The sequence below is a fragment of the Castor canadensis genome, chromosome 9, assembly GCF_047511655.1.
Source record: "Castor canadensis chromosome 9, mCasCan1.hap1v2, whole genome shotgun sequence".
Taxonomy (NCBI): Eukaryota; Metazoa; Chordata; class Mammalia; order Rodentia; family Castoridae; genus Castor; species Castor canadensis.
In genome coordinates this window covers 154,235,366-154,304,311 of record NC_133394.1, presented here as the reverse complement: position 1 = coordinate 154,304,311, position 68,946 = coordinate 154,235,366, and the positions used below count along the sequence as shown (strand labels likewise).

General features: G+C 55.5%; 2 protein-coding genes across 10 annotated transcripts; one reads left to right on the top strand and one right to left on the bottom strand.

Moving 5' to 3' along the window:
* The first annotated feature begins 14,577 nt into the window (after positions 1–14,577).
* On the top strand, positions 14,578–30,658 carry Fgfr3 (fibroblast growth factor receptor 3). 9 transcript variants are annotated; one of them, XM_074042755.1, is made up of 18 exons: positions 14,578–14,765; positions 15,139–15,358; positions 20,840–21,109; positions 21,601–21,654; positions 23,232–23,401; positions 23,509–23,632; positions 23,726–23,916; positions 25,604–25,748; positions 26,213–26,400; positions 26,739–26,887; positions 27,159–27,280; positions 27,349–27,459; positions 27,539–27,729; positions 27,846–27,968; positions 28,051–28,121; positions 28,339–28,476; positions 28,680–28,785; positions 28,964–30,658. In XM_074042755.1, the coding sequence occupies exons 2-18, from the start codon at positions 15,238–15,240 to the stop codon at positions 29,111–29,113; spliced, it is 2,424 nt and encodes an 807-aa protein (XP_073898856.1). In that variant the 5' UTR covers positions 14,578–14,765; positions 15,139–15,237; the 3' UTR covers positions 29,114–30,658. The 9 variants fall into 9 exon arrangements, with proteins under 9 accessions (XP_073898856.1, XP_073898852.1, XP_073898851.1 ...); XM_074042751.1 differs by lacking the exon at positions 25,604–25,748 and adding an exon at positions 24,786–24,936; XM_074042750.1 differs by lacking the exon at positions 25,604–25,748 and adding an exon at positions 24,786–24,936 and having other exon boundaries at positions 26,210–26,400; positions 26,742–26,887.
* A 5,262-nt stretch (positions 30,659–35,920) lies between these two features.
* Letm1 (leucine zipper and EF-hand containing transmembrane protein 1) lies at positions 35,921–67,134 on the bottom strand. Its single transcript, XM_020177287.2, has 14 exons — positions 66,852–67,134; positions 63,948–64,008; positions 55,670–56,120; positions 51,632–51,775; positions 50,987–51,124; positions 50,235–50,438; positions 45,917–46,036; positions 44,581–44,712; positions 43,940–44,083; positions 43,215–43,349; positions 40,005–40,139; positions 37,950–38,137; positions 37,043–37,181; positions 35,921–36,226 (listed from the first exon to the last, which is right to left on the bottom strand). Exons 1-14 carry the CDS (start codon positions 66,928–66,930, stop codon positions 36,077–36,079), a joined length of 2,220 nt encoding a protein of 739 aa, XP_020032876.2. The 5' UTR covers positions 66,931–67,134; the 3' UTR covers positions 35,921–36,076.
* Positions 67,135–68,946: the final 1,812 nt, after the last annotated feature.

Below are 68,946 nucleotides of genomic sequence, written 5' to 3'. Positions count from 1 at the left end.
AGGGTATATGCCTGTGGCCTGGAGGCTCCCTCTGTGTTAGGAAGAGTTTGGGGTATAGAGCCAGGGATAGGGGCTTTCACCCATAGAGGAGTGGCTCCCTGGGTGGTGGCTGGCTCTGCCTGGCCTTGGTGAGTCTTGTGATGCCTGGGATCTGTTAGAGAGAAGAGCAGGGCCCCAGATCAGGCATGGAGGGGTGGCAGGCTTGCCTAGGGTTCCTGGTGTGCCCTCAAAAGCTAGGTGCCTGCATGCACACCCTCCAAGGATCCCTGCTTGGAGCTGGAGACAACTGTTGGCCCAGCAGACCCTTGACCCTCCTGGTGGATCTGAGCTCCAGGATGGGTCAAGAGGCCTTTAGGGGCCCTACAGGCTGCCTTCATGAAGGCCTCCTCCTGCAGACCCCCACTCTCGAGTCCAGAGGTCAGACCTACCCACAGGGACCTGGATTCATTCCAGTTCTGCCTGGGTCAAGCCTCCCAAGAGCCCCCATCTGCACCTGAGGACTAATCAGGCAAGGAGGGACAACCCCCTCCCCAGGCTTCCTGACCCAGAGCTCCTTCTGTCTTCTCATTCTGAACCCCCAAAGGTCCGTCCACGGAGGACCCAGAGAGGACGAGGGCCTGGCCAGCTGGTCTGCAGGACCAAGTCCTGGCAGGGATTCTGTGGGACACCCATGGTCAGAGAACTGGAGCCTCCAGGAGGACAGCCTGGAGGAGGGGGCCAGGGAAAGGCCTGCAGGACGGAAGAGGCTGGATCAGATGGGACTGACTGGCTGGCTGGAGGCTGGCTAGTCACTACAGTCCAGGCCTGGCCAAGCCCGCAGGGCAGCACTGACTCCTGGCCATCCTGGGGACAATGACCAGCATTTAAATTCCAATTGAGTCGGCCAGAGTGGCCCTGGGCGTGAGAACAGGAGCCCCCACCCCCAGCCCCAGCCCCGCCTGCTGCATTCCTGCCTCCCCGGAGATGGCCGTGGCCAGGCCGTCGCCAGGGGGCCGGGAATGCAGCACTCAATGGAAAGGGACAAGGGCCCATTGAACAGTGACGGGCAGGATTGAGCCGTCAGCACCCCCCAGTATGGGACCCCTCTTCTGCCCCCCCTTCCCTAGTGTTACTGATGTCACCTGCTCCTGTGGACCCCACTCATGCCCTCCTGTGGCTGGCTGCAAGCAGGCATGGCCTGTCCTGATTGACCTCCAGCCCCTCCCTGCTCTAGGAGGCAGCCTTAATGGTATCATGTCAGCTGCCTAACTGCCCTGGGGCTACACAACATCCACAGGACCTTGTTCAGTTGCTTCGCACCTGCCCTGCCTGTTCTCCCACTTTACCTCTGACCCTGCCCTGTGACCACCAGCCTGTCAGCCCCCTTTCCCTGCTGTTCCCGGCAGCTATCCCAAACCTGGCACTGGGGCACCACATGAATTTGAGGAATCAAAGTTTCAATGTGGCAAGGTCAGGACCCATTATGAGTGTTCCCCAGGTCCCTGGGGCCCCAGACAGGATGCAATGCCTTCCAGGAGTTAATGCTGTGGAAACCCCAATCCTGGGCCCACTCAGCACCTCCCCCCTTAGGGCAGAGGCCCAACCTGTGAGGGCAACTGGAGGCCCAAGAGCCTGACCCCTCCTCTTGGACCTGCCTGCCATTGCCTGCCCTGTAGGGCTTGCCACAGATAGGTGCTGGTCTGGGCAGTACCCATCAGTGTCCACCTCTCACCCAGGCAGATCCTACCACCAGCTCCAGCTCAGCCAGCTTGGTGGGCTTCTCTGCAGTGCCGGCCCCATGCATCTGTGTGCAGCCCCTCCTTCCTACAGGCCAGCTTGGGGGTTGTCAGGAGGATGCCAAGGAACCTGACCAGGGATGGGCAGTCCCAGCAGGGAGGTGGATGACCAGAAGGCACAGAGGTTCTGCCTGGGTGCAAGGAGCTTCACCTGGGAGAGGCCAGAAGGAGGCTGGTACTACACTGTGGAGAACATGCTCAAGGGGCTTAGGATCACCTCCCTCTGCCTGCTCAGGACGGTGAGTTTGTTTCCTACAGTGTACTGAGCGCAGGGAGCTGGCTGGGATGGGCAGCCTGCCAGGTCTGACATCCTTCCTGTTTGGACAAGGCCCAGAGAACCCCAGACAGTAAGGTGCAATGGACTGAGGGTGGGTCTGGGCTTCCTGGGAGCCCCCATCAGAGGCTGCCAGCAGCATCATTCAGATCCTGGCCATGCTGACCACCCCCCAGTGGAGCAGAGCTGCCTGTCAATGTTGTCCTCACTCTTGGGACCTTGCCCACGGTGGCACAGCTAAAGATGAGGAGGGGGATACCACTGGAGACCACTAAGTCAGTCACCACACGGCCCTAACACACAGGCCTCCTTGTACAATGTGTCCAGAACTCAGCTGTGGCCACCCACAACTGTCCAAACTGGAGAGCAGTGGGGCACTGGCCTGTGTTGCTCAGATAAGCCCCAGTACCATGAGCAGCCCCAGGCTTGTGGGAAGTAAGAGAGTGGTTGTAGAATGAATATGTGAGCAAGTGAGTGAATGAATGCATAAGTGAACAATCAGACAGCTCCTACATTTTCAAGCGTGGAGCTGAAGTGAGTCAGGATGAGGAGAACTGTCAGCCAGGTGGCCAGGACGTAAGCAGTACAGACCCGTGAGGTCCCCAGGGCTGGCCCATTGTATAGGGAACCTGAGGCATCGAATCAGACACCTGTACCCTTTGCCCTGGGCCATCAAGGGACTTTGCCTAGTTGTGGTCAACAGGGACACTTCTAGATCAGGCCCAGGCCCCTGAAGCCAGCCTGGCCTCTGCTGGAAAGTCCTGGCCAGGGATGATCTCCCAGACCTCAGGGTGTGGGTGACCACATGTGGCCCACTTCGCAGGACACTTCGCCAGATACGTTGTGAGGAAAAGCCCTGGCAAGTTGGACCAGGAGGGTGGGATGCGGAGCCCCTGGGAAACTGGGCTCTAGGAGCTGCTGCCAGGCCTCTCTGCCGGCCTCCATCCTTCACACCTCTTCAGGCCGTGCTGGCTGGGGCAGGAGCAGGGCTTGGCCAGGCCTGCTGTGGAGGATGAGCTGCAGGCAGCTGCTCAAGGAATTGTCCCCTCGTCCAGAGGGTTCACAAGCCTGGAGAGCATCCAGTCATGTGGTGCCTTGTCCCCAATCTCACTGGGTCACTGAATAGTTCTGGGCTACTCTCAAGGTTAGGAGGCCACACCTGAGAATCAGACTGTCCAGGACCTCGTCCCCATGGCTAGGCATGGACAGGGGTGGCTTCACTGAGGGGGGAGGTGCTGGAGAGGGGAGGACGGACTTCCCTGGAGAAGAGCAGATGAGAAAAGCCACTCGGTGTGTTTGAGAAGCCTCAGAGGGAGGGTGGGATTGAGGTAGCCCAAGAGGATCTTCTGGAAATCCTGACTGTATGAGGAGCCTAGGAACCCCATGACACCGGGTAGAGGGTACAATTCCAACCAGCGTTTCACAGGACCCTGGGCTACCTGGAGCAGGACTGATGGGAGAGGCCCTGAGGAGGTCCCACTGTCCCAGCTCAGCTGGTGGGGGCCCAGATCCCAAGGTGGCTTTGGGAAGGTACAGTAACCAGAGCATTGGGAAATGGGTCCCCACCTGTCCCTCAGCTGTCCCTTAGTTGGGACACATAGGCTAAGCCACTCAGTGCCAAGATAGAGTTGGGCCCTCCATCCTGCTCACTGAACCCACTGCAATGCTCTTTTGTGAGCATAGAGCATCTTCTTTCTCTCTTTGCTGAGGCTGCCAGGGAGCTCAGGACCAAATCAAGGGCCCAAGGGTAGTAATTCTCGTCTTCAGGGTTCTGGAATATCCACTCCAGAATCATTATTTTCTTGACTTAAGTAAATCTGGTGTGCAAAGCTATATTTTCTAAGCAGCTTGAGGCTCATACCTGCAGAGCAGCTGTGTCTGCTTCCTTACTGGGCACTTTTTTCTGTTATAGCCTAAGAATGGGACAGTCCTGTCTTAGGAGAGCTACCTCCCACACCAGCAGCCTGCCCTGGACTTGGAGACGAATGGCACTGAGTTGGCCTGTGCCTTCATGGAGAAGCCCAGACATTACCATGTCCCCATACACACACACACACACACATCACATGTCACCTTCTTGCACAGGTGAGCTCCCTCCTTGACAAGGACCAGGGGCTCACCTTAGTTCCAACCTGCCTCCCAGTCTGGGGTAGCATCTGCCAGGGTGTCCAAGATGCTGGCTGAGCTGCAATGGCAGATGCAGGCATGGGGATGCCACCCCCACGGGACCCTGGCAAGGCCAGATGTGACTGCACACCTGCCCTTCATAGGCCTGCCTGAGTTCTACAGGACAGGTTTGGAGAGCTAGTTCATCCTGAGCAAGGACAACCATGCTCAAACCTCTGTCAACAGGTTCGTATGTTCTTTAAGGGCCACTAACCCTGCCCACTGGGCAGGACAGACATGGCCTTGCTGGCTGGCCCCAGCTTCACCTGGCAGCAGCTGGTGGCCACACATGGCCTTGACCAGGGCCTGGTGCTTGTCCTGGAGACTCTGAGGTCCCTGTGCAGAGCGTCACCTGTGCTCTGCTGCCTTCTGCACCTGGCCAGCTGTCCGTGGAGCTGTACTCTCTGAGGGAGTGAGTATGGATAAGGTCGCCGGCCATGGCCTCACACTGCTTTCCCCAGCAGTACTGGGCTTGCTCTCTACTGGGGGAGCTGAGTCTTTTTTTTTTTTGGTATTGGGGTTTGAACTCAGGGCCTACACCTTGAGCCACTCCACCAGCCTTTTTATTGTGTTGGGTATTTTCAAGATAGGGTCTTGTGAACTATTTACCCTGGCTGGCTTTGAACCGCAATCCTCCCGATCTCTGCCTCCTGAGTAGCTAGGATTACAGGCGTGAGCCACTGGTGCCCTGCTGAGACCGAGTCTTTCTACCTCAGCTTGAAACTCCCTCCCTGGACTTACAAAAATTCTGACTAGGTCAGGCTGGGGACTCAGCTGGCTGCCTTGGCCCCTGGCACCCTGATTCTTCTCTTTGGCTAAGGGGCCTAGTGTTCTGAAACTGAAGACAGAGCCCTTGGGTGCAGCACTAGAGACCTGGGGTGGAGTGGGAGCTGGGCTGAGATCCAACGGGTACTCCAGTCCTCCACCAGCCTTCCTAGTTGGCTTAGCAACCTGAAGTCAGAGACCCAGAGTTGGCCACCGGGACCCAGTCCACAGAGGGGCAATGATGCAGAGCTCAGGAGCACAGCCACAGCAGACAGACAATGCGGCAGTTGACTAGTGATGTCTGCTGGAGGTCCGGACCGCACATGGGGGCACACACATCATGTAGCTGCCACCCCAGGATGGTTTCTGACACCCCAGATTTACCACTCTAGGTAAAATAATGCACACCCCTGCGACCTCAAGGGCCCCACGCTAAAGGGCCCCCCAGGCTCTCTTCATTATGGGGTATTTTAGTAAGCCCGGCAGCACTGGGCTGGTGGAGGAAGGGCAGGGCTGACCTCCAGTGTGGGAGAGAAGGAGGCTGAAGTATGGCAGATGTTTGAGGGGTCTGAGCCACCCCTTTCCCACATGTCCTGGCACAGACACCATTAGAGCCCCTTTCAGCTGTTCTCTGCTTTGTGGCCAGCTGCATCCTGGCTCTTGCTGAGCCCCTGGCCAAGCCTGGGTCCCTATACCAGTCTAGTAGCCACTTGTCCATCCCCATCCTAGTCCCATCAGGGCTCAGCACTGCAGATCTTGAGTTCCTTGTTGCCTCCCCTAAGCATGCACCCCCACAGGGAGTGTTCCAGAGCTGAGGGATAGGCCATCCTTAGCCTTCCAGAAGCCTCCAGTTACCAAACCTTCTCTTCTCCACCCCCCAAGGCCACAACTTCATCATCCTTGTCTTACAAATGATGCTGACAGCAGACATACCAAGGCCACCCATGAACAGTGTCAGAGCTGAGACCCCAGGCCCAGTGCCTTCCGGACTGATCAGCCCAGTGATGGGAAGGGTGGCCTTGTTTGGGGGACCCTGTGGGGGAGTGAGGAGCTTAGGAGAAAAGTCCTAGCATGGTGCTCAGAGGCAGCATGGATGAGGCCTGAGCACTGGGGCAGATGGGTGATGATAGGGACCCCCAGGGGTAGCCTGTGACTCTGTGACATCCAGAGGTCCAGAGTGGGAGATGGAGGAGCCTACAGCAGTGGGGCAGGTGTACAGCAGTGGAGCAGGTGGCCAGTGCCCTCCACAGTGGCCTCCAGGGCACATGATTCATGCCCCTATTCTGAGCCCCACTGAGGCTGGTTGGCATCCTCACCTTCTAGAGTGCGGGAGGTGTGAGATGCAAGGCAGGCTGGGAGAACCTGAACAGAGAGGCCCTAGGGAGTGGCGTCCATCGAGTCTCCACCTGCCCGACCAGCCAATTTCTGGCACTACCTGTTCTGTGAGCTCAACAGTAGCAGGCGTCAGACTCCTTTAAGCTCTTGACAAGAAGAACATAGTGTCCATGTCTGTGTGTGTGCATGTGTGTGTGCGCACGTGTAAGAGCAGGTGTGTGCGTGCACGGGTGTGTGTATGTACATGTGTGTGCATGTGCCCTGCGGGGAGGGCTGGGATGCCACTCTGGGCCTCAGGTCCTGCAATGCAGGATAGGACATTCCTGGATTCAGGAATGGGGGCTCAAGGTCCCGGAGAGCAGGTGCAAGCACTGGGTGTAGTCTTTGGCAGGGCTGCCTTGACACGGGGGCTGAATGGAGCATCTCCTAGCAGAGAGGGTAGACAGGTGGGAACAGCCTGTGGTTTAGAAATTTACTTACCTCCCAGTGGGATGGGTCCAGCACAGTAGACTGCATGCTGGGGTGTGCTGGTGGGCATGGCAAGCAAGCCCAGGCTTGTATGGGGCCAGAAGGGGAGACAGCGTTTGGAATGAGGATAGAGGTAGGGGCTGCACTTCCAAAAAAGGATGCCAGGTGGGGCGGCTGCCCCCTTCCTCTCTGCACCCACCTTTCCTGAGCCAGGCCGAAATGCTGCTTCTTCAGGACGGCACAATCAGGAGGTGAACTCAGCTTGGAGGAGCCCACAGCGGTGAGGCCAGCCCTAGGGACACAGGAATGGTCCTGTGGAGCCCTGGCCATGTCTCAGGGCTGGCATGTGGTGAACTAGGCTGCACTGTGTGCTTGCAGGGGCCTGGGGTGGGGGTGGGGCATGCTTAACCCAGGGAGGGGCTGAAGTGACACTCCTGGAGTAGTCAGAGGGGGACTGGCTCTTCTTAATTGTCGTGTGCCCCTGGCAGGGTCAGGTTGCTGCCCTTTGTGAAAATTTGATTCTGTATCACCTAAGATCATTTACCTGGAGTCTCAAAGGAACAAGGGTCTCAGGAGAGAGTCCTTTCCTGAGCTGACCAGAGAGGTGAGGATTCTTGGGTTAGCTCATTTATTATGAGGGCTAGCCTGGGAACTAGGCTCGCCTGGACACTGTGCTGGCTTCAGGTTTTCCCGAGCCAGGCCAGGGGCACATGGGGTTGGAGGAAGCCCAGAGTCTTGGGCTGTTTTTCTCTCAAAATGATTGCATGTGACCACACATGCACATAGGTGTGCATGGGCAGGTACTGGCCCCAGGCTTGCCACGATGGAGGCTGCTGCCCCGCCATGGGTATGTGCTCAGCAGGGTGAGGCAAGGCAGTGGCGCTAGAGTGGGGGCCTGCCCAGCCTTGCTCTGACCCAGTTTTCCAGGCTCAGCCCAGCCCTCTGTGCCTGGGCAGGCAGGCAGCCGGCACTGGCAGTGGGAACTCAAGGAGCTTCTAATCAGCCATGCAGTACCTGGGCCACAGCAGTGCAATCACCAAGGACACCTAACTGTCTCGATGTGCCCAGGGCTGTCCCCTGAGCAAGTACCCCTGCTAGAACTTGGGTTGCACCTGGCCCCAACTTCATCCCATCCTGGAGCCATCTGCCAAAGGTCTCTGCCTTCTGCCTCCAGATGATTTGATATATTGTTCAGGGATCAGCCCTGTGGCCCTCCACTACAGAGCTGGGCAGGGTGTTTCTGTCAGGCCTCCTGGAGACCAGTCATGGCCTTGTTGGAGACCGGGGTCCCTGGGTGGCAGGTGGATTTGGGGAGAAGCCACAGAGTCATGGGGAGGAGGGCCTAGGAAAATATCCCAGATGAGGGGAGGGTGGGAGGGTCCTGGTGGGCAGGGAAGCTGAAGGAGCAAAGGCTGCTGGGAGGTGGGGAGGGTTGGGGAGGGGAGAACTAAGGGGGCTGTGGGAAGCCAGTCCTGGCCCAGCCAGCTCGATAAGCCTCTTTGATCCACACTGAGGCAACACAGACCCTTGTCCTAAGATAGCCTGGGCCTGGGAATCCGAGCTCCGGCCCCCTCTGCCTTCCCTGGCCCCACCCCTGCCCTGACCCTGGGTAGACCCTGGCCCAGGGATCGCTGATCTTCAGGGCAGGCTCTGCTGGAAGCTGGGGGCGTGCGGCTAAAACCAAGGCCTGTCCACCCCAGGGATAGCCTGGGCCTCACCTGCCCCAGCCTCTGAATGTAGCTCTCTCTGTCCCTCTGGCTGGGAAGGGGCAGCTCTCTGCCTCCCTACCCACCCCCTTCATCCTGAGCCTGGGAGCCCCTGGGCCCACCACTACTGGCTAGGGTTGAGAGTGGTGGCCTGGATGTGCCTGTCTCAACTGGGTTAAAACTCAGTGTGGGCCCAGGTATGGATGGTTATGTGTGGGGTGAGTGCACACTGCCTGGGACCCTGTCTCTGACACCCAACCTCTGCTGGGGTGGTGTTCAGCATCCCTCACACCCAGGGGCTGCCTCAGCCAGGCCTTCAGTCTCTTGCCTGCCCAGACCAGTGGACAATAAAGCTGTCAGCAGTGAGGGCTGAGAGCTGGTGGGCGTGACTGGTGGGGAGGACTCAGGAGGCACAGACATCTCTATTAGGGGCTGCAGTCCTGTCTGTCTGTCCTACCCAGTCCCTGGGTCTTGGAGGCTGGGAGCAGGGGGTCCCTTAGGCTCAAGGCAACTTCCCTGGAAGGCTAGGACCAGAGCCCTGGTTTGGGGATCCTCAGACTCAGGTCCCTGCTCCAGGAAGGACAGGACCCTTACCCCACCAAGCCTTTCCTCCCTGCACCCTCCAAACACCTTCTGAGGTCACCTTCCCCCATCCCTACGATGATTTCCCAGCAGGTGCTGACAGAGCCCTCAGAGAGGAGGCTGAGGCCCTGAGTGGGGACAGAGCAGGTGGACGGGCAGGGCTCCTCCTAGGACACCTGGCTTTGCCCTTTTGTCCCCAAACCTCCCTCCACCACGCTCCCAGACCACATGCTGATGACCACAGCCTGGCTGTGGTGTCATCAGAGCTAGGACCTGGACCCGGTGTTGGGGACCTGGGCTTGCTTGCTGTTGGACAGCCTGGGTGTTGCTGAGTCCTGCTGGTGGTCAACCATGTTGGGGGCAGTGTGTGGCCCTCAGGTCCTGGCTAGGGGACACCAGGGAGAACAAGGCTCCTGAAGCGTGAGTCTGGCCGCTGGCAAGCCAGCTTCGGAGACTTCACTGCAAGCAGCTGTCTCCTCTAGTTAGTCCCAAGTGGCCCTGTGTGCCAGGATCCGGCCGGCCGGTGGGCGGGCTGGCCCTTCCTCATGCTGCCAGGCGCTTGGCCTAGAGCTGGAGGCCCTACTCTTGGGGTTCCCCAAATTCTTCAGAGAACCCACCCCTGTTCCTAAGCTCAGCTGAAATTTCCCAAGAGCAGGGCAGCTGCTTCTGGTCACTGAGCACTTAGGCAGGCCATGCCACCTCAGGCTCAGAGCCTCAGTTTCCCCACACGTCAAGCGGGGCTGATGTGAGGGTTAGGATCTCCCTGTCTTTCCTGCCACACAGTCCATGGCCATCCCAACCCAAACCATCTGTGGGGATGGCTGGTGTGGGCTAGCTCTGGGCTGGGTGCTGTCTATAGCCTCCAAGTGGACAGAGAGTCCCCAGTGCCCACTGGACCTAGCTGGCCACAGAGCTCTCCGGCTGTGGCTGGACACTTGGCTAAGGGTTGCACGTGGTGACCATGTGCGCTGAGAAAGGGCTCTGAGAAGGATCTAGCTGAGGCTGGCACAGGTGACTCAGGGAAGGGTCTGGGACTAAGAGGAAGGGGTGCTCTGAGGGTGGAGGCCAACAGGCTGAAGGAGGAGGGCGGGGTGAGTGCTGCCTGCCCCCAGGGCCTGGAATCCTAATTCAGCTGAGCCTGTGGAGTTGGGGCTTGTTTATTCTCAGCAGGAAGACTGGGGGTAGGGTAGAAGGGGGAGTGAGGCCTTTCAAAAAATAATAATAATAAAAACGTTCATTTAGAAGGCTCCCAAGGCGTGCTGAACTCCAAAAGGGTCCTGGAAAAAATGCTGAGAGAGTTTAAGTGTAAATGGACCCAAAACCCCATAATTAAATTTCCCTTAAATTCACCAGAGTTTGGGGTCAAAGAAAAAATAAAACTTAGGGAAAATACACTTGAGGTTTAGGCAAATGCCAAGAGCTTAGGAAAATAGATTTCTGAGCTGCTCAGTGGCTACTGGCCTGGCCCTGCCAGCCCTGAGCTGTGGAGGCCTTAACCGCTCCCTGCTCAGTTCTGTGGCCTAACCCCCACCCCAGGCCTCCCCTACCCTGTCTGTCCTCCTGTCTGCCCTCCTGTCTGTCCTCCTGCCTCTAGGCCTTAGCTGAGCAGCTCTTCGGTGCCCCCAACCCAGACCAGTGGAGCCCAACAGGTTGTCTGAGCATCACCCCTCATTCTGCACCTTCCTCCTGTGTCTGCTGACAGCCCTGGTCTCCATTCTTTGTTCATTTGGGAGCAGCCACATTTTCCAAAGTGAAAGTCAGGACCCGAAGTAGTAGTCTGAGTGAACCAAGGGACAAAAAGTTCAGAAAGTTTGAACTAGGACTGTCACAGCTTACCCGGGCTCTCAATACTGCATGATTCATGGTGTTGCCCTTTTTACTCAGCCTGCCAGGAAGCTCAGAGCTAAAATTAAGGATCTTGCATAGTACCTAGTGTTGGCTGAGGGATTTTGGAATATTTTCTCTTCCTCTCCATGTTCTTTAAAATTCCATTTCTGTTATAATGAGCAAATCCAATGTGCTTTTTATTTTAATCTTCCTCAGATTTTTTGAGAATAAATTTAAAAGACAGAATGTATCTCTCTCAGCCACAGCCCTACTCAAATCTGCTCTGTCCTCTCTGAGGAAAGGGGGTCAGCCCAGCTAGAAGGGGCTACTGAGGGGCCCTCGTCTTCCCCCCATGGTGCTGCCTGACCCCTGGGCCCCTGTCAGTTCCAAGGGATCTGGGGTTCCCAGAGAAAGTGGAGGATGGGAACAGTCCCTCCAGGACTTCAGAGGAGGTGGGCCAGGCCTCAGTTATTCCTCCACTCAGCCACATGGCAGGCCCAAGAGAACTCCCTCCAGCAGCCCCATCCCTGGGCCAGGCACACTCCTGAAATACAAGCCAGATGGGACTCCCTGGCTGACTTCCAGGCCAACTGCAGCCTGCAGTAGCTATGGCCTGCCAGGAGTCCTGTGGGTAGGAGGCAGGTTGAGGATTCAGGTCCCGCGCAGGGCGCATCGCCTCTGCAGACACAGCACCTGTGTTTCCCCAGCTTCAGAGAGGCTTTGGTGGGGAGGCCCAGAGGTAAAGCTGGCCATTGTGAGCCTATGGGGTGTGTGTGGGGGGGTGTCCCATAGTCAGAATATATGCAGCTGATGCTCCTCCACAGTACCTATGCTTGTCACTCATCAACACAGGCCCCAGTAAGCCAGAGACACCCAGCTCTGAGTCACAGAGCTGGGTTGGGCTGGGCAGGCCCACGATCCCTGTCATGCTTGCCTCAGCCTCTGCTCCCCCATTTGCTTCACTGGGGACCCTGTGGTGTGGGCCTGGGAGTTGCATAGGGCTCAGAGAGGTGGGCGGGGAGGTATCTACGTGAAAGGGGACTCTGGCATTTGGAGGCCCCCCTCACCATCAGGGCTGGCTGCCTGGGGGGGACTCCTATATCACTGCCTGTACTCTCGCAGGTTCTCCACCCTCCTTACCTGCTCGCCTGCCCTGGGCCCCTGTGGGGGGTAATTTGGTACCATCAGTGGAGCCAGGAGAAGGCTGCTGCCCTTTGACCTAACCAGTGCTTGGATTGTCCATAATGAAGGGGCCACTTCAGGACATGGATGATGCCAAAGAAACCAGCCACCACCGGGTTGTGTCTCGTGGACAGAAGGGTGGCCTCCAAAAGGTGCATCTATATCCTGGCCCCTGGGACCTGTGAATGTGAGCTTATTTGGAAACAGGGTCCTTTGCAAGTGTAATTAAGATAAGGAGCTTGGGATGAGAACATTCTGCATTATCTGAGTGGCCCGAAATCCAACCACCCAGGTCCTTATCAGAGACAGCAGTGCAGCTAGAGAAGAAGAAGGCCGCGTGAAATGAGGCACACTGCAGTGATGTATGTAGTCACTGGCCGAGGATGCCCGGAGGCCCCAGGAGCTGGGAGAGGCAGGAAGGAGCCTCCCCTCCGGCCTCTGCAGAGACACATCCTGCCCACGCTTTGAATCGCAGACGACTTCTGTTGTCTCGAACTGGGAGCAAATTTAAGCCCACCAGGTTGTGGATATCTGTGTCAGCAGCAGAGCCAGGAAAGGAATATAGGGTACAAAGCACCCAGGTGTCGGCCCAACCTGCTACTGAGGAAAGGGGGCTGGCTTCCCACGCTGCTGGCTGCTGGAGCTGTCTAGGAAGTCTGGCCACCGCCTGGCTACAGGGCCGGTGGGAGGGAGCAGAGAGGTACAGCACCCTCTTGCCTTCTCTTTGTGCTGCCCATAGTCCAGAAGCTGGGAGATGTGAATGGCGCCAGGCTTGTGGGGATGGATGGTGGAGTAGGGGGTACATAGAGATAGTGAGCACTGGCCCAAGACCCCCTGCTGGGCATTTCTGCTGGGCAGAAACTTCTGGTTGACTAACTGGATGCTCAACCTCCAGTAGGTGCAGGGTGCAGAGGAGGCTGCCCTTCCTGGAGATCTGGAAAGGGTTGTGGGTGCCATCTTGCTCACAGGGGCCTCGGGAGCATCCCACGGGAGGCAAGTCCCCAGATGTGCCTTGCAGTTCCTGCCAGATCTTTTCCATAGGAATCAGGGCAGCAAACCCAATCCTGAAGCCCCAGAGGAAGAGGGCCAGGAGGGTCAGGACCCACACACATTCTGACTCATTAATTGATAGTTAATTAGTTAGTAGGTTAGGGCAGAATGGGCTGCTACGGCTCCCGGGGTGGTATCCTGGGTGGGACCTGAGTGGTATCTGACTAGACCTGTGCGTGGAGGCAGGGAGTGCTAATGGATATCCAGACTTGGCCAGAGCAGGAAAGGTGGCCTAGGGCAGAGATGCTGAGCTGTGTCAGATGGACACGGGGGTGGCCTGAGGGATCTCTAGGGGCAAGGCCCTTCTGGGACCCTGAGTCAGCATACACACACTTAGCCCCTGGCAGCACAGGCTGTGCCTAGAGCTGCAGCTGGGCAATGTACAGTGGACTGAGAAAGGTGGAGTGAGCAACTGGTTACCGAGAAGCTTCCACAGCTTGTTTTCTTTATTACCAAATCCAGTCCCCAAAGCCAGAAGCTGGGTTACACAGAAGTATTAGGCCAGGACCTCAACTTCTCCCCTCTCTGGTTCCACCAGGTCCCTGGCCTCCCTGGGCTTGCCTGAAGGTGGGACACAATGCCCCAGCTTTGAGGTGGTAGACACAGAAGCCACTAGTTACCAGGCTACTGTCCCAGAGTGTGATCAGGAAAGAACCTACCACTTACAGGCTTGATGAAGAAGCCAGCTGGGTCCTTCTGGGAACTGAGCTGCCAGCCTGACCCTCCCCAGCTGGAATCTGTCCCCAACCTGCTATGTCCCAGAACCTCAGAACCAGCTCAGGCTCTGCCACCAGCTTGCCACACCGTCGTTGCTCAGAGCAGTGGTCCCCAAATCCTGATCTCCATTCTGAGGCTGGGCAAGGAGCCTACCTCTAAACCTGTTTCCTCCCGGAGAAGCCAAGAAAGGGGGTCGGAAACGTGTGTTGTGGGTGCCTGCTTGGTGAATGCAGCACAGCTTCAGGGCTGTTGTCCCCCACGGCTGATGGGTCAGGTCAACAGGCCCTCAGCACCGGGACTTTGCACACACATTTGTCTCCGCCTGGAATGCAGTCAGGCTCTCCACGTGAGTTCCCACTCACACTGCACACACTCCTCAGTGACACCGCCTGGACATCCCGCCCCCTGCCGAGACCTCCTCTTCCCCCTCCCTCCACAACTCCCAGCACGGGGAACTGAGCGTTGTACGGATAGGGGCCGGAGATCAGCCTTGCTTCGTCGCGCCGGGTGCGCCACCGGGGCCTCTCCCACCCTGCCGAAGCTCCCACGCCCTTCTGGACCGCGGGGCGCCCCCACCCGGCCACGCCCCCTCTAATCCCCAGCCCTAGACCGCCCCGAGGAGGGGCGTGCCATCGAGCCCCAGCGCGGGCGTGTCTGGGGGGCGTGTCTGGGGGCGTGGCGGGCGCGGGCCGTCCCCCACTGGCTGCCGCGCGCCGGGCAGCCCCAGCTCAGTGCGCGGTGGCGGCGGCGGCGGCGGTGGCGCGGGCAGTTGGCGCCGCGCGGTCCCGCTCGGACACACAGACTCACGGACGTGTCGGCTGGCCGACGGCCGCAGGGACAGAGCCGGCACCGAGCGGCTGGGCTGCTCTCAAAGCGGGAGCCGCGCGTAGTGAGCCAAGGGGCTCCAGCTGCCGCCAGGTTGGTGCGGGGGACCCGGCAGAGGCTTGGAGGGGCCGAGCGGGCGCTTGGAGGGGCCAGGGCGCGCGGCGGGCTTGAATCGGAGCGGTCCCTGAGGCGGAGAACCGGGCGAGGGCTTCCCCCTCTGGAAAGTTTGCCGCCGCCGCCGCCGCCGCCCTGGGAGGGCTCTGCAGCAGCCAGGGAGGGAAGGAGGAGGAGGGAGGGACCGCGGCGGGGAGGAGGCGGCCGGCGCCAGGCGGCCCGGGAGCCCAGGGCGGCGGCGGCGGCGGCGGGCGGGGCGGCTGGGGGTCTGAGGGGTCGGGGCGCAGGAGCGGGGCCACGCGCTCCATCTCTGCGGCGCTGGTAACGAGCTGCCCTCCTCCTCCTCCCGTAGTCTCCGGAGCGGCGCCCTCCCGCCGGCGCCTGAGCCGGGCCGTGGGGGGCAGCATGCCCGCGCGCGCCGCCTGAGGACGCCGCGGCCCCCGCCCCAGCCATGGGCGCCCCGGCCTGCGCCCTCGCGCTCTGCGTGGCTGTGGCCGTGGCCGTGGCCGTCGTGGCTGGCGCCGCCTCCGAGCCCCCAGGCACAGAGCAGCGAGTCGTGCGGAGAGCGGCAGGTAAGGAAGGACCCAGCGCGCACTGGGAGGGGCCCCGATCCTGGCAGGTAGAGGTGTCGGGGACAGGGACCCGCACCTGGCTTGGGAGGGGGCGGCCGGTCGAGTGGCACCGCGGGGCCAGTGCCCGGGTTGTGCTGCACCCTTCGCCGAGATCGCGGCCAGAGCTGTCGCGGCGGTTTATGGGGTGTCTGTAGCCTCGGGGTCACCACTCAAGTGTGATGCGCCGCGGCCCCACGGAGGCGGTGTCTGGAGACCCTGGCCTCCGCGGCTCCCCGAGCGGTCGAGAGGGCTCTGGAAGCCGTTTCCACGATTTCCATTGTTGTTCCTCGGGATCTGTGCCGACGGAAAGTTCCTATTGTTGGTGCCCCCCGCCCCCAGGGCCCCTCAGTTCATGGCCAACTTCGGCCAAAGCCAAAGTCTGGCTGGTCTTTGAAGGGCGGATAGAAGTGCGTCAGACCTGTTCCCCAGTGGTCTGCGTGACAAGGTGACAGCCTTCAGCATTACCATTCCCCCAACCCTGCTCTCATGCCAAGTGTGCTCAGAGGTTCTGCAACTAGGGGTGCGCACCGAACACCAGGCAGGGGTCCGGAAGGTGAGCGGGGCGGATGTCCGAGGGTTGTGGAGCCCTAGATGCAGATTGGCGGTCGAGGGATGGTGGGACGTCGAGGGTCAGCGAAAGGGCCTTCGGGGCGAGGGGAGCGCAGGGTGAGCGAGGCCGGCTCTGAACACATGCTGTCGCGCCGAGATGTGGCGTGCGCGGCCCCCGTGAGCCGGCAAAACGTTCCAGTGCCTTCCCGAGGCCAAGGCAGAAGGGTGACCTGGCGGGCGGCCGCTGGAGCTCGTCCTAGGGACAGCCAGGGCCCCGGAGTGGGCGGAGGTCGCGCACCCTAGCCCCGGCCGGCGGCCGCGCGGAAGGAGGCCTTCTCCCGGTGAGTTGTTGCCCCACCCGGGCCGAGGCCCGAACAGCCGCTTCTTTGTACCCCAGCGGCCACAGACCGCGCATTGATGGCGGTGCGGCCTCGCGGGGAGGTGCGAGCTGCGCGGCGGGCGCGGCGGGACGAGGCAGATGGCGGCGCGCCCCTCCCCGCGCCCCTTTCTCCGGCGGCGGCTGCAGCCTCCCGGAACAATGTCATTTTTTTTTTTTTTTTTATGAATGAAAGTGGGCCCGGCGCTTGAATGTGCGTGTCATTCAGCGGCGTGACAGAGGCCGTCGGGAGGTCAGCGCGCGCTTTTAGCGCCTGCTCCGACGGCCCCGCTTCCAGGGCGCCGAATTGGCGGCGGCGGGGGGGCCGTATTAACATGCGCATCCAGATATTACTCCCTACGCCGGGAATGTCGGCGAGCCCGGGGAGGGACTGCGGGCGGGGCGCCAGACCCTCTCTTGGACCTGTGGCCCGGGACAGTGGTCTCCCTGCACACCCCTGCTGCGGGAACTGGAAGCCCAGCAAGGCGGGCCTGGCGCGGCATGGTGCGCGCCTGCACTGGGCGCAGGCGTCGGTGCCACCCACCCCCCACCCCGCCTCCGCACTGGAGCTGGTGAAACAGGTAGGGAGTTGATAGGTCAATAAACTTAATCCGGTTCCTTAACGAGATGGGCTGGGCAGTAAAAATACAAAGACCTCGTGAAATTTACTACAGAAGTCCCGGCTGGCACTTTCCCCGAGAACATAAATTACGGAACATAAATTATGGACCGGGAGCTGGTTGGGGTCAAAAGGCGGTGGGGAACGACTTGGCCCTGGGTCTGCTCTGGCCTCCCCAGGCCCGCTGGGGGCAGCTTCTGTCCTCCCCTCCACTTGGAGCCATGTTCTCATAGTGCAAGGGGGTACGTTTCTGGAAGCGGGAGGTTGGCCCCACCCCAGCCAGGAGGGGTCTGGGGGGGAGCAGAGCCTTTCCCCTCCCAGGGCCATGGCTGCAGCCTCCCCCCACCCACTCCGCGGCTGGGCTGGACTTTGAGCCCAGCAGGCCTCTGGGTGGTTCATTAACCTGGGCTCATCCTGGGCCTCTGGGCCCTGTACTGAGCCTAGGAGCCCCTCCCCACTCCCCCTTCCCCCAGGCCTCAGATCTCATTGGGGCTGCAACTGGGACCCTGTCACCCCCTAGTTGTCCTTGAGCCTAGAGGGGAAGAAGGGCTTGAGGTCCCTTCAGAGAGGTAGTCCCATGTCTTCCCCTGGGAGGGCTGGGGATCTTGGGGGGAAAGCCACTAGTGTTCAGAAGTGGCCTAGTGGGGTTGGGGATTTAACTCAGTGGAAGAATGCTTGCCTGAGTTCGGTCCCCAGCACCGGAAAAAAAAAAAAAAAAGCAGTAGTGGCCTAGTAATTTACAAGTGAAATTTACAAGTGGCCTAGTAATTTACCAAGTGCTTTTGGTTAGGGGACTGTCTGCCTGGACCTCTGGGGCTCCAAGCTGCTAGCTGCCAGCCCAGGCTCAGGGTGCCCTCCTGGAACCTCAGTTTTCTCACCTGTCCAGTCAGAGAAGACTGATAATGGCAGGGTTGTTTCAGGGATTAGTCCGGATAATCCCTCAGTAAACCCTCATTAGCCTGCCTGGCCTCTGGATCCTTTTTTTTTTTTTTTTCCCTCTGACTTTGTTACGAAACTTTTCGGAATGTCTCCGGGTGGGATGGGAGGTGGAGAAGCAGGAAGGCTAGACCCTACCCCTTGGCTTCAGAGTTACTTGGGTGCCCCTTTTTCTTAGGTTATTATAACCACACACCTGGCAACACCTCCCATACACAGCCTGCAGAAAGCTTCATGTACAAAACCAGACTGCTTTGTTCCTCGACCCCAGGCCCTCATCCTGCTCCAAAACCCAAATCCCTTGGGGTGGCCAGCTTCAGAAATAAGTCTGAGTTTGATCCTTGTTCTGTGGGCAGCACAAAACTGGGAGCAAAGTCCCCCAGACTTGGGACACAGCCCTTCCCAGTAGGCTAGACTGCCACGGCCTGATGGACATCAGTTCAGGGCAAGAGATCCAGGGCAGAAGGTATCCTTTACCTCCTACTTCCACAGGCTCCAGCCACTTTACCAGGTGAAGTGACCTTTCTGGGCCCCAGGCCTGCAAGGTAGAATTTGTACTTTGTACCATAGTGGGGGAAACTGAGGCACAGTCAGGGAGACCCCAGGCCCAGTGCAATTCCCCCAAGACACAGCAACCCTTGGCATGCTCCAGTGAGCTGTTCTTGGCATTTGACTCCCTGGTCCATGTCAGCACGATGTAGGAATGGGGACATTAGTGGGGATGAGTATTATGGGACCTTTGTGGGAGGAACACTGTCCCCCATGGGCACAGTAGGAGCACCAGTATCTGTAAAAAGAGGGGGGTGTAAGTACCCCCTCTTCTGTTGATGAAGAAGGAGGGCTTCCTGGTGCCTAGGAGGGCAGTGAGTCTGTATTCCTGGCAGCTGGGTGGGGTGACGGGAGTCTGCTGGCCTGAGCTTGTGTCACCTCCCTAAAGTGAGCCAGACCCTCTTAGTGCAGTCCCACACTGTCCTTTCCTCCTTGTCCCCCTGCCTGACTCTACCCAGCTCCCCTAAGGCTCCCTGGCCTTGGAATGGGATCATAGGAGGTGGAGTCTCTGCTGCCTGAGGCTATACAAAGTCCAAGCATCTCTGGCCTCTGCTGACACCTAGCAGGCAGGGTGGGTGGACAGGTCAAGGGTCAGCCCTCAGCCACTTCCTCTCTCTGCCCATACCACAGATGGCTGCTGGCCATGGCTGGCCAGGGGGCTCCTGTGTGTCTCCTCCCCCACCCCCCACCCCAGGCCCTCGCTGGACTTGGTTGAAGCAAATTCTTGTGTGAATGGCTTGACCTGTTGTCCTCGCCCAGACCAAACCGGAACCAACTGGCTGTTTCCCTTGGGCTGGGGCCTGGAGCTGAGGCTACCAAGACCAGCCTGTTCATGGCCTTCTGGGGGGCCTCAGGTAGCTCCCAGCACTGGGTGGTCCCCACAGGACATGGAGGCCAGGATTGGAAAGCTGGAGGTCAGGAGAGGAGCCCCTCTGACTGAGGCCCACCCACAGGTGGGCTCTGAGCTGTGGGTCCCTAGGGGACACAAGCTCCCGTGGATACTCTGGGGATAAGTGTGGGTCCTTCTGTCTGGCAAGATCCTGGTGAGCACTGGGCACGCAGAGCTGGGTTATTTGGGACAGGCAGAATTGGACTTGGCTGGCAAGTCAGGGACTGGTGCGGCCAGAGTGGGCAGCTGGGCCTCGAATCTAGGCCATGCATCGGCAGAATGACAAGTAATGGTGCAGCCTGTCCAGCTGGGTGTGGGGAAAGAGGTCGGCCCAGCAGGACCACCCACCCCCCGGGCCTCAAGCCCAGCTGCCCCCCACACCCATGCCCAGCATTGTCTGACCCTGGCAGAAGGGCCTGGGGCAATGGCCAGTCCTGTGGGTGGTGTGTCCCTCAGGCCTTTGGGCCCCTCAGGCTGAGCAGCATCTGGACAGAGGAATGGCCAAGGACCACCTGGGTCTGTCCGCCTGAGGGAATGTCCTCCTGCCCTAGTTTCTCAGCCCTCAGGGTGAGGCTCTGCTGCTCCAGCTCTGACCAGCTCATCTGGTGATTGGTTCCTAAGACTGGACCCTGTGAAATGGGGTTTCAGATCCCCAGCCACCTTGGGAACCCACTTGGGTCTCTCACCCTATTATCCAGACCTGGGATCCTTTCTCTATTTTGGCCCTGTTTCTCTAAGCCACTGCTGTGTGGAGCAGTCACAGACTGTTTGTACCCCAGAGTTTCCCACCTTGTCTTGCGGTGCTCAGCTCCTGTAAACATCCTGGGGTGTGTGCACTCGAGTGTGATCCATTCACATTGTTGCCTGACCCTGTTGTCTCCTTCCTTCATGTTGCTGGGGTGCCTCTGTTCCCTGGCTGTCTACCTGAACTGCTTGTGAAGCTAAGATGAGGAGGGTTTGTTGCTGAGTAACACCCTTTCCAGGTGCTCTCCCCTCATCCATTCCCTCCTCTGGACTTTATTTAGCCAGAGGTCAGCAAAGTGCAGCTTGTCCCTGCCTGCTTTTATGTGACCCTCCTGTAAGCTAAGAACTTTACATTTCCAAATGGAAAATTCAGAAGAGTAATACTTTGACATTTTTGGGGGATGGTGTTAGGGATGTATTCAGCCTCTCAAATGCCAGCCCAAGCTCCCTACTACGTCTAACCCCCTTCATAGCACTTTGAAATTAGAGCTTTCGGGTATCCATAGCTGTTTTGTTGGAGAACAGCTATGCCCTTGTGGGTGTCTTTGAAAGGTGGCTTTCACACTATAGGGCAGAGACTGAAAATGTCAATGACCTGGGGCCTTTACAGGAACAGCTTGCCTGCCCATCCCCTGTTTGAGTGATGTCTGGCAGGACCCAGACCCTGGGAGCAGATCCTTTCTCACTTGGCTTGCAGTAGTCTCCGCTGGTGTGTTTGCACCAGTGACTGGGGCAGCTGACTCAGGGTGTCTGTCTTACAGCTGCCCATTTCACTTGCAGAGGTCCCAGGGCCTGAGCCTGGCCAGCAGGAGCAGGTGGTATTTGGCAGTGGGGACACCGTGGAGCTGAGCTGCCACCCGCCTGGCGGTGACCCGATGGGCCCCACTGTCTGGGTCAAGGATGGCACAGGGCTGGTGTCTTCCCACCGTATCCTGGTGGGGCCCCAGAGGCTGCAGGTGTTGAATGCCTCCCAGGAGGACGCTGGGGCCTACAGCTGTCGGCAGCGGCTCACTCAGCGTGTGCTCTGCCGCTTCAGTGTACGTGTAACAGGTGAGCACCTGCCGGGTCAGACCACCAAGTCCCTGAGCAACCACATGACCCAGCAGAGGCCAGGGTGGCCTGGGCAGTGTGGCTGCAGCAGTCCCTTCCTGAGGGTCTCACTGGTCACTGGTAGAGAGGAAGTCACCATGAAGAGGTGCTGTCTGTCTGGGCACCGGTGGCTCACTCCTGTAATCCTAGCTACACAGGAGGCAGAGATCAGGAGGATTGTGGTTTATAGCCAGCCTGGGCAAATAGTTTGAGAGACCCTGTCTTGAAAAAACCCTTCAAAAAAAAAAGGCTGGTGGAGTGGCTTGAGGTGTAGGCTCTGAGTTCAAACCCCAGTATTGCAAAAAAAATAAAAAAGGGGTGCTGTCTGAATGAGTGGCCTATGAGGGACACTGCAGTCCTCCTGTTGAGAACAGAGCTCCAAGGCTGGGGTGCAGCAGGCCCTGGATGAGGGTCTGTCACAGGGCCTTTACCCACTCATACCTGCATTGCAGATGCTCCGTCCTCAGGAGATGATGAAGATGGGGAGGACATGGCTGAAGACAGCGGTAAGAGCAAGATCTCAGGCACAGAGCTGGTGGCGGTGGGGTGGGGGAGCTGAGAGGGCAGCAGGATGGAGCTGAGAGGGCAGCACAAGTGTTTAGTAAAGCAGGGGCTGGGGTGGACTTCAGGTGTGCAGGAGCAGTCCAAGACGATGCCCAGGTGCTGTGGCCTGGAGCAGGGGCAAGATAGGCTTTGCCTGGCCTGGAGGGGCCAGCTGGGGGAAATGGGGTTCTGGCTTTGGAGCAGTCAAATTTGACATGCAGAGAGGTGTGCATGTACAGGTGAAGGTCATCATGGGACAGATGTGGGGAGGTGGTTATGACGGGGACCTGTGGTGTGTGGACTCAGCCCTGGGGCCTCTGGGTGAAGCTAGCAAGGAGTTGAGGAGGAACAAGCCAGAGAGGAAAGCTGGGGAAAATCGGGGTAGCAGAGCCTAGGACAGGACTGGTGAAGGAATGGTGGGCGCCAGGGGCTTGTGTGAGCTCTGAGGGTGGGAAGGGCCTCTTTAGGAATGAGCTCCTGCCTTGAGGAGATGCTGGGTTTCTCATTTCCCTTTTTCCTGTTGGCTCCATGTTCAGAGCAAAATTTCCTTCTCAGTTGCTCTACAGCCCCTGTCCCCAACCACACATACAGTGTCCTGGCCCTGGGTCCTGCCTGTCTGCCTTCTTTCTTCTGGCCTTCCTAGTCAGTGCTTGGTGTTTGTGCCCCACTGGTTTAGGCTGTGAGGTCACTGAAGGGCCACCTTTCAGGCCCTGTCCAGCAGGGGTAGACAACACCGAGGCACACAGCATTGGGAGGGGCAGTTTCCTCCAAAGTGTGCTGGGCGCTGTCACTCCAGGGGGTCTCTGCACCCTATTCCAGGAAACCTGGGGGTGCATCTCAGGGCTATAGGAGGTGCTTTTGGTCAGCATCTGTGCATGCTGACCCCAACCTGTGCCTCCATGTCCTCCTCCAAGAGATGGCTGTACCCCTGGGTGGATGGAAGCAGCGAGGTCACTGTTGGGGGTGGAGGGGAATGTCACTGCCCAGCCTCCCCTTGACTGTACAGAAAGGCCAGCACAGAGGAAGGAGGAAACTCAGGTAGGGGGTATGGGTGTGGGTGGCAGCAGCCAGAGAAACCTGTGGCTCAGAGCCCGGGTGAGAAGTACTGGGACTCAGCTCCCCTAGAACTAGAGCCTCCACCAGGGTGCCTGCCAGGCCCCTGGGCACTGCACAGGGTGGCTTAGGGTCTCATAACTGGCTGTTCCACTTCTTGGGAATTGTGCCTAAGGCCTGTCCTGGCTGGTCCCCCAGCTGGGCTGCTCGCTGCGTCCTGGGCCTGTCCCACAGTGCCACCCTGGGAGATGACCCCAGGCCAGGGCGCAGCACCCTAAACCTTCTAGCTGGAGCAGCCTCTTGGGGGAGGGACCGCGGCCTAGCCTTGACGGGGGTGGGCATGGGGGAGTGGCCAGGCAAGGCAGGGGGACCCGGAAAAGCCACTTTGCACTCAAGAGATGAAAGAGCTGGAAGGTGGTCGGAATCAGGTCGGCCTCTGCTCCCCTCCGGGGTTATGGTCTTTACCGTGCACTTCTGCCGCTGGCAGGGGCCCCTTACTGGACTCGGCCGGAGCGGATGGATAAGAAGCTGCTGGCCGTGCCGGCCGCCAACACCGTTCGCTTCCGCTGCCCGGCTGCCGGCAACCCCACTCCTTCCATCTCCTGGCTGAAAAACGGCAAGGAATTCCGCGGGGAGCATCGCATAGGGGGCATCAAGGTGGGCCTGGTGGGGGCGTGGCCTCGAGCGGGGAGGGGCGTGGCCTCGAGCGGGGAGGGGAGGGGCCTGCGGCCGCTCATCCACCCACCCCCCGCGGTCACCTGCAGCTGCGGCACCAGCAGTGGAGCCTGGTCATGGAGAGCGTGGTGCCCTCCGACCGCGGCAACTACACCTGCGTGGTGGAGAACAAGTTCGGCAGCATCCGACAGACATACACGCTGGACGTGCTAGGTGAGGGCCGGGCCGGCTGGGCGGGCGCGAAGCGGGCAGCCGGGGTCCCCCCACCCCCCAACCTGCCTGCCGCTGACCCGGCTGCCTCCGCAGAGCGCTCCCCGCACCGGCCCATCCTGCAGGCGGGGCTGCCCGCCAACCAGACCGCGGTGCTGGGCAGCGACGTGGAGTTCCACTGCAAGGTGTACAGTGACGCGCAGCCGCACATCCAGTGGCTAAAGCACGTGGAAGTGAACGGCAGCAAGGTGGGCCCAGATGGCACACCCTACGTCACCGTCCTCAAGGTGGGCGCCACCGCTGGCCAGTGCTGCAGGTGGGAGGGTCCTTCTTGGCTGAAGGATGCGTCAGGATGGTCGGGCCTAGGTGTTGGAGGTTCTGGGGAGATTGGGGGGCGTGTGTGCGGGGCGGGGGGGGGCGGAACGGACGTTCAGTCCCAGCACTTCTTGTCCCTGCTCTGGGCTCCAGACAGCGCTCTGTGGCTGTGCTGCGCCTCTCTGCAGTGGGACCGGTTGCCCTGTCTGCTCCGAGGGGCGACCTCAACTCGCCGAGGCCCCACAGCTTGGAGCTGGCTCTGCAGAAGGTCTCCCTGGGCTGGGCTGCAGCTCAGGTGACCGCAGTAGTCACAGGAGGGTGACTGCTGAGCCTGCAGCACTCTCTGGAACCCAGAGGGCCGGGTAGCCGCTTCCAGGGCTCTATGCCCCTCTCCTTGTCCGTAGCGTTGTCCCATGGCCGCAGGGAGGTCACCTGAGCTGGGACGGTTGGGACACTGGCGGTCCAAAGAAACATCTGTTCAGAAACAAGGCGGTCTGGTGGGCTCGGGAACGGGCACAGGAGTCCCGACCGCGGCCTGGCAGGCTCTATCCATTGGTGCCTCCCTCGCTCCTTCCGCCCCTTCGCCGTCGCGGGGTTCACCGCTGGAGCCCCCAGCAGTGGGCTGGCGGGGCGGGGCGGGACGGGAGGAGGGAGGGCATCCTCTGGAGCCACGCCTGCCGCCGCCATGCCGTGCCTCTGCGCCTCCTCCAGGCAGCCTTCTGGCGGCTGCCCAGTTCCTGATCCTTTCTTTGGGAGTCTCCCCAACCCTGCCTCCTTCTGCCTTAAGCCCAGCGGGGGCTGGCTTGGGGGCGTGCCTGAGCCGGGTCTCTTGTCCCCGCAGTCCTGGATCAGTGAGAATGTGGAGGCGGACGCGCGCCTCCGCCTGGCCAATGTGTCGGAGCGGGACGGGGGCGAGTACCTCTGTCGGGCCACCAATTTCATAGGCGTGGCTGAGAAGGCCTTTTGGCTGCGTGTTCACGGGCCCCAAGCAGGTAACGACTCTGTCCCATGCCTGCCTGGCACGCTGAGCTCCAGCTCCAACGCCCTGGCCATGTGCCTGCCTGCACGCCCTGCACACCCGGTCCTGCTCGCTCCTGCGGCTGGCGCTCTGCTTGTGGCCGCCTCTGCAACACTGATAGCCCTGGCCACCACTGTGACTGCCTGCTTGAGCCCCCTAGGCCTGTGCCGGCCCCTCCCACACCTCCTATGTGCATACCCAGAAGGTCCCTAGAGCCTGCCAGGGGCTGAGCCTCACACTCTCTGAGCATCCATCTTCCACCCCTTTCCGGAAACTGATTCTGCTGCCTGCTCGTTTCCCAACCGTTCATCTGTCCCTCTGTCCTTCCGTGTTCCACCTGTACCCTCCTTGCTCTAATCCTGCATGCTGCCTCCATGTGGCACCATGCTACCCGCTGGCCTGACGCTCACCTGGGACAGAGGACTCGCCGGTGGAGGGACTGGCTTTGGGCTCCGTGCCCACGCACGAGGCAAAGAGCCATGGTCTGCCATGGCAGTGGCAGGGCCATGGTGGTGGCCGAGGTGGTGGTGGCGGCGGCGTTTTCTTTGCAGCCTGGCTGGATGGTCACCGTGTGGACTCTGCCGCAGTGCCCGTGGGGAGGTGATGGTGTTCGCCTATCGCGCTCTGTTCTCTCTTTGTAGACGGCGGGCGCTAACACCACTGACAAGGAGCTAGAGGTTCTGTCCTTGCACAATGTCACCTTTGAGGACGCGGGGGAGTACACCTGCCTGGCGGGCAATTCTATCGGGTTTTCTCACCACTCTGCGTGGCTAGTGGTGCTGCCAGGTACTGGCTCCTGCTGCTGCTTGCTCTGCACCTGTCCTCTTGGGGCGCTGGCCCAGGACATGCCAGAGTTGCCAGGAACGGGCCCAGGAGCCCTGTGGCTAATGCTGCTCTGCTACACAGATCCCTCACCCTGGCCTTCTGCCTGGTGTGGGAACATCGACCTGGCCTCAGCTTGGTGCTGGTGGGGGTCTCCCCTCCACCCTCCAGTTGGCCCCATAGCCCTGTGCCGCAGCTCTGGCATCTCCTGGGCGCCTGGGTGGCGGTGTGGGTGCTGCTGGCTCTGCTGGCTCCTTCTCTCCTGGGTCTGGTCCTTCCTGACTCACAGGTGTTTGACTGCAGCGCCAAGGCGAGCGGGGGCACTGAGGTTGCGGGCCCCTCTCCTCTCCCACTGGTGCCTGTGGCAATGGCCCGTGGGAACTCCCAAGAGGCTGGGCCAGGTCCCAATGCCCGTGTCTTTGCAGCAGAGGAGGAGCTGGTGGAGGCTGACGAGGCTGGCAGCGTGTACGCAGGCATCCTCAGCTACGGGGTGGGCTTCTTCCTCTTCATCCTGGTGGTGGCAGCCGTGACACTCTGCCGCCTGCGTAGTCCCCCCAAGAAGGGCCTGGGCTCCCCAACGGTGCACAAGGTCTCTCGCTTCCCACTCAAGAGACAGGTAACAGAAAGTAGATACCAGGTTTCGAGCAGCCTGTCTGCCTCCCCGGGCCTCCCAGAGACCCCACAGCCCATGCTCATCTTGGGCCCTCTGAGCTCGGGGAGGGCCTGTGGTATCGAGGATGCAGTTCTCTGTGGTCTGGTGGCCTTACTCCTCCCCGGGTCTGTTCTCCACATGGAGCCCAAGTTACTTTGGGCGTGAAATCGTTCATAAAGTCTCCATTCTCCAGATGTTAAAATCAGAACAGCCTCCTTCCCTGCCCAGCCAGCTGCACTACCCCATCCCGTCCCTAGCTCAGCCCCCATCGTGCAGCACCAACCTGCCCCTGCCGACCCAAGCAGGTGTCCTTGGAGTCCAACTCGTCCATGAACTCCAACACGCCGCTGGTCCGCATCGCCCGGCTGTCCTCGGGAGAGGGTCCCATGCTGGCTAACGTCTCTGAGCTTGAACTGCCTGCTGACCCCAAGTGGGAGCTGTCTCGGGCCCTGTAAGTAGCGGCAAGGGGTCTGGCGGGGGCAGAGGGTGTCTGTGGTTAGGGACTGGAAGGCCACTTGATGGGATTTGGACTGGAACTGTGTGTGATGGAGACCCATTGTTGAATATGGTGTGAGGTGGGTTACCCCGTCCTGAAGGCGTGGCACAGGATGAGAGGACTGAGGGAGGTCACCCCACATTCTTGTCAATAAGGGTACAGCGCGGCTCTGGAGTCTGGAGAGCTTCCTGGGCCTCACCCTCACTGCCTTTGCTTCTGCTGCCAGGCTGACTCTGGGCAAGCCCCTTGGGGAGGGCTGCTTCGGTCAGGTGGTCATGGCGGAGGCCATCGGCATCGACAAGGACCGTGCCGCCAAGCCTGTCACAGTGGCCGTGAAGATGCTGAAAGGTAAGGAGGGGAACAGCGAGGGGCAGTGGGGTGGGGGCCACCACGTGACACACCCCCTCCTGGTTTAGATGACGCCACCGACAAGGACCTGTCCGACCTGGTGTCTGAGATGGAGATGATGAAGATGATCGGCAAACACAAGAACATAATCAACCTCCTGGGGGCCTGCACACAGGGCGGTAGGCGCTGGGCTGGACGGGCCAGGGTGGGCGGCCCCCTCTGGGCCTGGCATCCCCTCTGAAGCGCCTGTGTTCCCAGGGCCGCTCTATGTGCTGGTGGAATATGCGGCCAAGGGCAACCTGAGGGAGTACCTGCGGGCACGGCGGCCTCCCGGCATGGATTACTCCTTCGATGCCTGCAGGCTGCCCGAGGAACAGCTCACCTTCAAGGACCTGGTGTCCTGTGCCTACCAGGTGGCCCGGGGTATGGAGTACCTGGCCTCTCAGAAGGTGAGCAAGGGCAGGTGGCAGAGGCCAGGGGGAGTCTCTGGGTGGAGGTGTGGGTGACAAGCCTGCTGGAGTCGGGGGGCCCGGGGAAAGGTCACCTCAGCCCGGCTTTCCCCCAGTGTATCCACAGGGACCTCGCCGCCCGCAACGTGTTGGTGACTGAGGACAATGTGATGAAAATTGCAGACTTTGGCCTGGCCCGAGATGTGCACAACCTGGACTACTACAAGAAGACCACCAATGTGAGCCTGGCCCCAGGGCGGGTGGGCCTGAGCCACGGGGCACCTGGCAGCCAACCCCGCCTCCTCCCCCTCGTTTGCTCAGGGCCGGCTACCTGTGAAGTGGATGGCGCCCGAAGCCCTGTTTGACAGAGTCTACACGCATCAGAGTGACGTGTATGAGTCCCCACATGGGGTGACAGGCTCTGGGGACAGCCAGGACCCCAGCTGTCCTCTTGGGCAGCAGTTCCCATGTCCCCTCATCCTGGGCCCGCACCACAGCCCCGGTCTTCCCTTGGTGCCCCTGTTGGCATGTTCTGGGGTGGGGGGGGGCTGCTTGGGGACTGAGCCCTAGGGGTTATGGGGGCCACCTGACTTTGCCTGTGCCCTGCAGCTGGTCCTTCGGGGTGCTTCTCTGGGAGATCTTCACACTGGGAGGCTCACCATATCCTGGTATCCCCGTGGAAGAGCTGTTCAAGCTGCTGAAGGAGGGTCACCGTATGGACAAGCCGGCCAACTGCACCCATGACCTGTGAGCATCGTGTCCCTGCCTGCCCTTGGCTGAGTCCACGTGACTCAGGGCCCCAAAGAAGAGCTTGCTGCTCCCACTGTGGCCTCAGCTCCCGGGATGTGGCAGGGTGGTGGGGGCGCTGGCAGCCTGGGTCTCTTCTTTGGTGAGGTCCACGGGGAACAACGAGCCAGCCGGGCACCCATACCGGAGTCCTCTGCCCCCAGGTACATGATCATGAGGGAGTGCTGGCATGCAGTGCCTTCACAGAGGCCCACCTTCAAGCAGTTGGTGGAGGACCTGGACCGCATCCTCACTGTGACATCCACCGACGTGAGTGCCAGCCTAATCCTGTCCCCGACGTGACCACTGTGCCTCCTGTATGAGGCAGTCCTTGGAGCCCCAAGGGGTGGCACGGGCCCTCGGGCACGGGCACAGCCTGAGCACAGTTGTGGAGGTGGGAAAGGGGGTGCAGTGGAGGACATTGTCTTGACCAGCCCCCACCTGCCAGCAGGAGTACCTGGACTTGTCTGTGCCCTTTGAGCAGTACTCACCCGGTGGCCAGGACACCCCCAGCTCCAGCTCCTCGGGGGACGACTCTGTGTTCACCCATGACCTGCTGCCCCCGGCCCCACCCAGCAGTGGGGGCCCTCGGACGTGAAGGGCTGCCAGTTCCGCAGGCCAAGCCCCCATCAATGTGAGAGTAGACCCCAGCCCACCCTGCTGCTGCTGGTGTGCAGCGGGCCCTGGCCCAAGCCTGGTATGGATGGGCAGATGGACAGATAGGACTTTGTATCTGTGTGTGCATGTGTGTCGTAATGGCCCCTGGGTGCACAGGTTCCCAGAGCCTCTGCTGCTGTACAGTGGCCTCCTGACTGACCAGTGCCAGGAGCACCAGGGGCCCTTGTTCTGGGGGCTCCAGTTGTAGAATGTAAGGGGCCTGCTCTGTGCAACCCCTTGGGACCCTTGCTCCCATGTCTCTCAGTGCTACCCCATGGTCCACCCCAGGGAGGGCCATGCTTCCTTGCCTGCCAGTGCCCAAAGCTGAGCCTGCAGGGAAGCCCCACATGGTGAGCCTCCCACCTAAGTGGTACCTTGTGCTGGGAGGTGCGTCACAGCGCCCCACTCCAGGCCTCCCCACTTCCCACCCTGCCCCTTAGAGACTGAAATTACGGGTACCTGAAGGTGGGAGCCTTTACCTTCTGTCTGAAAGGTTTATTCCAGAAGCAAGTGTACATTTATATAAATAGATGCTGTGTATATGATATATATACATACATATATATAAGAATATGTGGATGAAAAGGCTGAGACCCAGGGGAACAGGAGGCCCTCTTGGGGGACTCGCTGCTGAGACACAAACGGAGGGGCACGGGGCATCTCTGGTGCCACAGTTTTGTTTTAAAAATTGTACCTGGACCTGTATATTTGTAAAGCTATTTATCTACCCCCAGAGCCTCCATTCCTCCCACCCCACGTTCATAGCATTTAGCCAGCTACCTGGCAGAGAGTCTTAACTTATTAACACCTGAGAAGGTTTATGCTGCGTTTAGAGGGATCACCAAGAATGTATGTCCAGCCCAGCCCTAGGGCCGAGTCGGCCCTCTGGAACCTAAAATGACCCTCAGAATTAGAAGTGGGTCCAGTGGGCCTTGTTTTTTTTTTTTTTTTTGATTTCCTTTGGCCCTCTTTCGCAGGGGAATTAGATTTCTATAGGATCTTTCTTTAGAAGATTTATTTTTTTGGACTTCAAAGTGAGCTGGTATTTTCATACAGATTCTTCTAATTATTGCGTATCCTAGGCAGGAGTCAGTGTCCAGGGAGGACCGTCCTGCACGCAGGTTCAGATGTTATTAGATGTTACAAGTTTATATATATCTATATATATCTATAATTTATTGAGTTTTTACAAGATATATTTGCTATAGACTTAACACTTCTGACGCAATGCTTCTAGACTTTTATAGCCTGGACTGCTACTTTTCAAAGCTTGGGAGAGAAAGCCGTGAATTGAGTTTTGTACCTTTTTGTACTGTTAACAGGCCCGAGTTTGGGTGGCTGTCCCTTGCTGGTCAGCCAGGGCGGGGGCTCAGGGGGGGTCTTTTCTCAGGCCCAGCAGCATGGTCTGTTCCACCCACACCGGCAGACTTGATTTTGTTAACCCAGCCAGTGTACTACCCAAAAATAAAGAGACGATGGGTCCAACCCCTGCCTGTGCCTCTTGCCTTCTGTTCTGGGACCCTGGCAGCTCTGTGTAGTGCTCACTCCTTGTGGGGATGGGTTCTGGTGTATGTCCCCAGGAAGGGAGGGTTCCTGCAGCATCTGGATGGCCCTGATGGGTGTGCTAGCGTCCTCAGGCTCCAAGGAGCCTAGCTGCCCTGGGCGTGCCCTCCCCGTGGCTCCCACACCTGGATAAAAGTCCAGTGATAGCAATGGTGCTGCAGGGGCCTGCCTGCCTGGGGCCCAATGATGGCAGGCAGAACCTCAAGGTCACTGGGACTCTGAGGACAGGAGGGGATGCAAGTGAGTTGGTGTCCAGAGAGGGGGTCATGGTGGTTGTGTGGAGGAAGTGCTCTAGGTCTTCCCCGCTTCCGCTGTTGCTACCTCATGGGGGTCCTGTGGGGCACACAGTGGTGTCCAGGCCTCTCTCATCACCCCACCCCTAGGGAGAGATGCTCTAGGTGGGTCTCCCGAAGGAGCAGAGGCAGGCAGGTCAAGTTCTTAGCTCACACCGTCCACGCTGGCAACCACAGCCCTGCTCCTGGCCAGCTCCCCTCCTCCACCAAAGCCTGGCTTCACCTGTGTCCCCTGCTCCATGCTCCACAGAAGACGCCTATGTCTGGGCAGGTGCTGTTGTGCTGGGCTTGGCTAGCTGGGCACAGAGACAGGAGGATGACAGCAGGGCGGGAGGACAGCGGGACATGGCAGTTACCCACGGGGTGGGGGGTAAGTCTGCGAAGCCTTTCTGAAGGAGAGGGCCAAATGGTACCCTCTGAGCTTGGAACTAGGCCAGTTGGGTCCCTGGAGCCAGTCAGCTCAGGGCTCTGTCTCCTGTTGGATTCAAAGCTACCTTGCAGGTGAGGGAACTTTTTTGGATGGGTGAAGCCGCTAGGGTCTTGGTTCTGGGTGTCTGACACTCCAACCTGCCCTTCAGGGAAGCGTGTGGTTTGAGGGCAGCATCAACCCTCCAGCCCTACCCAAACTCCATCCAGGCTGACCTTGCTGTGCGGACACCTAGAGACAGTGACCAGGTTGGGAGGGGGCCCTCAGGGGGCATGCGCAGCAGAGACTGAGGCTTGGAGGGTAGTGAGGGGCCTCATAGTGGTGGCAAGCAGCGCTCTTTTCCCTCCAAACAGGCATGGACGCTGCCTGGGCAGAGTGTGGGCTGGTGGCGCCCCCTAGTGCCATGCTGGGCCAAGCTGCATCCTGATGCAACAGGAGGTCCCTCTCAAGCCTGGACCCTGGTGGACCCCAAGTAGGCACTGTCCCAGAGGTTGGACCACTGTGCAAAGGTGGGGTGGAGGGGTAGCACACCCTCTTCCCATTGCCACCATCGGAGAGAGAGGGGCCTGAAGCCTTGGAGCTGCTGCCCTGCCTGCTGACCACAGGAGTGGCCTATGGCCATCCAGCAGTCTACAGTTGACCCTCCTGATGCCCTATGGAAGTCAGGACCCTCTGGTTGTCACATCACTTGTCTTCTCTGGTTCACAATGGTCCTCTGCCCTCTGCTGAGGAAGGCCCTGCCTTCTTGATACGGGTGGTGGTGCCTGTGGCCCTATTTGCTCCAGGCGGCCAGCACTGGAGAGGGGAAGGCTCCCAGCTTGACACCCCAGCTCACTGCTGGTGGCTGTGGCCAGCTGTCTCCCAGGGCTGAAGTACATCCTACTATTTCTGGTACCATCAACTGGAATTCTCCCTGAGGCCTCCAGAAGGCAGGAAAAACAACCTGTCCTCTGTGTCAACTATCTACTTTCACAGTGAGACAGGCAGATGCCTGCCTGTCAATCACCATCCTGGCCAGCACACAGGGTTTCTTTCCTCAAGAACCACCATGGAGTCTATGCATCCTGTAATCCCAGCACTCAGGAGGCTGAGGCAGGAGGATGGGTTATTTAGTGAGACCCTGCCTCAAAACATCAGAAAGAAAATCACCAGACATTAGGCTTCCACTTCTGTCCAAATTGGGTCAGTGGGGACCCTTTATACTGGCTGTGTCCTTTGCGTGGTTGTCCCAGACAGCCAGTACTTTCTGCCCTGCCCTGGGATTGGCACTTTGTGAGCCTAACTCCCAGAAGTGGTTCTGGGACTTTGGAAGATGCAAATAAAGAACAGAAACAGGAACAGGCTCCAGCTCAGGCCCTCATGTGGCCCAGGCCACATACCTGTGCTGGAGAGGCTTGGTCTGGCCCCGAGGAAGGACGCTGGCATGAACGCATCAGCAGAGGTGAGGCCACCAGAGACAGGATGGTGTCCAGGGCTCAGAGCAGCGCACTCTGTCCACTGAGGTGGCTGGGAGGAACAGGAAATGGACAACATGCCTATCCTCCTGCCACCCCAGGGTGGGCACCCGGAGACGATATCTGGAGGCCCTCCACATATCCCTTGGGCTGTCTGGGCCCTGCCCATGGATCCAGCTGTGATGTGGTGGACCTCTTGCCTCCCCATGACCCTCTTGGGCAGGGCATTCCCTAGGGACCAAGGCATCTTTCAGAAGCTCTGTCCTTCCCTGAGGGACTCTCAGCCAGGCTCCCAGCTCATGACCATGACGATGAAGCAGGCACAATCTGGGTATGAGGTAGCTTGGTACCAGGGCTCCTAGAGGCCCTGAAGTGCCCATGGAGGGTCCTCAGGCAGAGAGAGCCTGATAGTCGTCAGGGACACCGACAGGGACGAACCATCACTTGGCAGACAACTCATCAAGTGGAAGTTTATTAAATAATCTCACATCAAGTTGTCTAGAAAACCCATCAGCACACAACCCGTCGCCATCAGAGGGTCCCGGGTCAGCCTGGCACGGTACAGCGTCTAACGTGGCGAGGGTCTCCAAGAGCAGGGCTGGTGTCACAGGACAAGGGACACAGGTCTCCTAAGACAGTCCCTGCAAGGCAGGAGTCTCCGAGAAAGGCGAGGCTCCTGTGGAATCTGAGCATCGGCCCATGGCCCACAGCGCGTCTTGGAAGCAGACGCTTGGACTCCTGAGTTTCCATTTGACTTCTGCTGTCAAATGGCTCAGAAGTATTAATTCGCATTGGTACAGGAACATGGACTGAAAACTGTCTCTAAGGAGATGTCGACACACGGGATAAGGAATGAGGAATCAGAGGACTTGCTCTCCTGCCATATCCCTGGCAGCTCTGCCCAAAAGCTTGGTAAGGACCACTAGCAGGAGTTTCTTCTCACAACTACTCAGCTCCCTTCACGATTAAGAAGTCCAGACACCACATACCAACTTCCTGAATCCCTGCGTGAGAAGCTGGTATTAGGAGGGAACTCAGGAACCCCGGCTTCATCTTCAACAGCCTGGACACCCCAGCTCCTGAAAGTAACTGCCTTACTAAACACAGACAGCTCAAACAGCCACCTTCCAAATCTCACCACGGAGCCCTCCTTTCTGGATCCATGTCTCACACCTGCACCCAGCCACAGATGCAGCTGTGAGAAGGTTGAGTGCAGTAAAGCAAACACAGGATGAGGGGAAAAAGCCCCTAATCCCAAAAGGTGCCCACTGGTCCAGTCACACCTAAAGGGTGGGCCCGCTCTCTGTGGTGATGACACAGTGGCCTGATAGGGCCAAGTCTGGATCAGAAGGGACAGTGAGGAAAGGACACCTACAGCGCCTGGCAAAGCCATCCAGGATGAGGACAACAGTCAACATGGCTGAAGGCCCCAGATGCTGCTCTCAGGAAGCCATCTCGCCTCCATGGGGACACTTTGGCAACCTCAAAGCTGGTGTTTGAAAGGAAGTGGCCTGGGCAGCTGGAAGCAGGCTGTGGGAAGGGCTGGGGTCTGGAACGTCACCAGCATCTGACACCCCCCCTACTGCACATTGACATGGACACCCTCAGGCCCAGCTGCCATTTTACAAGGGTTTCCAGGTAAGGGAATCTTATTCTAGCTCATCAAGAAAAAGTTTCAACTGAGAAGGAATCATTTCTGAGCACTGCTTCTCTGCTTCCTGGCTACTTGTAACTCATTCCTGTCTTCCAAATTCCTGGCTAGAATTCCTGAAAGGACACTTTTTTTTTTTTTTAAAGACGGGGCCTGACTACTTAGCCCAGGTTGGCCTGGAACCTGTGGTTCTCCTGCCTCAGCATGGTGTGCCCCACCATGAGCAGTCTCTCCAAAAGACATTCTTGCTGGTAACTGATCCAGCTTTAAGGGCAGTGTGGTAAAGAGCCAAGTGGTAAGGTGGTGACCAGCTCATCCACCACCAACTGTACCACTAAGTGAGAAAGGCCACTGGGTGCTCAGTAACAAGCCCTGGACACTGAGCCAGTGGAGGCTCCATCCAGGAGGCCGCCAGCTAAGAGCCCCTGGGACACCACTGGACAAGTGACCAATTCCTCACTCCATGGAGGACAGCATAGCCGCCAGTGTTTATTGTGAAGGAATCCTGCAACACACTAAGGGAATCCCTTGGTATCAGAGGTGAGGCTGAGTGGGCAAGGCCCCATCCCAGCCACTGTACTCCACAGTGTGCTGCTTTAAACTTTATATGGAAAGTCACAAGGATCCCCAAGTGTGCTTCAGGCTGGGTTCCTGCTGTGCTGGAAGGTGGCAGGGCACTACCAGACCCGAGAACCTGCTCCAGCCCCCAGCTTAGTGAAGTCCTAGCACACAAACTACAGCATCGTGAATTACCCAACATGAAACACCGCATTCCCAAGGGGTTCACTAGCGTGGTTCACCTGCTACATTAGCTATCACTCAGGAGCTAGGGAGACTATCATATGTGAAAACTTGTACCAGTCAGTTAGTTGAAGAATGAGGTGAAGACTGATGGTAAATCAAGGAAGCTCCAGTGAGCAGACCTTGGGATCCACCAAAGACACCAAAAAGGGCTGTGAGGGAGGCCACGGAGAGGTCACACCGATCAGACTTCGAACACCTGTAAAGAGATGTATCTGCACCAAAGTCCATGGACTAAGAGAAGTTATTTTCTTTGGAGCTGGGGCTGTTTGTGTTTGTCTAGTCACTATCCAAACCCTCTTAGGACAAGCAGGCACGCTGCTTGGCTCCACCAGTGCTAGAAGTCCACACGGTCCTCTCTCCTCCCAGGGCACAGAGGGCTCACTCAGATGAGAGAGCGAGGGCACACGCAGGGAGGGTGCCTTTCTGCCCCACCTGGCCAAGCCTTGCTGAGCCACTCAGCACCACACAACAGGGACTATCCAGACATGGTTCCCTGGAGGCTTCCAGAGTCTCAGACTGAATGAATGTTCATGGAATGATGAAAATTAAAAATTACTTGATTATGGAAGTTTCTGATTTATTCCAAACAAAATATTAGATTTGCCACTAAGGATTGCCTCAAAGCAATCAGTCTTACGTCATTCCCACCGTGGCCGTCACAGCGGGTGGAGATAAATATTCGCAGGCCCTGGGTGCCAAGAGGCAGGCAGTCCTAGTTCTTCACCTCTGCAGCTGCTTTCTCTGCCTTCTCCTTGGCCTTCTCCTTCTCTCCAACCTTCTCCTCTTTTTCCAGCGTTGCCACAATCTCAGCCACTTGGCTGGTGGAGATTTGAACGTCTTCTTTGTCCACCAGGTCGATTACCTGCACATACAGGAGGGGGACTTCTGAGGGGCTCCGCCCATAGCACTCACCGGCACCAGGGGTAGGAATATGACCTCCTCTGAGCCGTCTTCTTGGCTTAGCACTTCTTTGTTGCAGTTCCTGCCAGGGGTGCCAGGGGTCCTCCAGCTGCTCTGGTCCTCAGAGTACCAGACTCCCAGGGGACCATGAACAGCACGGCAAGGCTGCCAGATTCCAACGCCTACTCCGGCCAGTCTGGCCCTGCTACCCTGCTGGGGGCCTATGGCCTGCCTTGGACACAGCTTCCCCAGGGGAGAGAGTGGGGCATGGCATGGGGCACATGTCCCCTCTGTGATGCAGACTAAGCATGGGTGTCTGACAGTGCCTTGCTTCTAAACAAAATGAAGGAAGTTAGCTGATATTTGTGGCAGTGTCTCACCATCTGACTATGTAGCCCAGACTGGCCGTTAAGCTCTCAATGTTCCTGCCTCAGCCTCCCTAGCACAGGGATTACAGGCATGTACCACCATCCCCAGCTAACTGTAATAACTTCTTATTTCAGGTGTGATTTCCAGTGAGAGTAAGGCTGGAGGCTTGGCTCCAGTGGTAGAGCATTTGCCCACAAGCTCAAAGCCCTAAGTTTAAACCTCAGTACTGCCAAAAAAAAGTTTCAGTCAAATGACAGCAAGGCCTGAGAGACAGCTGCAGCTGTGGACTCAACCTCCCAATCTCCCAAGCGGGTCGAATGGCTCTGCATGAGCAGCCCCTCCCAGATCCCATGGGCCCCAGAGCAGGAGGCAGCGGGGCCAGCCTGCAGCTCAGTCCCCACTGGCCTACCTTGACGAGGTCGTCAATGTTGACCTTGCCGTCCTTGTTTTCATCCAGTGCTGAGACTAAGCTCATCAGCTTGTTCTCCGGAATGTGCTTGATCTGCTTCATGGCACTGACGAGCTCTGTGACGCTGACCACGTTCTCCCTGTGGAGCACAGGTGCACGGGGCTGCAGCTAGGCTCCTGCCCTCAGGCCTCACTGCAGCTCCTTCCACAGGCCCTGACCCTTGGGGCCATGTGAGAACTGGGGACATCACATGGATACTGATATGGAGCACGGCTGGACACAGGGGTCCCATGCAGGGCAAATCCAATGGCCAGGATTGCCAGGGGTGCTGTGCAGTGGTCCTCAGCCCTGAGTCTACTCAAGAGGGGACACTGCTCTCATCTAAGGGTGCCAAGGACCCCAGGAGCAAGGTCTGGAGCAGGGGCCCAGCTGCCAGTCACCTGCCCACATCATGGGGTCTGTGGTTTGGATTTGTGGGAACCCCACACACAAGCCAGTCCTAGGAGCACGAGGTATAGCTACTGCTGTCCCATGGTGCCAACTCCTGCTGCAGAAATCTGGTACATGCCAGATCCCAGAGAAGGCTGACTGGCCCTGTGTGTGTGAGTGCGGGGTCAGGACAGAGCAGGACAGTATGACGGAACAGAAGCCAAATGGGGCTGAGACTAGAGGGGCAGGTAGAGACATGGGCAGGAAGGCGATGGGTCTGATCTAGCAAGGTGAAATCAGTATCAAGAGGTGAAGGAAGGAAAAACATAAGCAAAGATGCCTTTTGGCCTCCGACTGGACCTGGGCCTGGGTAGGGCAATGAGCCTCAGAGGCTAAGACATGTACCTTGGAGTAAGACCCCTCCAAAGCACCTGACAGTTGCAGGATTGACCTCCCTGGCTGCTTGTTGCCCACTCACCCTTCGGGAGAGCCCTCAACAGGGCCCAGCTTGCTGGCCTGCTGGTTGGTCTCCAGCTGTGCAATCAGACCATCGATCTGCCCGATCATCTGCTGGACTCGCCTTGTCAGCCTCTTGCTGGCTGTAGACTCTTCTACGTATTTTTCATCGCCAGTCTTTGAAAGCTCCTTCTTGATCTCTTGCAAGTCCTGATGTTATTTGTAGGTGTAAAAAAAGTTTTTCTTTAAAAAAAGGGTGCATGTGGATCCTACATTAAATTTAACTTGGAAAAGTATTTAAACCATTAATTTGGGCTGGGGCTGTAGCTCAGTGGTAGAACACTCCTCTAGCACACACGAGGTCCTGGGTTCAACCCCCACAGCCCCGCAATACAAAAAAACCAAATTAAACAAAACACTAATTTCAGCCACCGAAAGGCAAAATCTTATGTCTATCATACAAATTTGGTCTTGTTGTTGTAAACTCAAACACTTTTTATAGTAGAAGAGACAGAAATCGCTCTAAGTCTCAACCTTCTTTGCATTTGCTAGAGAATAAACAATGAAAGCAGCACGATGAACTGAGGGTCACCCTTCCCTCCTTTGTTTCTTTGGCAGTGCTGGGGTTTGAATTCAGGGCCTCCCATTTGAGCGAGGCAGGTCTCTACCACTTGAGCCACTCCGCCGTGCTTTTGCTTTAGTTTTCAGGTAGTGTCTTGCTTTTTTTAAATTTTATTTACCAGCACTGGAATTTGAACTCAGGGCCTCATTCTTGCAAGACAGGTGCTCTCTTACTGCTTAAGCCACTCCACGAGTCCTTTTTTGTGATGGGTTTTCTTGCGATAGGGTATTGCAAACTATTTCCCCAGGACTGGTTTTGAACCAAGATCCTCCTGATCTTTGCCTCCTGAGTAGCTGGGATTATAGGCGTGAGCTACTGGCTCCTGGCTAGTCTCTCAATTTTTGTTCAAGGCTGGCCTTGGACTGTGATCCTACCTATGACTTCTGAATAGCTGGGATCACAGACATGTACCACTATGCCCACTTACTGGTTAAAATGGGGCTTGCTAGCTTTTTGCCCAGGCTGGCCTCGAATTGCAATCCTCTAATCTCCACTTCCCCAGTAGCTGAGATTACAGGCATAAGCCATCTTGCCCGTCCTTTCCTTCTTACATTCCCAGTTGGTTTCCCCCTCTAGGAAACTTCACAGGGAAGGACACAATGGGCAGCAGGGGTGAGGCACCGTCTCACCAGATGACAGACACAGCTTCGTGAGGAAGAAACCACAAGGCCAGAGGGGGCTGCCCTAAGGAAGCTCAGAAATGGCAAGCTGTTTTACCAATTTCAAAGCCTGTCACTTTCCCAGCAGAGCTGTGAAGACAGTTCTTTTATCAGATTATTACTATTGTTTTTTGGGGGGACTGGGCCTTGAACTCTGGGCTTCTCACTTGCAAAGCGGGTGCTCTATGGCTTGAGCCATGCCTCCAGGTCATCTTTTACATCGGATTAGAAGTATACAGGGGCTGGGGTACGGCTCAGCGGCAGAGCACGTGAGGCAGGAGGGCAGGAAGCAGGGAGGGAGGGAGGGAAGGAACAGAGGAAGGGAGGGAGGGAGAGGGAACTACCAGGTAAGAAAAGAGAGAAGGGAATCTCTCCGGGGGGCATCATGAATGAGAGAGTAAGGGTTCACTCATTGATGATCTCATGTTCAGTGACACCTCCGGGTGTTCAGACTCCCACTGCTGTCTGCTTGGCACCCACATGGGTGCCATTTACCAAGAAAGAGGCCAGCCACAAGTGCTGTGGAAATTTTAGAATAAAATTCATTTTCTCCCCTCCCTTTTCTCTTCCCTCCCCCTTTCCTTCCCATGTTGCAGATCTAACCAGGGCCTCACAGGCTAGGCAAGTGCTCTACCACTGAGCTATATCCTGGTCAAAGTTCATCCCCTGCTGGGATGATGTGCAACTCAGCACTGTGCCTGACAGCTGTTTTCCACTCTCCATGGTCCGTCTCCCCAGCAGTCCCCACCGGGCCACCCATGCCAGAGATGTGCCCCGCACATGCGCACACTCCCACCTGGCTATAGTCCTGGACGTCCTCCTTCAGCAGCTCCAGCTCTTCCTTCTCCTTGGTCAGGGACTTCTTCTGCTCCTGCAGCTTGGAGCAGGCATCACTGAGAATGTCAATTTCCTCCTTGGTTATCTCCGCTTCCTGGACAGAAAGGAACAAGCAGACAAGCCTAATAAGCAGTCAGCTTCTTCCCCTTAGAGCTGACAGCTTAGCTTACCCCACATGGGCCAGCACATGGGGTCAACCTCAACTGAGATGGAGCTCAAGTCTGGGCTGCACTAGCCATGGGTGTCACTGTCTGTGCTGTTCCCAATGCCCCCACACAGAGCTGTAATCTGATGAGCTGTGACCTATGTGTGCATCCCAGCTACCCCAAGCACCGCCTCATTCGTCTGACTTCTCGCTTGCTCAGAGGTTCTGAGCTGCATCCATATGGTGGTGGGTTGCAATTGCCAGTCAGCTAGACTCAAACTTGCTTATCCACTTACCCATTAATGGACATTTGCTCATTTCCTATTTCAGCAATTCCACAAAAAGCTGCTGTGAACTTCTGTGTGCAGGTCTTGGGTGGGGAAATGCCTGGGAGTGGAATAGCTGGTCACAGAGACAGTGTAGGTGTGACTTTGTAGAAGACTTATTAAGATGGGCTCCAAAGTGGCCCAGTTCCTTCACACCCTCACCAACACTGGGCTAGGATGGTCCTACTTTTTTCTGTTGTTTTGCAGTGCTGGAGATGGAACCCATGACTTCGAACTTGACAAGTGCTCCTCCATTGAGTCACACCTCTGGCCCAGTCTGACTCTTTTTTGGCAATACCGGGGTCTGAACTCAGGGCCTCATAGTTGCTAGGCAGGTGCTTTACCACGTAAGCCACTCCGCCAGCCCCCCAGTCTCACTGTAAGTTAAATTTTCATTTCTCTGGTAACTGAGGGTAAGGAGCACTTCAGGCCCTTCCTTGGTATCTGCCTGACTTCTCTGCTCAAGTATCTGCAATGTTTTGGTCATTTCCAAAATCAAATTATTTGTCTTGTTATTAAGTTGAAGTATATTTTGTAAACATTTTCTTCCTGCTTGTGACTTACCTTTTCAGTTTTGATAAAGACCAATGTATCGATTTTTTTATGGATCATGTTTTTGTTGTGTTAAAAAATTCATGATGAACCCCAAGGTTTTCCTTTTTTTTTTTTTGTGGCACTGGGTTTGGACTCAGGGCCTCCTACTTGCTAGCCACTCTTATAGTTTGAAAAACTCCACCAGTCCTGTTTTGGGTTGGATTTTTTGAGATAGGGTCTTGTGAACTATTTCAAACTGTGATTCTCCTAATCTCTGCTTTCTGGGTAGCTTGGCTTACAGGCATGTGGCTCAAAATTCTTAACAAACTAAATTAGTGAACTAAATGCTGTTAAAAATCACGTTCACACTGTGTTCCTTCCTGAGACATTCGAAGTGACCCACAGACTCCTCCAGACCATCAAAACCCAGCAGTGTAGCTCAAGTGTACAGAGCCTGCCTGGCAAGCATGAGACCCTGAGTTCAAACCCCAGTATTGCCATAAATAAATAAATAAATAAAAGGATTCTCCCCCAGCCTTCTTGTTTTTGAGACAGAATCTTGCTATCTTTTTGTAGCTGGGATTAAAGGCATGAACCACCATACCTGGCTACCCGCCCAATTCTAAGACTGTCAAACTATAGTTATCAGACAGGCGATAAGAGCCAGGGATGAAGCTTAGTAGGACAGCTCATGCTTCATATGGCTGAAGCACTGGGTTCTATCCCAGCACTGCAAAGAAAAATAAAAAAGGAAAGGCTGTGACACTGCCAGTGAGAAGGGGAGCAGATCAGCCAAGTAGAAAAGAGGGTTTAGAAACAAGCAAGTGGCCGGTGGACTTTCTACAAAGGTGTCCAGATGGTTTAACTGGAAACAAGCAAGTGGCCGGTGGACTTTCTACAAAGGTGTCCAGATGGTTTAACTGGGGAAAGACAAGCTGGAACAACTGAACTGCCACAAGCAAAGAAATAGAACCTGACTCACACAGGGTGTAAAAGTTGACCCAGAAAGTATCATAAAAACTCTTAAAGAAAACATAAAATGACTGCTGCAACCCATCTGACACGCCTCAGCCTCAGCCTCACTTCTGTAGGAAGGCCTGGGCCCCACCTTCCCTACAGCTAAAGTTCCCAGCCTTGACCATGCCCCATGTCTCCCGCGGGGCTGCCTGGGCAGCAGCAGCCCATTTTCCTAATGCTTTCGGCCCTCAAGTTCCATCGACTGCTGAGTTTATCCCATGCCTGACCAGTCTCTAAAAGGAGCCACAAGGACCCCCACCCTTCTCAAAAAAACTGTGAAAGACCCAGCAGCCAGGTCAGTTTCAGACACCTTCTCCACACCTTTCCAGAACGCCAACCTGGACCTGCCCTTCCCCCACTGGCCTTAGGGGGCTGCCCTCCTGGTCCTCCAAGGCCCATGAGGTTGGGCTTTTCCTTTTGTCTCTTTGTCACTGCCCACCAGAGGAAACTCAGGCCTCACCCCTCCACACCCTCCTCTGCCTTCAAGGGGAGGCTGAGCTCCACTTCCCCAGAACTTCCTCTCTGAGCTCTGAGTCTAGACCAGGCCAGTCCGTTCTTTGTCACATACGCATGGTCTCATGCCCTCCTTTGCGGCACCCAGGCTGAGATCTCCCTGGACATACATCTCCACCCAGGTCTCTCCCTCCTCTGCTCAGTACAGCCCAAATCTGCTCCTGTGTATGGTGCAGCAGGATCTCAGGACAGAAGCATCAGAAGGAATCTCAGGATGGCAAAGCCACCTGGGCATAAGCCCTCCCCCCAACATACCCAGGATGCACTGTGTCCCCAGGATGCACTGACAGGATCACCAAAGGACTGCATCTAGGTTATCCAGCAGGTGACAACTGTGAAGGCCTCCGTGAAGGGAACTCTGCCTGACAGGCCAACCTCCATTTCCCTTCCTGCCGCTGGGCAGGGTGACAAGGACCTAGTAACCCCTCTGGAGCATGGAAGCCTTGCTCCAGCAGCTTGGGCCCAAGGAGTCTCACACCCTTAAGGTCTCAGCCTCATCCTCTCGCCACCTTCACTCAGAGGTGACTACAAGCACCCCTGGCTGGCTTGTCCCCAATCCTGACTGGCACAGCTTCCTAAGAAGCCATGTGGCCCACCGCACAGCCCCCGCTTCTGGGCCATGCACATCACTTACCTTCAAGCCTTCCAGCACAGGGGCAGTGTCCTTCAGGGCCTCTTCGGGCAGGATCACATCAGGCACCTCTGGCTTCAACTCAGCCACTGGCCTCTCAGGGGCAGCAGCACCCATTACTTCCAGCTCAACATCCTTCTAAAATGCAAGAAGTATCACACCATCACCTTGCTGCCTTGCTGTGGCTCCATACTCAGCTCCAACAGAGGCCACACTTAGACAGCAGAGCCTATAGATCATCACCCAGCAGCAGTGGTTCCCCTGCCCAGGCTGAGCAGGTCATCTGAGACCCTGGCCCACCTCTGGTGTTTCCTCATGATCCTGACACTTGCAGAGCACCTGTGGGTGGGTGAATGTCGAGTGGGTGCATGAACCATCTGGGAAGACTCAAGACCCAGCTGCAGGGCAGTGTCCTGTGGCCTGAGTCCAGGAAGTAGGCACTGTCCCCACCTGGAGAAGCCATGGCCCCTGGGAAAGGGAAAGGCCCCTGAAAAGGTGGGTCTCACAGTGACTGATCGCCTGGGTGCTGAGCTGGCCCCTTTGTGCCCACTGGTGGGAGAGACAGCCAAGTCACACCCTCTCATTCTCCCATGGGGTCCTACTAGAGCTGCAGCTCCCCAAGTCACCCTGATCACTGCAGGAAAGCCAAGCGAGGACAGACCCATGATTCAGGGACATGAGGGAGCCTTTAGGGAGGCTGCTCTGGGATGGCAGGGCTGCCTGCTTACCGCTGCCTCCACAGCCCTCTCCAGCTCCTTTTCCTGGTGCTCCTGCCGGATGGCGGCTTCCTCCTGCAGTGTGGCCTCCAGCTTCGCCTTGTTGTCCACCTGCTCGCCCTCTACCTCTGCCACTTTTACCTGGGCTTCCTTAGCCTTCAGAAAGAAGAGGGCACCTGCAGGTGAGCCTGGGACCACCAAGCCTACACTGCCCTACCTGTGCTCTGCCCCTTATCTCTGAGCAACATCACCATCGGGGTCACACAAAGGGACAGAATGCATTGTTGGGACACTGGCCCCTAAGTCTTGGGAGATGTCTAGAGGCTCCCAAGGGCTACTGTCCCATCAGAGGACAGCATAGGCTCCACTGCAAAACTCAAATCAGCATTTCACATCTGCTGACAATACATGACAGGATCAGGCTGGCTCGGTGTGCCCCAGAGACTGTGCTGATGAGAAGGGGACGAGCCAGCTGGGAACAGTGACGGGATAAGCCAGACAAGCCAAGGTTGCTGGGAGGGCAGGCAGGCTGAGGTCTCCTGGAGGGGCTCCCAAAGGGGTCTCCCAACACACTATTTTCTCCCTTCACTTAGCTGGTGTGTCCTCAATCCTTTGTGCTATTAATTTTATTACAACAATTATTAATGACATACCACAATCTCCGGGAGGGTCTGCAAGGTGGATTTGAGCTGGTCGGCAGGTGAGAGGGTCTCTGGGAGGTACATGGCTCGGGACAATATGAGCAGTGACGTGGGGATCTCATGATGCAGGTGCAGGTCCAGCCACTGGAACCAGAATAAATTCGCTAGACACACCACTCTGGCCCCATCATATATCCTTGCCCATACTTGGAGGATGCACGAAAAGTGGCAGGTAGCTGACTGGCAAGATAGCTGTGTAGCAGGATTGGGACAGAGACCAGGCCCACAGCTGCGTGGTTCAAGCCTTCTGATGGAAAAGATGAATGGCTGTAAATGTCACCTACCCACTGTACAGTCTGCTCAACTGAAAGTCACTGGACATCACAGATCTGTCACTTTGATTCCTGCCCAAGGGCCTCAGGCTGAGGCAGGAGCCCACTATGTACCAAACAACAGATCAGATAAGCCCAGGCCAAGGTCAGCAGAGAGAGGGTAGATGCCAGAGGTCAGACTGGTCACGGTACCCAAACCTTCCCAAGCCTCAGGTAAACGACACTGTCGAAATGTGACCAAGTTCCAGAAAGTTCTGAGGATGTCAACCCAAGTCTTGTGTGATTAAGAGAAGAGCAAGCTAGAACAATCAGAAGGGAGAAAACCCACACTGCATGTGAGTACACACTAGGGTCAGAGGTTAGGAACCAATCCCGAGGAAGAAGGAAGGGCTGTGTGTGAGAAAGGGTCTAAACAGACTGTGAGGAAAACAGACCTGCATCACATCGGTCTACAAGACACACATCTGAAACAGCAGCAGTTTGGTCCTTGAAAGATAACGAATCAGTGCAGTTACTGGGTGAGTGGATCACCACCCTTTCATGAGATAGGTGGAAGAAAAAAAAAATCCAGTTACAAGATTTTCTCCAGCGACAAATGGGTTGTGGCGAACAAGGTGAAGTATGTCAAATGGGTGATGTCAGTCAGAAGACCACAGGTACAGAGTATCAGTGTTGCAGCCACGCCTCAGAGAAGGGCCTTATCAATAAGTGAAATGGGGTCTCTAGTTTATGCAGAAGGGAGAGGAGACTGCAGGAACAGGTGGATGAGAACTGTGAGGAGACAAGTTACTAACATGGACTAGTCACTGCTGGCTGACTAGATCAAAGGAAAGTGCCAGAGGGACTGTTGTTTGCTACTGTTTGTACAGTCTCATTTCCAGGTCATTACAGTCTTTATAGTTTCTAAGGCCAAGAATGAAAATGTTCTTTTCTAGCAGAAGAAAAAGAAGGAAACAGTCCTCAAAGGTTCTTGTCATTCTGATAGGTTACCTCATTGCCTTCCCAGGCCTACTTACCTGCTTTAGCTGGCCCCTCAGCCGATCCTCCGTGACGCCGAGGGCTCGCATGCCTCGTGCTCGACATGCTGCCTGCAGTTCCTTGACGTTCAGGCTGTCCACCCCTTCCTCAGAGATCAGCTGGAAAAGAAGGCCAGTGAGTAACTGCTTTCCAAGGTCTTCAAGAGGCTCGGCATCCATGTTCACACAGCTAGGAAGTAAGAGTCAACTGAGAAGCCATGTTCCTGACAGGCTCTGCCATGCAGAAGACAAACCAGCTCAGGTCACTTGACCTCCAGGCTCAAGTGACCTGAGCCACCTGAAAGACACAGGTCAGGACTTTGGGAGGTTTTTGTTCTTTTTGGGTTTTTTTAGTTTTTTCGATGGTACTGGGATTGAACTCAGGACTTTGCACTTGTTTGGCAAGTACTCCACCTCTTGAACCATGAGCACAGTCTGAGCTCGGGATCTTGTAAGGACTGAATGGCAGGATGAAGCCCAATACACAAAGAAGCCTACCCAGACGCCTTTCAGGAGAAGGTGCTTTCTTCCAAGGGAAGAGGGACAGGCCCCTCTCACCTGCCAGTTCTCTCAATTCCCACAACCCACCATCTGCCAAATCATCCTCAGGGCTCATGGATGGAGGAGGAAAGGAGACTCCACACCCTGAAGGTATGTCCCCTCCCCCTCAGCCTGAGGCCATACAGGTCACAGTGACCCCACTCTGGAAAAGCAAAAGACCCAGAGACAGGACCTAGAGACCTGCAGGAAGCAACAGGTGAGAGAAGAAAGGAGGCAAACACTGTCTGAGCTGGGCAGCCCCCAGCCCTGCCATTCGATAAGGGGCATTAAATTTTTATTTAAATTAAACTTTCTAATTGTAGACACATGAGCATCTGTAACAAATAGTACAGGGGTCTACATGCCTTTCAGACTTTGGGCAAGACAGGACCTTCCCCTCCACAAGGATCTCTCATGTCATCTTTTGTCACCTCAAGAATGCCAGATACATGGATCATACAGTAATCATAAGGCACCTCCTTATGACTGGGGTGGGTGAACAAGCCGATTAGTGTTCTCCCAGTAAAGACTGTCTAGGGCATTTCCAGTTCACCCATTGTGACTAACACTGCTTCTGTCTTTCTTTCCCTGTCTCCATGTGGCTCCTTAACCTCCTCTGCTCTGGGGACCACAGCACACACTCACTATAAACCCCTGGTGTCACCATCCTACAGGGCACAGCAAAGAAGCCTCACCTCTCTTCACACTCTCTACTCCTGCACTGGGTGTGGTGGATACTTCCTCTCCTCTCTGAGAGCTCCTGACCACACTTCGGCTTTCAGCTCACCGGAAAGAGGTAGTGCAGGCCAGTCACACTTGCCCACAGTTCTGCAGGCTGTCTTCTTCCTTCTGACCCTCAGGGCCCTTCTCATGCACTATGCTTCTGGGCAGAGAACTTCCTTTGGCTGTGGGTTGGAGAGTCTGCTGGTGACAATTCTCATATCCCTCCACCTGAGAATGCCCTTATGCTGACGTCTGGATATTGCCTGGCTTCCTCAGGGGCCCCCTGCCCTCCTTACAACTCTCAAAGTGGTTGGCCTTCAGAATCCATTTCCTGGACTCTGCTGCATCGGGGTGGGGATTTGGAATCCACTCAGTTTCTTAATTTGCAGGTTTATGTCTTCTATTGAATTCTTCAAGGATTTTCAGTGCTGTCCTCATCTTCCTGACCCTGGAATTCTTATGACACAAATGTTCACCCAGTTCTCTGAACAAGCGCCGGCTCACTGTCCACTTTCTACCACCTTCTTCTCCCTGCTGTTTGGTGGGGTGGCCCTAACATCTACTGCTCTACCCTGGTCTTTCCCTGCTCTGCAGTGCAGTCGATTTTGGTTCCTGTATTTTTACTTCTAACTTTTCATGTGGCTCCTCTTTTCTTGCTGAGCCTCTCCTGTGGTTCAACGTGTAATGACAGTGCTCTGTCCAAAGGTGCGCACGGTAGCACAAGCCTGCGCACCCAGCTACTCAGGAGTCTGAAGCAGGAGCATTGCCTGAGCCCAGGAGTCTGAGTTTAGTTGGACAGCATAGCGAGAACCCATCTCAAACAAAACAAAGCAAAGCAACTCTCCAGTTTTCCCAACATCGGCCTCCTGCCAGTTACCTTTCTCCACCCATGCTGATCCTCTCCTGGTTCTCAGCACTACAAGAAATTCTCAATTGAAATCTGAACTTTTGGGGTATCACAGCAGGAGAATCTGGAGTACATTTCTATCTTCCGACTTGGATCGCAGAAGCCAAGCAGTGAGGCTGCTATGGCATGGGGTGGGTATATGTTTTAACTTTTGTAGACTTTGCAGTTGATGACTTGTCATTTATTAATCACAAGGCTAAACTGACAGCTAGAGTTGCCCACAGCTCCCCTGCAATCCAGCATTCTCAGACCAACCACAAACTCTGACCTCTGTTTCACGTCTTGTCCAGTCATAATGATTCCGCTGGCTGCTCCCACCACACTAGGAATGAAGACACCATGCCAGTTCCTCACCCCCTCATACTTCCCATTCCCTGTGGACTTGAGGTTCCAAATGGCCCAGGGGCCACAAGTCACACCCCTCTTCCACCAGAGCTGGACTCTCCACTCTGCTGCTGGATGCCACCCATAGGTTAAGGGAGTGTATTTTAGATTAGTCAGGGTCGCTGGTTCCCAGTTTGGTGCCCCCGACTCCCTAGAGGAGCCGTACCTCGTGTGTTGCTAAGAGTGGGGGTGGGGAGGCTCCTGCTCTCCACTAGGCCTCCACCCATACCCTGGCTGGGAGGGGCAGAAGTCCTTTGTCACTGCTTCCTGTCTGGCTTCCACTGACACCAGGGAAGGTGGAAACAAAAGAAAACGCAAAACCCAGAAGGGCGTACATGTGGTGAAAGAGGAGATGAAATTGTGTGCATACAGTGAGTGACATTCCCTGGGCACTGCAACCACTGGGACCAATGAACAGATGAACAGAGACAGCACACTGAGGTAGACCTTACAGCTGCGGCAAGTCAGAGAGAAAGGGAAAGACTCAGCAGCTGCCGAAGGGAAGCTATTCATCTTCAAGGGAGCAAAGAGGCCTGCAGCTGACTTGGGCAGACCCAGAAGCAGAGGCTAGGAGAAAGGCATCTGGATGGTGCAGGAGAGAGACATACAGAGCACTGCAAACAGGAGAGGGCACGGGACACACAGACAACATGGTAAAACGCACCGAAGGGAACTTGAGGGAGGAAAGCATCTGAGGAAGCAGATGTGCAGGCAGGGACAGGTAGACACAGGGTGTGAACTACCACAGGCTATAAAGCAGGCAAGGGAGGGCAGCTGGGGGTGAGTATGCCCAGGTGCTGGCACCACCTGGGAATGAAAGTGCTGGCCTGAAAACCGTGGAGAGCTCTAGGGAAACCCAGAACAAGTGACAAAGTAACAGAGGAGGCGGAGTAAATAAAAAGACTGGACTACTCCAAAAGAAGGCAAGAAGTGAGATTGAGCAGTACACAGACGAGGTGGGACAAGTCCAGGGAAAAAAACAGACTAAATTTTCCAACTAAAAGACAGAGACTGTCACACCAGATTAAAATGATGACAAACACACTGGGCAAGACGACTAGGGAAACTGGACAAAGACTGACATCTGCTCAAGCGAGGAGCGTGAGAATGTCACACTGTGGGCTTTAAGGGGAACACATCCCTCGAGAAAAAGAGGGGCAACTCATCCGTCTCTGGAAGGAGCATTCCTGGACATGGGGGCAGCTGTCAGCCACTACGGGCAGGACTTCTTTCTGACTTCCTACCCTCTTACTAAGGAAACCCAGTTCTAGGTCACTATTTTTAAGGAAATCCCACGTTGGAAGGTATTTCTGCAGAGCTGTGTGGGGTAGCAAACTGCTAGGTAAATCTTTGTTTAATAAGTTTTGTTCTCATTCCTAATGAGAAGTGAGGCAGTCATAAAAACTCATCTGCTCAGCAGGTCCTTAAGTGACATGGAGGCTCTCACAACATTAGGCCCAGCCTGACCGTCCAGGCTACCTGACCCCACCATTTACTTCAGTACACAAGCACATAATGGTGGGTGGGCAGAACGTATAAATTGCCAATGGTCTCCACATGGGTAACAAGACCCGCAGCCACAGGTCATCTCCTCCCATTCAAGACATCCCAGAGACTACACCAAAACATTCATTATATCGTATACCACAAATACGTACAACTTTCATGTTTTTCTGTACCAGTTAAAAAATAAATTTTAGCCTAAAGTGAAGGCGAGAGACTAGAGCAGGGCTGCTTCGTGTGGCAGCTCTGTGCTGGGCTAACCTTGTCGTCGGCCTTTATGGAGCGCAGTCTCATGGTGAGCTGGAAGCGCAGGAAGCTATTGGTGCCGATGGACTGAAGCTCCAGCAGCTTGCACAGGGCCACCAGCTGAGGCCGGGTGAGGTTATCCATGGTCAGCTCGTCCTCAAATAACTTGGAAAAACGCATGATTTCCTCGTTGCTGGGCCTCTCCCCCGTCTCCCGTATCTGCAGAAGCAATTCCAACAGTCACCCTGCTGAGTCAGTGCTTAAGATCTCCTGTCCCCAACCCCACCTTCAGGTCCCAGCTGGAAGTGAGGAGCCAAGGGGTCCCGGGTGAGAGGCCTGCACCACCCACCCCTCGCTGTGCTCCTGAGGGGGCGACACGCCTCAGGCACTCAGCAGCAGCAGGGCCTTTGGGGGGCACTAGTGCATGCAGGCACCTAGCTCTGAGTGGCTCCTCTACGTCAGCAGTGCACAGGCTGAGGGAGGCCATGGGCTGCTGGCCATGGGGTCAACCCTCCTGTCCTTTTCCCCAGTGTCCCAGGACCCCAGTGGGGCAAAGTCCTGGGTTCTTGTGCCAGGCCTGGGTGTTCAACAGTGGAAAAGCCACACTCATCTGCACCTGCACCAAACTTTGAGAGGGCCTGAGCCCTGACCCGGGAGCGCCCGTCGGGGTACAGATAAAACACTAAAGGAAAGAGAAGGAAGGATGCCCAACAGGGCCTGTGTGCTGCACAGCTCGAACCAGCCTGGGACCCGAAGGCGCATAGTACCTTCTGGAAAAACGTGGAGAAGTCCTGGGTGGCGCCCCCCTTAGCTGCCTTATTCTTCAGGGCCATCTCCTCAATGGTGTCCTGGAGGAACTTCGCCAGTTCCAGCTTCACCCGCAGCTCCTTCTTCAGCCTCTCCTCCTGCAAGGGCAGAAAGGGGGCTGTGCTGCACCTTCACCCTCTGCCATCCTGTGCCCCACCACAGTGTTCCCCACAAAACAAATGTCTCACACACCCTTGGCCTCCCCACTCAGACCAACAGTTCACAGAATGAAATCCAAGCACAAAACTAAAACTCTCTGTTCTATTTCATGGCTTTAAAAAAAAAATCTTTGTGCGACCTCTTAGTGCAGGGGTTGGCAAACTTACTCAGTAAGGGACAGCTTTTGGGGTTTGTAGGTCATGTGGTCTGACATGTCAGCAGACAATACACGTGTGTCTGGGCATGGAGGTGCAGAGAAACTTCAGACTGGTTTTCTAGTTTTGTTTGTTTGTGCCAGACAAGGTCTAGCCAGGGAGCCCTCGCTGACCTCAAACTTAAGATCCTACTGCCTCCACCTCCCAAGTAGCTGGTATTACACACATGCACCATGATACCCATCTTGGACTCTCATGTTTGAAATGCAGTCACTGCTGCGATGCCCTCACCTTGATGGACTGGGTCTCAAATGTGGATGGTAGCATGTTGGGGAAGAGTTTCACAGCCACAGGGAGCAGGAACTCCATGAAGGGCACCACCACGAAGACCAGGAAGGGGACCAGGCGGAAGAGGTCAGCGCAGATCCGGAGGAACTGGAAAGAGGTGGGCTCCATCAGGGGGAGAGAGGAAGGTGGGGAAAGGCAGGGCATCTCTCCCACCATCACTTCAGCACAGCCACAGCAATGATTCAAGAGCTCTGAGTCCAAAGCCACTTAGCAGACACCACCTTTTCTGAAGAGCCATTTCTTGCTCTTCAGAAAAGTGGGGTGGGGTGCTAACTTGTAGGCCACCAGATGCAAGGGGCAGGTGTTGTGGAGACATCAGACAGGCCCAAAGGGGGATGTTTTTGACTGTATCTACTTCTCCACTTGTGACAAGCAAGTGATGTGTGAGATGGGAAGCAGCCCAGGCAGCCATTGGGAGCAGGGCACCAGAGACTCTTCTGAAAACGAAGCTTTTCAAGTGATTTAAATACCCCGAGTCTGCATGGGGAGGATCTGAACAATTCTTGACAGTCCTCAAGGTATCCTTCCCATTGCCCTGATACAAATTAAGTGGGTTCTTTTTCATGGCCCTACTCCCTTTCACAACCATGCCTTCCTTAGCCCAACTTTAAACTGGCTTTTCTAGCCAAACTGTAAGCTTTCGAGTCTCTCTGCTCTGCTTTTTGCTGCCCAGTGTCACTGCAAATCTGCCAGCAATAGCCATCCACAGCAGGCTGCTGGGCTGCCTTGAAACAGCACCGAGCTGTGGGCTTCTCTAGCCCACTTCTCCAAACTTTTCCAAACTCCTCCTGCAAACCAGTGCCAAAGGCTTAAGAACTACATGGTCAGGTTAGCCATAGCAACAGCCTCATTCCTGGTACCAGTTTTCTGTATTAGTCAGTTTTTTCATCGCTGTGACCAGCATACCTGAGAGAACAACTTAAAAGGAGTAAGGATTTATTTTAGCTCACATTTTCAGGTTGTAGACCATCATGCAAGGGAGGGCACAGCAGAAGCAGTTCCTGTCACGGCAGACTGGAAGCAGGACAGAAGCAGGAGGAGCCAGGCCAAGGCCATGTCCCCAGTGACCTACTTCCTCCAGGCAGACCCCACCTTTCACAGTTCCACCACCTCACAGCAGTCCAATCAAATTTTGAATCCATCAGTGGATTAAACCATTCATTAGCTCAGAGCTCTCATGATCTAATTGTTTCAGACTGGAGGAGTGTTTCAAGCACCTGCCTTGCAAGAACGAAGCCCTGAGTTGAAATCCTAGGACTATAAAAAGGAAAAAAATCACTTGCCTAGCAAGTGCAAGTCCCTGAGTTCAGACCCCAATACTGCAAAAAAAAAGAAAAGAAGAAAGCAAAGCAAAGCAGAGGGTGATCCAAGCATCACACAACGTGCACATGTTGAAACATCACACATTTCATAAACAGGTACAAGTTTTGCTTCACATATCGGCGAAAAAAAAGCTTGAGATGAAAAGCTTGGTAAAGTGGTGCACACCTGTTATCCTACTCTTGGGAAAACAGGAAGGATAAGTTTGAGGCCAGCCCAGGCTACATACTGACAATTTGCCTCAAAAAACAAAGCATAGGCTGAGGGTGTATCTCAAGTGGTAGGGCACTTGCCTACCTGGTGAGCCCTTGAGCACACACACACTCACACACACCATTCACACTTACACCCACACTCACACATACACTCATACTCTCACACACTCATACTCACATTCACACTTACTCACACACACTCACCATACTCACACACATTCACACTTATTCACACTCTCACACATACACTCACACACACCCATACTCACACATTCACACTTACACTCACACTCTCACACACACATCATACCCACACACATTCACACTTACTCACACTCACACTCACAGAGGAAACCATGCTGAAATATGTGAGCCCAGTGCATGGGTAGGATCAAACGTGAAACCTCAATCAACAAGCTAATTTTCTTTCCCTTTCTTTTTTTCTGTGGTGCTGGAGATTGAAGTAGAGCCTCACTGACTTTGCAGGGGCTAGACACACGTGTAGGGACACCAGCTGCAGGTAGGGCAGAAATGAGTGACTGGATGGGCTCTCCTGAGTACTGAGGGAAGGGAGCATCACCTGGGCCACATGGCTGTGTGTTCTGCCATCCGAGTCACCTGAGCCCTTTTTGCTTTTCAGGTTACTGATTTTAGACAGGGTTTTGAGTTTTTGCCCAGGCCAGCCTGGACCATGTTCACTTATCTGTGGCCTCCCAGGTACCTGGGATTACAGTACACATAATCACAACCAGCTTATGGGTTTGAGGCTAAGACTGGCCTCAAACCATGATCCTCACAACCTCCACCTCCTGAGTAGCTGAGATTATAGACATGAGTCACCATACTCAGCCCTAGCATAAACATTTTCATGATTCCCAAGCTTTTGGATTGTTTGGTGGTACTGGGGTTTGAACTCAAGGCCTCACACTTGCTAGGCTCTACCACTTGAGCCACTCTACCATCTGCATAAACCATTTTCTTTCCCTGCAAGTTCAATGCCAATTTGCAAGTGACAGTAGCAACCCTGTAATGAATGCACGTGCATGGGTGTGCTCGCTGGTGTAAGGCCCTGGACCCCATCTGTCTGTCTGTCTGAGTGAGAGGCCTGCAGGACCACTGGCACAAAGGCTCAAGGCACACCCAGGACAGCACATGGGGCACCAAGGTGAGCATGGGAAGAAGACAGGAAGCAAGATGGCACTCGCTGGGCAGGGCAGCTGCTGGCGGGACTTGGGCTTCTCACAGGGAAAGGGGCCACAGTGAGCTGCACCTGAGCCCACTTGTTTTAAAAGGGCTGCTTTTGCTGGGTTGCAGTGACAGATAGCAGGGCCCCTCTCACCCTGGCCCTGGCACAATGGTGGTGTGTGTAACCATTTAAGAGTTGAGAGGGGCCAGGCACAGTGCTCATTGTCTGTACTCCTAGCTTCTTGGGAGGAGGGTATCTGAGGGATCATGGTTCCAGGCCAGCTCAGGCAAATAGTTCTTGAGACCCATCTCAACCAATGGCCAGGTGTATATGCCTCTCATCCCAGCTATGTGGGGAAGCACAAATAGGAAGCATGGGGGAATGGCTCAAGTGATAGAGTGCCTGCCTAGCAAGCACCTGAGTTCAAACCCCAGCACTGCCAAAAAAAAAAAAGGCCAAATAAATTGGTTAAAAACAAAACAAAAAAAAACACCTAATAGAACTTGTAGAAGTAAAATTATGGAGAAAACAAATCCCCAAAGGATGATTAAACAGACCACTTCTTCAGCTGAAGGAAGAGGACGGGTAAGATACCTAGAGAGAGAATCTTTTTTATGTTGTGTTCTTTCTCGTGAGACCAGGGTTTGAACTCAGGACCTTGTGCCTACTAGGCAGGCACTCTCCCTTTTGACGCATACCCCCAGCCCTTTCTGCTTTAGTCACTCTTATGTAGGGTCAAATTTTTTGCCCCAGCTGGCCTGGACTGTAATCCCCATGGAACCACAGGTGCACAACAACATGCAAGGATTACTGGTTGAGGTGCAGGTCTGTCTTATTTTTCGCTGGGCCTCAAACCACCATCTTCCCGATTTCTGCTCCCAAGTAGCTGGGGTTACAGACACAAGCCACCACGACCAACCTCTTTTGTATGTTTTTTCTTTGAGATGGGGTCCCAAGCAATAAACACAACAGGCTCCCCTAGGGGCACATGTGTGGCTGTGAAGACCAATCTGGAAGCAGCAAGACAGAGAAGGCAGCCCAGGGAACACCACCGCAGAACAGACCTCTTGAGGAGTCAAGACGTCCTCCAGCAGGAGGGCCGCCGAGCCTCAGCAGTCATGTTACAATTTAGCGGGACACCACAGAGGAAGTTCGTGCTGTACAGATTTTTTGACATTTTCCTGTACCACAGGCAGTGACAAACAGCACTCGCGGCACTGTGGACGCAGCCTCGGGTGGCAGAAGACATGGCAGCCCTACCTGCCTGCGCTCCCTGCGGGTCAGCGTGTGGCCGTTGAGGATGCGCCAGAGCGTACGAGCGGCGATCTTGGTGTCGATCCACAGCAGGCGGAATCCGTGGTAGTAGTGCTTCAGCTCATCCAGCACTTTCTGCCCAAGGGACTTCTTTACCACCACCTTGGCTGGCGGGCTATACACAGGGCCACCCTCCTCCAGCTTCTTGTTCTTGTCCTTTAGGGACTTGAGGGATTTCTCCACCACAGAGTCATCACAAAGAGGGGACGATGAGTGCCAGGCCCGCACAGGAAGGTACTGAGGTCCTGTCACAACCAAGCTTCCTGAGGTGGGGGGGCATGGCACCCTTGCCAGCTCGCACAGGTGCTGGAGCCTGGGAGTCCAACAGCTGAGAGGCTCTCCTCTGAAGCAGAAGTAGGCAGGATGGGCCGGAGCACAGCAGCCAAAGAGAACATGCCTTAAAAAGGAAAAGGGAAGAAGTGGCAATGAGAGGCCAGCATCTTTGAGTGCTGAGCACCAAACACTGACAGGAACACCAAGCCACATGCCCCAGAGAATCACAACCACACACACCATCCCACCTACTTCCTAATGCCCGAGACACTCCTGGGAGCCCTTGGCAGAGCTTATGGATGAGGTCGAGACAGTGAGTGGCCTGCCTCAAAGGTCCCTAGAAAGAGATAGCAACGGTGGACACAAGGCAAAAGCTTGACCCTTGCACTTGGCCTGTTTCTGGGGCCAACGTTGGTAGGTGTGAAGCGCTGCTTTGGAATTTGTGGGGTGGGGTGTGAGCTGAAACCTGTTCAGTTTGGGGGACTTCCAGCTAACTGGAGGCACTAGAGCAAAGGGACAAACCCAAAGAAGCGTGCCCAGGACCTGTCCCCGATTGCTCGTTCAGCTCCAGCACCAGTGGCCTGAGTCTCTGCAGCCCCTACCAAGATCCCAGCTCACACACCAGCTCATGCCACACCTCACTCAGGCCCAGCCTCACCCTAGTGCTCTCTTCCTTATGTGCACCTGCCCAACTGGGAGACAGAGGCACACATACCTACCAGGCCCGTTTCACCTCCACCAGAACACAGGCTGCGTGACAGCCGCAGAGCAGGGGAGGGGAGGCCTGAGTGGACCACAGTGGGAAGCAGACAGCTGAAAACTTCAGGCCCTTCTCTGTCCACACTAGATTAGGCACACAGGGTTGCCTGGCCCCAGCCAAGGGTTTGTGCACCACAGAGACCCTTTTCTGACTCCGCAGGAAGCTGGAGTCAGTGGTGGTGGGGGGAGAGAACAGACACCATCCAATAAGGAAACTACTGACCTGTGCAATTCTTCAAATTCAAAATCTACATATCTTGCCTGGCTCATCAGAAACCTCTTCTTGTCACCTCTCTGCACCTGGCTAGATGCCAACAGGAGGGCCCGAGCTCTGGAGCAGCTAGGCTCAAGTGCAGCTCTGCTACTTACTGCTGTGTGACCTTGACCAAGTAACCAGACCTCTTTGTGCTTCAGGAGCTTCCTTTGCAAATGCATGTTAATATGTGCCAAGTACCCTGAACAGTGCCTAGCCCACTCACTACCGACTCAGAAGCGGCTGCCGCAATGATGGTCCCAGCAAAGCAGCGGAAACAAGGTGGGGCTCTCCAGAGCCGCCGTGCTTCATGGGAAGGAGGAAGGAAGGTCCTGTGTGACGAGCAAGCACACACCACCTTGCGTAGCAGCTGCAGCCGGGGTAGGACACTGCCAGCCCAGAACAGACTTGGTTTTGGTGCCAAGCACTGGCTAAAGACCATCCCGAGGCTCCAAATCTTCCCTCAATCACAGCCTCACAAGCCCAACACTGACTTAATGCAAGCATAAAACAGCAGAACAGTGCAGGGCACTGCGGGCACTGGTGTGGGCAGGCCAAAAGTGAGGTGGTGTGCACGTGTGCGCCCTGCTCAACGTGTGCATGCATGTCCATGTCCACACCCACCTCCCCCAGGGCCAGTGAGGGCTGTCCATCCTCTAAACCCTCATCCGGTCCCCCACCTGCCTCCAGGCTCCCCGGCCCTGTAGTCAATCCCAGGACTGGGGCCACTCAGCCAGTTGGCCCCAATTTCCACCTTCTGTGCCTTGTTTCATCTCCAACTGCCCGTATGTGGAACAAATGCTACCCCATCTTCGTCAGGCTTCATTACCCAACTTCCCAACACTTAGTTTGCAAGGAAAATCATGGCACCCAGAAGGATGATACAAGCAGGTATGGGGATCACTGACAAAGACACATCTAAACAAATCAAGCGGAGAGGCACACAGCACACTGGGTGAGGGTTCAGCACCCGAGCTTGGTCAACTTCAGCTCCTCAGAGATTACAGTAGACCCTTGGTATCGGCTGGCATATAGTTTGAAGACCTCCCTAGGGAAAAAGCCACAAATGCTTTTTTATTTATTTTTGACTGTTCTTGGTCAAAATTATGTGTAATAAAACTTCAAATGAGGCAGGCTTAACATACTATTACTAACAGCTTAGCTATTTTTGGAAAGCATAAAATTGTTTTTGTTTGATTGTTTGTGGTGCTGGGGATTGAACCCAGGGTCTCATATATGCTAGGCAAGTACTCTACCATTAAGCCATATCTCCAGCCCAAATTATGCAACATTAAAATCTCTTTCCAAGCCAACATAATGGTGCATACCTGTACTCCTAGTGCTCAGAGCTGAGGCAAGAGGATTGCAAGTTCAAGGCCAGCCTAGGCTACATACTGAGTTCCAGGCCAACCTAATCAAGAGCCGCCCTCCCCCAGAAAAAAAATTCATTGACACAGAACTAATCTGGGTGCTGCTAGCTGGGGACCAGCAGCTGGGGTTGAGTACCACTCGAAGGGTTAGCCTAGAGCCTATCCCATCACCTAAACTCCTAATTTTCCTTTCGTTTGTTTGTTTGTTTTTGATGAATCTCCTGCAAAGTAGGGGAAACCCCACCAAGCTAAAGCAATATCTCAGCAAGAAATGCACTGCTTGCTCACAGCACAAAATCTGGGCACTTGTATGAAGGTTCTCTTTCTGTAGGGCTGTGACCCTTCATACCTTAGCCTGTATCTCTACCTCCGAAGCAGGAAGACCAAGTAGTGCCTTGCACAGGGACAGCATGGTGTCAGCCACATGCCTTCAGCTACCAAGCAAGTAGACAGGGAGGAGTTGCAGGAACCCAGACGTGCTCTCCTGATACAGAGCTTCTAACTCTCATCAATACTTGTACACTGCAACAGGTATAAATACCTGAGGGCTGCTCCCAAAGGGACAGCTCCCTGGAGGCATCACCGAACCTCCTGCCACAGGTCACCCTTAAGACAGGCACAAGGCAAGACAATAGCACACAGTCCAGCAAGGGAAGACACTAACCAGGACAAGTCACCCTATTCTTTCAGACACAGTGTGCCTGACAGAAAGGAAGGAGGAACAATGTAGCAATAGCTACCAAACCCAAGAGATGATGCCACAAGTGCAGGACAACTCTGTACTCAGAGGCTGTGATTAAGCGATTCCACAATATGTAAAACCACACTTACTCCCCTTGGCTGGGAAACTAGAAAACCAAGTCACCAGAACACCTAGCACCTGGTCCCAGTCCGCGGGCCAATTCCAGATTCCAGGCTCGTAACATGGCAGGGTGAAGCATCACCATGCTGAGTGCACACACTACAGAGACCTGTGTACCTATCATCAGCACCCAAGCACTTCCCCAGCAAATCCGGCCACCAGCCACACCACGTGGAGACCAAGGATCAGCTCCGGTGCTCCCACTACATGGGGACAGCCCCTGCTGGGTTTCAGGACTGCTCACTGCTGCATCACAGCCTGGCTGCCCCTGCAACACTTCCGAGAGAGAGAAGGCCACAAGTTTCCAGATAATTAGTATCTGTCATGCTGTCCTGGATCAGACACTCTGCCTACTCCATCAGGGCCTGGGCCTTTCTGAGGTTCACCTAAGACTGCTGAAAAGCTATGCCATGGCTACCTCTTGAAGAACATATCAGCATGGCTCGAGATTTCCTATTTAGTGCAACCAAAATGAAAAATAAAAGTTTTTTGCTGCTTACCCACAAGTGCTAATTTGAATTATGAATTCATCAAAAGAGCCTTAAGGTTTAGAACTCAGGGCTCTGTGCTTGCTGGACAGGTGCTCTACCACATGAGTGACAACTCCAGTCACATTTTTTTTTCTTTTTTGGATATTGAATGCAGGCTTTGTGCTCCATGTACTCTACCTCTTGAACTACACCACCAGCCCTTTTGTTTTTGTATTTTGTTTTAAAGATAGGGTCTCACAAACTTTGCTAGGGCTGGCCTTGAATTCAAAGTCGAGAGTCTCCTACCTCCACCTTTACTCACAGCTCACTGTTTAGCATTTTTTTTTTTTTTGGGTGGCACTGGGGTTTGAACTCAGGGCCTCACGTTTGTTAGGCAGATGTTCCACCACTTGAGCCATTCCACCAGCTTCATTATTAAGCTTTTTAAGTAAATGTCTAAAATTGTTAACTTAAAAAAAAAGAAGCAAAAGCTGGGCATGGTTGGGTATGCCTGTAACTCCAGCATGTGGGAGGCAGAGGCAGGAGGACCTCAAGTTCCAAGCCAGCCTGGATTGCAAAGCAAGACCCTGTCTGAAACAACCAAAGGCTAGGGCTGAAGGTGTAGCTCAAGTGGTAGAGTGCTTGCCTAGCAAGCACAAGCTCTGAGTTCAAAACCCTAGTACCACCAAAAGAAAAAACCAAGGGCTGAGGATCATCTCAGTGGTAGAGTGCCTACCTACCTAGCATGTGCAAGGTCCTGGGTTTGATCACCAGCACTGCCAAACAAACAAACAAACAAAAGTTAACAAATCACAGTTCTTATGTCCTAATACAAACTTGAAGTGCTAAAAAAGGTGCTTGTAAAATCCAACATCTATTCTGAATAAAAACACTTTAAAATAAGAATAAGCAGCAGGGCAAACAGCACTGAAACCCAGGAGCTGCTATTCCCTGTAATAAGCACAGACTCTGTTCTGCTGCAGTGATGGCATGTGACCAGCTACCACTGTCCCAACAGAGCTGGCTACAGAAGCAGGAACCAAAGCCACACAGCAGAAGAGGCATTGGGATGGAAGAGGCGGGGCACTGTTTTGTGCCAAGACCCCACCCAGGACCAAACCTGTGCTGCCTTGAGCTAAGTAGGAAGTGAGTGACACAGTGGTACAACAGCCAAAAGTACCTGCCAGCAGCAGCAACCACTTGGGAAGGAATAAAGAGGGGTAATGAAGATGGGAGGCTCCTGGGAATTGTGGCAACGTGGAGTCAAAAGCAATGCTTATGACCTGCATACAGGAAATGACACAGCTTTTCCTGAAAGAGGAAAAAGATCTTAATAAATAAAAGCCAAGGAACTGGCACTAGTGGCTCACGCCTATAATCCTAGCTACGCAGGAGGCAGAGATCAGAAGAATCATGGTTCGAAGTGAGCATGGGCAAATAGTTCTCAAGACCCTATCTTGAAAAAAACCAAATGGTTTTTTGGGTTTTTAGGGCTGATGGAGTGGCTCAAGTGGTAGAGTGCCTGCCCAGCAAGCACAAAGCCCTGAGTTCAAGCCCCAGTACTGCCAAAGAAAGAAAAATCAGGGGTTGGGCATGTAGCTTAGCATGAGTGAGACTTTGGGTTCCACCCCAGTACCAAAAAAAAAAAAAAAGCCAAGCTTGGTATGATGGAGGCAGAGATTAGGGAGGATTGAGATTAAAAGCCTGCCCGGACAAAAAGTTAGCGAGACCCTATCCAAAAAAAGTAACTGTAGCAAAGAGAGCTGGGGGCATGACTCAAGTGTGAGAGGACCTGCCTAGCAAGCTCAAGGCCCTGAGTTCAGCCCCCAGTATCACCCAAAAAACAACCCTCCACCTGGAAAGAAATGACAATACTTTAAAAGTTGCTATTCCCCCATGGTTTGATGGATTTTGGCAAGTTCATCTGGAAGGACTCTCAAGAACTCAGAGGAAGGTCCAGAAAATGTATACTTGAGATCTCACTAGGGAAATGCAGGCGGTAGGTACTGGTTCTGGATACATTTATCACCCTACAGAAATGACAGATGCCTAGGAAAGCTTTGGGGTCACCAATGGAGCACATTCACCTTCCATCTGGGTGGATTCATACAGGTGACCAGAGTCCAAGGGTATTCACCTTCCATCTGGGTGGATTCATACAGGTGACCAGAGTCCAAGGGTATTCCAATAACCTAGACCAGGGCTCATTGCTTTAAAACCAGAGACTTTACATCAGAGCCCTCCTGAGCCCAAAGAGCCACACCCTACAGGGCATCCCAGGAGCTTAGCTCCAGGCCACGGCAGACCTGAGCTGTCTTCAGAATGCACGTCAGCAGAAGAGGCCCTGTGCCTGTCCCTGAGTGCCACCAAAAGTAGCCTTGAGACTACCAGAAGAGAAAACGAAGTCCCACTGGGAAGGCACGCAGTAGGAGTCAGGGGCAGAAGGCCCAGGCCAAGGGATGCTCTTAGCCAGCGTCAGCATCTAGACCAGATGTACCCATGCAGCAGCAATCCAGTCACAGAAGCCCTGCCAGCCGAGGAACTCATGCCAGCACTTGATGGAGACTTCACACTGCAGCATGCTTTATAACAGCAACCTCGTCTTCAGATGTGACTTGGGGTTTTTATTTTAGGGAATGAGACCTGCTTCAGGAACTGTTTTATAGCTGAAAGGATAAATCTACTTATCCTTACTTATTAGAGTAAGTTATCTGACTTGATGAACACAAAAACCTTCGAACTCCTAGTAGGGAGGAGTTGAAAGGAAATTAGGTGCAGAAAGAGGTGGCACTGGGATCCTGCTCTCCCACAGGAAGCGCAGGCAGTGGACAGGAAGGAGATGAGTCTGCTAGGGGCGTCTCTTCTGACTATCTCCTCAGGGTGAGACAACACGTGGCTGAGGCAGATGTGGGGTGGAGGGGACAGTGCAGCACAGGGAGCAAAGCAGCCTAAGTCTCTGTACTGTGGAAGCCACTATCTGTAAGAAAAGCCCTCTCGGACTGGCCCACTGGCCAGGCAGTGACGATACAGCCCTACCTGGGACACTGCTGCCACCTGTTACTCATTGTTGGTCATCTTGCTAGGCTTCAGATACAGAAAGAAGGGCAAGTCCATCATGCCCAAGATGTGCCCTCAGAGCCAGGCCAGGAGTACATCCTTGAGGTAGCACAAGCCTGAAGGACCAAAAATAATCAAGGGAAGGTCTGCCCTGTGCCAGGGACAGATCCCAACGTGCCCAACACTGCCCTGCATGGTCAAACTACTTTGGGCACAATTACTTGGAAAACCACTAAAAATGACAAGTGTATGAAGCATGGGAAAGATTAGTCACACTAAGTAAACAAAACTATAGTAAGCTGTGTTATAATTGTACTAAAAAACAGATACATGAAAAAGTCAGGGGTGAGGGCACCTTCAAGTGGTAGAGCACTTGCCTAGCATACCTGAGAGCCTGGGTTCAAGCCCCAGTACTGAAAAATAAAAAAATAAGTGCAACTCAGGAGGCAGAGTCAGGAGAACTGAGGTTCAAGACCAGCCTGGGCAGGTAGTTTGTCAGATGCTATCTTGAAAACACTCAACACACACACACACAAAAAGGAGCAGCCCAAGTAGCAGAGCACCTGCCTAGCAAGCATGAGGCCCTGAGTTCAAACCTAGTACTGCTAAAAAAGAAAAAGAAAAAAAATTCACCAAAATGCTACTAGTATTTGTAGTACTGAAATTAAGAGTATTTATTTCCTTTTTCTTGTTTCTTTTTTTGGCAGTACTGGGATGTGAACTCAGGGCCTCATGCTTGCTCAGCAGGTGCTCTACAATTTGAGCCACTCCGCCAGCCCTGTTTTGTGTTGGGCATTTAGGATAGGGTCTCTTGAACTATTTTCCCAGGCTGGCCAACAATGATCCTCCTGATCTCTGCCTCTTGAGTAGCTAGGATTACAGGTGTGAGTCACGGGCACCTGGCAAGAATATTTATTTTCTTAAGATTTCCTAATGTGAGCTGGGGATGGAGCTCAGTGGTTGAGCACTTGCCTAGTATGTGTAAGGTCACGGGTTCTATCCCCAGCACCAAAAAAGGAAAAACCCAGTAATGTACATGGTTATAACCTTCAAAATAAAGATATAAAGGCTTGAAAGAAACAAAAACAAACAATAAGGAAGCAGGACCAGCTGCTTCCCTGATGCTCAGCACCCTCTGGCTGACAGATGCAAAGTGCCTTGTTAAGCAGTGTTTACTTACTCTCGGTTTATCAAACCCACGATCCTGGTACAACTGAGACAAGCGCGATCCCCCAGACTACCTACGACAAAAACAAAGAAAAAGTCAGCAAATACATCTCAACCAGGTGTGTTTGAAAGTCTGAGGTACCTCTCTTGTGGAACCCCTGTAATTAAGTTTTAGAAGCCTGCCTGAGTGACAGAGGCTTCAGAGCACAGCTGAGGGAAGGGTCTCCCAGTTAGGAAATGGTTTCATGGCAGCCTCCACTGGTACTGGTAGTGTCCTCACACAGCAAGGGATACATGGTAATCTAAGTCGAGCGCTGGGTTCATAAGCTTGGGTCACCGCCATTCTCAATTCATAACATCAAGATATTAGCCACATTTTTATATGCATCAACTGTTACATTTTAAGTTAAATTATAAAACACAGGGCAAGAAGCACACCAAGCCCTTCCTCCATTCAAACAGGGTCAGCACTTCCTCCTTGATTCTGCCCCTCCAGAACTTGGATCACCCAAGCAGATACCCAGGGAGGACCTCACTCTGACCCCTCTGTCCTACCAGCTCCCTTCCTAGGTTCTCCCCAAACCTACTATGAGCTGTCCCAGATCCCCACAGAAACCCCAGGTCAAAGCCAAGTGGGCACCACTGCAGGTGCCCAACTTGCCTACACTTTCATGGGCTACATAATTTGGAGGCTCCATTGCCCTCTGTTTTGGTAATTCACTAGGTAACAATGATAACTCACAGAACCCATCAAAATGTACTCACTGTCAGTTTGTCACAAAGGACAAAGGAGCTGTCAGAGAAAGAGGCACAAAGGTGAGGTGAGAAGGGTCTTGAGCACCCAGCTTCTCCTTCCTAGCTGCCTCCTCTGCAGGACAGACTGCTCCAGGAGTCCAGTCCACACCCTCCCCACCCAGGATGTAAGCTGAAGCTCCAACCCTCTAATCTGAGCACATGGCCCTTGCCTAGAGTGATCAGGGCCACCCTGGGTCCCTCATTGGTGGGGTAGGAAGGGGCTCATTATGAATAACAAAGCCACTGCTATGACTCCTAAAATTCCCACGACTTTAGCTCTGGGCAGGAACAGAGACAAAGACCAAATGTATTTCCTATTATCACCTTTTCCTCTCCTGGTCTCCAGGAGACCATCTTCCCCCGATCCTCTTGATGGGACCTCTACCTCGCTCCAGGCAATCTTCTTCCTGACATGCACACACAGCCTGCAGGCCTGGTGGGCCCTTTCAATAGTGCCAGGACTCCTGCCCCATGGAAACCAGCCCCTCCCCAGTCCTGGAGAGTTTAAAACTGGCACTGCAGCCAGCAATGGGGGTTTCTCTCCAGACCAGCTTCTACATGCAGAGAGGGCAATGGGGAGGAAGTTCACAGTGGAGAAATCTGACAAGCACATCTCAGCTGAGAGATCAAGGTCAATACTGACAGTGATAAAATATCTTGATGGGATGTGGCGAGAAAGACACCTCACCTCTGTGGCTCTCCACCCCTAAATCCATCATTCCCAGTTTAAGTATGAGAAAAGCATAAAAAAATACCAACAGACATGCAGCCTAGTGCTGGTCAGGTAATACTGCCGCAGTCGTGAAAAACAAGAAAAGTCTGAGAAACTCACAACCTAAGGAGTCATGACCACTTGTAATGTGGTGTCCTGGATGGATCCAGGGACATCAAAATAAAGCATATGCACCACAGAAGTAGTGCAGAATAAAGTACGGAGACTGAAGGGAATGTGAACACAGCAGGGACCTGAGCTTAGCTGTGCTGGCTCACCACATTAACCCGAAGGGTATGTCATTTCAGGACCTACTCTGCACAGCCCAGCCCAGCCTCCCACAGGTTCTGAATCCCTTAGTCCCACAGATAACCAGTAGTCAGGTAGTGTCTCTGCACAGAGATCTACAAACAACTACAGAAAATATCCTTGTGCCTGGAATAACAGGACCCCACACACACACACACACACACACACACACACATACACGCAACTGTTTAGTGGTAAACATGCTACAGAAACCAGAAGTGGCAGAAGTACTTCGTTGCCATCCCCAACAGCCAACAGGTAGGACTGCTCTGAAGACTGCTCCTCCCACAGGACAGGGCAGGGCAGGGAAGGGCTGGGTGGCTGCTGCTCCACCACGCTTCTCGCCAACACTCACTTTAAGGTGACAGAAAGTGTGCTTCACCCCGGCTCTTTGTAAACCACAAAGCCTCTGGAAATGGACTACTTTTCTTGGGTCGCGCTCGCAAGAACGTGTTTCATCTTTATCTCAACCATAAAGAGCGTGAGCCCAGCCAGCACAGGCCCCGGGGCTGGATGGCTGGCTGACCTCTGCTCGGCTGCCCCACCCGGGGGAGCGGCCCACGGGGCTGGCATCGCCCGGCAGGCCCCGTGTCTACCGAGTCCCCGAGTCGCGCCTCTCAGGCCTGAGCGTGGCCAAAGGGCACGCGTGTCCTCGCGAGTGGGCGCCATGTCCCGTCGCGCCCCATCCACCTAGGAGAGTGCCAGGCTGTCCCGGCCCTGAGGAACTTTCTTAGAGTCTCTGTCGGAGGCTGAGACCTGCGGCGACCCGGGCGATTAAGGTCACAGCGACACCGCCCAACCCGGGAGGCACGGTGCCACCGGGCGATGACGGAAGGCGGGGGCGCGGGAACAGCGGGGACGACCGGGTCATGCGGGGAGGGGCCGCGCGGCCAGCGGCCGACCCCCCACCCCCGGCAGCTCTGTGGGAGCGCCGCACTGGGGGCAGCCGGACGGCCTCCAGGTCCGCGGTATCCCGGCCACGCGCCGGGAGGGACCCGCCCTGGGGTGAGCGGCTAGCGGTGCAGCGAGCCCGATCCCTGCCCAGTCCAGTCCAGTCCCGGGCCCACCGACCCCGGACACCGGTGCACGCAGGCCGCTTACCCCGCGGAGCGGCAGCGAGGGGCGGGTGGAGGCGGGCGGGCCGCCGGCCGCGGCAGCTCCTGAGCAAAATGGACGCCATGCACCGGACGCAGCGGCCTCCTGCTTCTCCACGCGGCCGCAGCTCCTCGCCGTCCGGGCGGCGCCTGGGCCCGGCCCGCGCGGACAGTTAACTGCAGCGGTTGGTTCGCGTTAGCGGGCGCTCAACTCAAGGACCCGGCACCGGCAGCGGCCATGTCCCGGCACAGACGTCCGCGGGGCGGGGCGAGGCGGACCGCGCCGCTCCCATTGGCCCCGCGGCGACCGCCGCCGGCCAGGTGAGGGGCGGGTCCGAGCGGCTCACTACCGGTTCCAGCGTGCACCAGGCGACTTGTTCTTGCGGTCCGCAGACTACAGATCCCGACGTGCACCGGGCAGTCTGCCCTCCTCCCCCACCCTCCCTCGCCGTCGCGGACTACAAATTTAGGCCTGCATCTGGAAGACCTCCCACCCTTGGACTACAAGTCCCAGCATCCACCGGGAGGTCTCCGGGTTCTTATAAAGTAGAATTTTGCTGAGAGCACGTGCGCATGCGCGCTGAGCCCCTTTCCACCCCCCCCACCGCCGCTCCCCGCCTGGGTTTGGGCTTCGGTGGCTGTGGCGCCGACGGCGACAAAGAGCGAACCAGAAACTGACCCCGAACCTGGCCCTGCACCACACGTAGCAAATGGTTCCTGACACTTTGGGAAAGAGCTGCGGGCCGGGCGCCCTCCAAGGGCGGGAGACGCTGGGACAGGAGATCACGTTTTGGGTTCCAGCGCCCTTTGTCGCCCTTGGCTCTGTTCCAGGCCTGCCACTTGCTCCTGATATGCCCCGCCCCCCTCTTCCCCAGTCGGCTGGGCGCGCCCAACCTGGTCCTGTCCGGGAGGACAGCGTCTCCGTAGGGAGCTCCGCGCTGGTGGCAGTGCGACCCCTGCCCTCCCCACTTCACAGTCCACGATGAAAAGCCCAGGGCTTGGCTCAGGGCCTGGGCAGGGCTGGGCCCGCGGACGCATGGCCTCCCCTACACCCGGCACCCTGACCTTACGATGCAGGCTCTCAAAAGCCTCCTCCCCGGACTAGCCCTGCCCACTCCAGGAGGAAGATGAGGGCAGCCCATGACTTCAGAACCCCACCTTCCCCTCCCTTCCTTAAGCTGGGGATGGTGAAGTGCAAAGAGAAGGCGGGCAGGGGAAATGCGGGAACTTGCAGGACTTAGGCTGCCCCCCCATCCCCCCCACCCCCGCACTCTGATCCTCCCCAGCAGGCCTGCACCCCACCCAGGGAGAACCAGGCCCTTCCTTGGATTTCCCACACACGGTTTCCTACCCGCTGGCTTTTGCTCCTCTCAGACCCTCTGCCAAAATCTTTTTCCATCCTTCTTGTTCTGCCCCCTCCATCTTGTTTACCGGGAGAATCCTTAGTGCACACGTTTAGTTCACGGCCCTCCAGTCTTCAGAGGTCACTTGAATAGCATGTCTCCCCTAGGTGCTCCCTCCCCTTCCCCCAGCTGTCCCAGCATATTAAGAGAGGAGGGAATAGGAGCTGGGCCTGCATTGAGCCAGGAGGCCCCATCTCAGGTGGGAGAGGGTCTTTGAAGATGGTCTGGAAGCTCTCCTATCCACTGGGCAGTGCACACAAATACAGAGTCAAGCCAAGAACAAGGTTGCCCAAACCTAGGCCTGTGCTGCCCACACACACCAGAAAGGACAAAATGGAGGATAAAGAACTAATAGTTCTTGTCCTCTGAGTCAGGGTTGTGCCTGAGCAGAAGCAGGCAGGTGCTCAGGGTTGAACAGGACTGGACTTTTTAATGCCCCAAGTATAGGACATTGTCCTATTCCTAGTAGGGACATTGATGGTTCACCCAGAGGCCATCAGGAGTGGGAGGAGACCCTGGGGAAGGGACAAGAATCAATGCTAGGGTGGCTGCCCTGAGAAGGCCTTCTGTGGTTTGCAGACTTGGAAAGACACTGGACAAAGGGGGAGAAACTATGCCCACCCCCCACATCCCCCCACCCTACCCCTGCCTTTGCCCTTGCAAGGGCTCACCTGCCTGCTCTAGGCATAGCTCAAATCC

Bases quoted from the DNA above. Each gene is read 5' to 3' on its own strand.
- Letm1 (XM_020177287.2), bottom strand. From the start codon at position 66,930: ATGGCGTCCATTTTGCTCAGGAGCTGCCGCGGCCGGCGGCCCGCCCGC. The intron at 43,350-43,939 runs GTAAGCAGGCAG...CTTGCATTTTAG, and splicing joins AGAGGGCTGTGGAGGCAGCG to AAGGATGTTGAGCTGGAAGT. The intron at 36,227-37,042 runs GTAGGCCAGTGG...CTGTATGTGCAG, and splicing joins ACATTGACGACCTCGTCAAG to GTAATCGACCTGGTGGACAA.
- Fgfr3 (XM_074042748.1), top strand. From the start codon at position 15,238: ATGGGCGCCCCGGCCTGCGCCCTCGCGCTCTGCGTGGCTGTGGCCGTG. The intron at 23,402-23,508 runs GTGGGCCTGGTG...GGTCACCTGCAG, and splicing joins ATCGCATAGGGGGCATCAAG to CTGCGGCACCAGCAGTGGAG. The intron at 26,401-26,738 runs GTAACAGAAAGT...TGCCGACCCAAG, and splicing joins GCTTCCCACTCAAGAGACAG to CAGGTGTCCTTGGAGTCCAA.